The 72,089-nt window shown below is 37.9% G+C and overlaps 5 protein-coding genes across 5 annotated transcripts in view; all 5 read right to left on the minus strand.

Annotated features, from left to right (window-relative positions):
- Positions 1-8,627, minus strand: part of LOC115419876 (acidic mammalian chitinase-like) — an 18,967-nt gene extending 10,340 nt beyond the window's left edge. The window contains exons 1-6 of the mRNA XM_030134941.1: positions 8,603-8,627; positions 6,299-6,503; positions 6,165-6,221; positions 2,231-2,393; positions 928-1,052; positions 749-851 (exon numbers count right to left, since the gene is read on the minus strand). Coding sequence (XP_029990801.1) covers positions 749-851; positions 928-1,052; positions 2,231-2,383 — 381 coding nt within the window. The 5' untranslated portion in view covers positions 2,384-2,393; positions 6,165-6,221; positions 6,299-6,503; positions 8,603-8,627. The remainder of the gene's footprint in view (positions 1-748; positions 852-927; positions 1,053-2,230; positions 2,394-6,164; positions 6,222-6,298; positions 6,504-8,602) is intronic.
- Positions 8,628-24,362: 15,735 nt separating this feature from the next.
- On the minus strand, positions 24,363-26,883 carry LOC115419871 (acidic mammalian chitinase-like). Its single transcript, XM_030134938.1, has 11 exons — positions 26,859-26,883; positions 26,728-26,754; positions 26,428-26,632; positions 26,197-26,253; positions 25,846-26,011; positions 25,633-25,757; positions 25,428-25,551; positions 25,160-25,342; positions 24,950-25,066; positions 24,729-24,861; positions 24,363-24,613 (listed from the first exon to the last, which is right to left on the minus strand). The coding sequence occupies exons 1-11, from the start codon at positions 26,881-26,883 to the stop codon at positions 24,363-24,365; spliced, it is 1,413 nt and encodes a 470-aa protein (XP_029990798.1).
- Positions 26,884-31,271: 4,388 nt separating this feature from the next.
- Positions 31,272-34,737, minus strand: LOC115419870 (acidic mammalian chitinase-like). Its single transcript, XM_030134937.1, has 11 exons — positions 34,713-34,737; positions 34,607-34,633; positions 33,720-33,924; positions 33,561-33,617; positions 32,784-32,949; positions 32,571-32,695; positions 32,366-32,489; positions 32,098-32,280; positions 31,888-32,004; positions 31,660-31,805; positions 31,272-31,527 (listed from the first exon to the last, which is right to left on the minus strand). Exons 1-11 carry the CDS (start codon positions 34,735-34,737, stop codon positions 31,272-31,274), a joined length of 1,431 nt encoding a protein of 476 aa, XP_029990797.1.
- Positions 34,738-39,560: 4,823 nt separating this feature from the next.
- On the minus strand, positions 39,561-44,324 carry LOC115419446 (acidic mammalian chitinase-like). Its single transcript, XM_030134239.1, has 11 exons — positions 44,300-44,324; positions 44,176-44,202; positions 43,882-44,086; positions 43,710-43,766; positions 43,406-43,571; positions 43,195-43,319; positions 42,967-43,090; positions 41,874-42,056; positions 41,589-41,705; positions 40,029-40,161; positions 39,561-39,913 (listed from the first exon to the last, which is right to left on the minus strand). The coding sequence occupies exons 1-11, from the start codon at positions 44,322-44,324 to the stop codon at positions 39,561-39,563; spliced, it is 1,515 nt and encodes a 504-aa protein (XP_029990099.1).
- Positions 44,325-59,336: 15,012 nt separating this feature from the next.
- The window catches only part of chia.1 (chitinase, acidic.1), a 17,750-nt gene continuing 4,997 nt past the window's right edge, over positions 59,337-72,089 (minus strand). Inside the window, exons 4-11 of the mRNA XM_030134240.1 lie at positions 65,555-65,611; positions 65,300-65,465; positions 64,402-64,526; positions 64,172-64,295; positions 62,321-62,503; positions 61,988-62,104; positions 61,726-61,852; positions 59,337-59,675 (exon numbers count right to left, since the gene is read on the minus strand). Of these exons, the coding sequence (XP_029990100.1) occupies positions 59,467-59,675; positions 61,726-61,852; positions 61,988-62,104; positions 62,321-62,503; positions 64,172-64,295; positions 64,402-64,526; positions 65,300-65,465; positions 65,555-65,611 (1,108 nt within the window). The 3' untranslated portion in view covers positions 59,337-59,466. The remainder of the gene's footprint in view (positions 59,676-61,725; positions 61,853-61,987; positions 62,105-62,320; positions 62,504-64,171; positions 64,296-64,401; positions 64,527-65,299; positions 65,466-65,554; positions 65,612-72,089) is intronic.

Raw genomic sequence — 72,089 nt, forward strand, 5'->3', positions numbered from 1 at the left:
TCATCCTGTGGGCCAGACTGAACGCTCTGGTGGGCTGGTTTTGGACCAGGGGCAGTATGTTTGACCCCCCTGTCTTAGAGCATAAAACATAAAAAACAAGTGCATGGTTTAGTGATGAGATGGGTTTACACACTGACAGGATGGATGGACTGTTCATCTGCGTTAGCATGATCATGAGTTAAAGGTGGGGGATGCGATCCTGGAAAAACGGTTCCAGCAGCTACATTTGGAAAAGACCCAATTCAAAAGTCCAAACCCCTTCCTTCAGACTTCCCCCTGAAGCCACGCCTCCAGAGTACTGGAACCCCGCCCCCAGTCCTCAGATCCATGTGTAATTCATTCATTTTTCTCCAGCACCCCCCACTCTTACGATGTACATTGACAAAGACGAAAACGAAGGGAATTTGATCCATAATTTTTATCCGTTTTAGTTAGTTTAATAAACACACAATACAGTTTCAGTTAGTTATGTTTTTTTTCTTTTAATTATAGTTTTTATTTATTTCAGTTAACAAAAATGTTTTTACAATTCTAGTTTTGGTCATTTTGTTAGTTTTCGTTAACGATAACAACCTTGTTCCACAGGTGACTAACATTTGTATTTTTGTGTTAGAGCATTTAATTAATTGGTTGTAATCGGGGTTTGAAGGAGATTTTAAGCAATGGAGTGAAGTGCTCCAGGAAAACATCTCCTACCCTACCTTTAAAAGGCTATAAAATTCTTAAGGTAGGACTGTGATGTTCTCACCACGCTGGCGTTGTTGTCGCTGTGCAGTGGGCTGTGGTGGGCGGTCACTTGCTCTTGGCCGTCATGGAGGTCAAATGTTTTAACGCTGATGAAGTCCAAGTACCTGAACACATCAAGACACGAGGGTTTAAGTAAAACATGCCTGTTTTATTGTGAAAGTACCTGAATATGAGTCTTACTTTGAAATCTCTGCGACTTCATATGATGCGTCGATGACATCGGTCTGCGCCGACACAGCGGCAGAAAGAATGAGTCTGCTGTTTCTGCTGCCTCCACTCTCAGCTTCATAGGCCTCCAGAAGCTCCTGGACATCAGGTAGAATTCAGTCCCAGCTGAAAATGGATTCATCTGAAGCGTCTGATTTAACCCTTTCATGCATGAATGATGAGAACTGCAGTGTTTTTATTCCTCTTTAGGTATGAAAAAAAAAGCAACTGAATGTTGTTTTTTTCAAAGGAATTTGTCATGTTTCAAAGATGTTCACTCAACTGGACACTGTGAGTTTAACCACTGAAGCAAAGAAATAATATCAGAAAATGATCAACTGTGTGAAAACTATGAAATACACTTTTTGTTAAAACTGTTAATCTAATGTTTTGTCACATTTTGATATATTCCAAAAAATAGTTGTTATTCACCCAAAAATTTTGTTCAGAAAACTGATAATTAAACTCTAAAAACACTTATCAGTTGATTTCAACTAAAACATGTTATGACAGATCAGGTTTATGAAGAACAGCAAAGTTACAGTACAGGTATGAATACGGCTGAATTACAGTCAGTGATGTATGGTGTCCAGGTTAGTGGACATGTGATGAATTTCTTCCAAATTTCTCCCAATACAAAAGAAATGTCTGGAATTTTAACAATAATATCAATCCTTAGATGTTAGTTTATGCTAGCATATGTTTTTCTACCTTCAGGGATGTCCTGCTATAGAACGGTTTACAAGTCGTCCTAGTTATGAGTATTAAAAAAAAAGCACTTCCCATGACTGGCCAATAGGAGGCAGTGTATGGATGATGCACCAGCCTCCGCTGTGTTGGCTAATGTGCAACGAAAACAACCAAACCCATGAATATACAAGGGAACAGCTGTAGATGAGCTGTCCACTGGAGTGACCACTGGGCATGAAAGGGTTAATAAACATCTGTTTAACATCAGTAAAATAAAGTTGGAGATCCATCGTGTTTGAAGAACTTTAAGAAACTGAACCCAACAGAACGCTGAGTACATGTGGACTGGGGCCACGCTAGCAGGTGTGGGCGCTGTGAAAGCTAAAGCTTGTTGGCCCTTCCTAGAATTCAGTATCTAATCTATTTTCACAACTTCTAACCTGGATCCACTGGACCCCCTCCACTGCTCTGTGGACCCCCCAGAAATGCTGGGCCCCATGAATTTGTCACCTTTACCCCCACTGTACGGCGCCCCAGCATGCACATAAAGTATGTTTTAATTCCAGTTAGAGGTGATCAGTAGCACCTTACAGAGCAGAGTGAACCTCTGCCTGTCCTCTGGGGGGGCGGGTCCACCAGGTCCAGGGTAGTCCAGATCCAGACCGTCGAAGCCGTGAGCCCACAGGAACTTAATGGTCGACTGGATGAATGTGTGACGACGGGCAGAAGTCGACAACATGACGGAGAACCTGAAGGAGACATTTGGAGATGTATGTGACAATAATAAGTCTATATATCTGTTTTTTCATGTCCTTTAACTTCACCGTTGCACTTGTCTATCGTCTCCCCAACCCCTGCTGTTTGTTCACTGATACACTCTGCATTTATAGTTATATTGTTAAGTGTTTATAGGTTATTGTTATAGTTTTCTTTTTTTTTTTCCTACTGTGTTCACTTTGCACCGTGGGGCCTTAGAGTCTCATCATCTCCGTTTTCTGTATGTGATGCAAAAACTGACACTAAAGCTGACTTTGACTTTGATATTACTCAACAATAATCAATATATTAACCTGGAATAACACAATGATGTCAAATGTATTACCCAATAACAAATTATCCAGTAACAATCCTGTATATTACCCACCATTAATACAATATATTACATGTTAATAACCCAGTAACTACCCAATAATAAAACATATTATCCAAAACTAAATTAACATACTACCAAATAATATAATATATTACCCAGTGATACTAAACCTATTACCCAATGGCATATTAACTACAAAATAATCCATCATAATGAACAAATACTAACTCAATATATTATTATTATTATTATTATTATTATTATTAATATATCTTACTGAAAATTTCCCCAAAATATTACCAAATAATCACACAGTACATTATCCAAATATTCACAACATATTACCCAGAAACAACTAAATATATTACACAATAATATCCAAATAAGAACCTATGATAACACAAAATGTTACTCAGCCAGAGTAAAACTATTATCTAATATTAAATTATCCAATAATAATAATAATCTCACACATTACACAATAACTCAACATATTATCAAATAAGACCTGAATACATTAACCTGTAATAACACAATATATTACAGACTGATGCCAAATTTATTACGCAATGAATGAATGAATGAATGAATGAATGAATGAATGAATGAATGAATGAATTTATTTGAACAAACATCTCTAAAACTGAGAAAAATAAAAATAAGCATCATCAAATCTTAATGTGAACAAATTTGAAAAAGCTGTGGGCAGAAGTATGCACTTTTTTTTTTTTTTAATTTCCACCCCTTTCTACTCACCATGTTTTATATATCTATCAATTTACTACATAATTATCCATATCAATATATACACTACATAAAAGTCCATCTCAATACACAAATATAATACATCCATACAAATATATAAAACATATATATACTACATATATCTGTATCAACTTATAATATCCCATATGTTTAGCAGTTCTTATCCCTGATCTTCCATATACCTATTTAGAAATATTTTTGTACCTCATTTTAAATATATTTATGTTTGTGCTGTGCTTTATCTCTTGCTCCAGACTGTTCCACAAAGTCGCCCCACACCCAACAACAAAGTATCCAATAATAATCCTGTATACCACCCACCATTAATACAATATATTACATGTTTATAACCCAGTAACTACCCAATAATAAAACATATTATCCAATACTAAAAAAAAACATATTATAAATAATATTAACCTGTAATAATACAATATATTACATGTTAATAAACCCAGAAATGACCCCAAAATAACCCTCTATATTATGCAGTAATTCTCATCACATATTACTCATCCCATCACCGTATTACTCAATAATAAGGACATAATACTTGACCCAATAATCACCCAGTATCAGTATTTATGGAAGACAGAGTTTTTCTAATACAGAACATGAGTCATGTAAAGTGAATGAGTGACTTCCCATAATGCCTTTCACCTTCAGTTGAACTAAATCTCATGGATGAACTTCCAGAAAACAGAACCGTCTCATGTTCACGTTAACATTTGCTTCATTGTTGTAAATGTTCTTTAGTCTGATTTATGTTGGACTCTGTTTTGATGGCGTCCTGTTCAGTGAAACTGAGCTGATAAACGTCTTTTCTATCGATTCTGGCTTTGAACAGATGAACATCGTGAACTGGTTTTGCTGGTTTTCTGAGCTGATGCTATAGAAAACCAAAGGTCAGACATGAATGGAGTCTTGTTCAGTTTTCAGACAGATTATCTCACTGCTTTGTGTTTCATTTGTCGTCCGTGTTCAGTCGTTTTACAAACAGTATGGTGTTAAAAAGAACATTCATTGTGATGTTGAATGGGATGCACGACAAAACACCAAGGAGAATTATGATGGTACATCTTATTATAGTATGAGTTTTACATCGTTTTCATTAGAGATCAGCAGCTGAGATTATTACAGAACAACTTTATATCATGCAGCATTTAAGTCAATTCAGGCCTGATTTTGCAATATTTATGCAAATTCACCTCTGTCCTGTTATTGTTTCCAAATGCAGAGGTCTTCTAATCACTTATTCTAATCATTTTCTGACATTATCTGTATTGAATTCGTGTTATTTATGGATATTTATGCATTATTTTGTATCTTTTATCTATAAAAAACTAACAAGAAAAAAGCATCATCAGAAATTCCTCAGAATTCATTTTTTCCGATTATTTTAATAACAAATTATCTTAATCAATCATTAATTCCTGTTTCTGTGCCTAATTAGCAAAATATATGTAAAAGTCAAAACTTTAATCTTCTACAATCCCAGTAATTGTAATTATTAAAACGTCCCCCCCCCCCCCCTTTGGGTTTTTTAGTTTTTACTGTCACACAAAACTGAAAATGTTCTGTTGATTCCATTAATTTTACTCATATATTTTCAAAAAAGAAATAAACCAAAAAATGTTGAAATTAGAGACGGTTGATGGTTGTTTTATATATATATATATATATATATATATATATATATATATATATATATATATATATATATATATATATATGTATATGTCTTGTATAAATAATTTAAAACCCAAAATAATCTGACTTCTTCAAGTTTCAGGTCAAAAATCTACATTTTTAATTGAAATACATAAATATTTGAGAGCTGTGGATGTTTTTTTACTGTTGTAATATTGATCTAAGACAATTACTGTTCATACTGGTATTAAAATGTGTTTCCAGTGGATCCAGACCAGTGATCCCAGTCCAGTGGATCCAGACCAGTGATCCCAGTCCAGTGGATCCAGACCAGTGATCCCAGTCCAGTGGATCCAGACCAGTGATCCCAGTCCAGTATCAGGTTTCCACTGGGTTCACATGACAGAAGCACATTATGTAACACAGAACAGGTTTGTCTGCTGTCACTGTCAGATAGTACCAGCAGAGGGCGGCATTTTAAATAGAACAGAACAGAACAGAACAGAACAGAACAGAACAGAATAGAATAGAATAGAATAGAATAGAATAGAATAGAATGTTCTGGAGTGCTACTCCAGTCAGTGCAAACAATATGAATAAAAGACAAATACGTCAGAAAATAAGAATAGAGCAAGTATAAAATTACAAAAACAAACAAACAAACAAACCTAATAGCAAAGTAAACTAGAAAATAGAACAGAAAATTTAACAAAACATGAAATAAGAATAGAACTAAAAATAGGATAAAATAAAAATAGACAAAATATGAATATTAACAATAGTAATAGTATTTTTATCTATGAAGGTCTCTAGATTAGATTAGATTAGATTAGATTAGATTAGACAGAACTTTATTGATCTCTTGGGCAGAGCCCTCAGGAAATTGAGGTCTATAAAAATACTGCATTTCTGTTTGTATAAATAGTAAATGTATAAATATCGTTGTTAGAAGAACAGAAGATTTTTGCACGACTTATCGCACATTTGTCGCAAGAACAGGAAGTGAACTCACGGCTGGCCGGCGTCGCTCTGCTCTCGCACCGACAGCAGCGTCTTCAGTTTGGGGTTTCTGTCAAGGACATGGAGGAAGACCACGGTTAAAGGGTCAAAGGTGACGGCGCGGGGCGTGGATGGGCGGAGCCTCACCTCAGTTTGAGGCTGTTGAAGGATCGGTAGAAGCTCTTCTCGTTCCACTCGTACTTGGCGATCTGGTTGGCGTGGTTGATGATGGCGAAGGCGTAGACCAGGTGGGTGCACAGGAAGGGGTCCACGTTGTCGGGCAGGAACTTCCCGACCCCGGTCCGATATTTGGACCAGCTGGTGAAGTAACACACCAGTTTGGTGGTGGTCGCTGAAGGACAGACCAGAAAAAACAGGACGGATTACTGACCAGATCACTGACCAGATCACTGACCAGATTACTGACCAGATCACTGACCAGATCACTGACCAGATTACTGAGCAGATTACTGAGCAGATCACTGACCAGATCACTGACCAGATTACTGAGCAGATTACTGAGCAGATCACTGACCAGATTACTGACCAGATCACTGACCAGATTACTGAGCAGATTACTGAGCAGATCACTGACCAGATTACTGACCAGATCACTGACCAGATCACTGACCAGATTACTGACCTTAACCCATGAAGACCCTCAACTGTTTTTGTCTCAATTTCTACAGGATTTTTTAAAATCTTCCTCAAGTTATTTATCACCATTTAGTACAATATTCTCCTCTACATTTGACATTTTTTCATGTAAATCATATATTTTCCAATTTTTAATTCACTGATCATGTAGCTGTTTGTTCAAGGTCAGATTAAATTCAAAGGTTATTATATCAAACCAGAAAAAAACAGAAGAAATACTGACTTTTTTCTCCAAACACTATCATTTATCAAACCCATGGGTTTATTATTATTGTTGTTATTATTATTATTATTATTATTATTATTATTATTATTATTATTATTATTATTATTATTATTATTATTATTATCATTATTATTATTATTAGTGATTTAATTCAGTTTGTGGTTTATTTAGTTCTTGTTGCTTATTATTTTTGTTATTTTTTATTAATTTTTTTGATCACTTTGGCTTTTTTGTTCATGTTCTTGCTTATTGGATTCTTTTTATTTATTTTCAGTAATTTATTGCTTATTTTTTCATTTTATTATTATTTTGTAAATTTTGTATTAATTTTTGTTCATCTTATTTATTATTTAATTAAAAAAAAAAAAAACAGTGTCTCCATCCATTACATCCATTGGTAAATGTTTAGGTTTTTAAGGGTTAATGTGTATTTAACTTCACACAACAGACAACACCTTTTTGCTTTAATTTCATGTTGGAAAAACAAATTAATTTCTTTGACTTTTTAAAAAAATCTTATTTAACATTAAATGCAGATAAAAACTAAAATAAGACTGAACATGTGTGAACATAAACCCACCCTCGTCCTGTTCACAGTAACAGGACACGACCACGGTCAAGATGGAAAAAATAACCCAAGATAAAGTCCCAGACAATGACTGTTCATGTTTCTACAGACCAGGGGCCAGGTCTGATCCATTTGTGAACTTTTGTTCTTCAGAAAGAACCTGATGTTCTCCAGATGAAGAACATCCATCTGAGCTTTAACCCTCAAAGACCTCATCATTTTACACTGAAAAATGCAAAATATATGATAATAAATGATGAAAACTCACCAAGAAAAGGTTAAATATGGAGAAAAAAAAAATCATTTGGAAGTCAAAACAAAAACAGTTGTAGGTCTTTAAGGGTTAAATAGGACCCTTCCTTCAACATTAATTAGTTAATTAGTTAGTTACTGAAAATAATCCAAGTTCCCAGATTGAATAAAACAGATATCAGGTCCAACGTGGACGCTGACAGTTTCAGAAAAACCCACATTTATTTCTACTCAACTGCACATGAAACACAGAGGATTATCATCAACTAAAGCAATGCATGGATTTGTTTAAGCAATAATTTGTTAATTATCAGTAAACTTTATTTACTACAAAAAGCAACAAATTTAAGGTAAAAATTCACAATGATTGACTTAGATTTTCTTAGTCTTTCATTAAAATCCAGAAGGTGTTTCATCGTTAGACTGTTTTTTCTACAGAAGCTGGAACAAATATAACAAATGAATGAATGAACTTTGTAGATAAAACATCCACAGTCTGTTTTATTCAGTACAGTTTGGATGTATTCATATTTATAACAGCTTGTGTTTTGCTTGTGATTTTGCTGCAGGTACCAACAAGAATAGGACACATCTGCACAAATGATGAAGTCTGTTTTTTGGAAACAGATTGAACTTCACGCATCCTCCTCATAAAACCAGAAAAACTAACATTAAAACTAAAGAACACAAAAACCAAAACATCAGCATAAAACTGAGTAAAAGTATGAGACAGTCAGAGTATTCTTACCAATCTGGATGAAGAGTTGCAGAGCCACTGGAAAGAGATCAGATTAGATTAGATTAGATTAGATTAGATTAGATTAGATTGGATTACATTACATTACATTACATTAGATAGAACTTTATTGATCCCTCTGGAAATCAAGGTTCCAGTTGCAGCACAACAACAATTATATACATATATAATAGCTAAATAATAATAATTAAGTTTTTGAGTTATCATATAATAATATGCACTATAAATATGTACATAGTTTAATAATCACAGGATCACCATAATTATAATGAAGTGATAATAGTGATAGTAGTCATAACAACAATATATAAGTAATAAGTAATATAAGTAATAGTAGTAGTAGTAGAAAAGAAAATGGTAATAACAATAACTATAAAAACAGCAGTGAAAAAACAGAAAGCACAAAATAATAAATAATATAGTAGTAATAATAATAAACAGTAATAGTAGTTGAAACAATGATATATAATAAATTATAAAAGTATGAAAGTAATACTACTACTACTACTACTACTACTACTAATAATAGAACAAAACAGTTATAACTAGAAGCACTTGGAGAGCGCAGACCTCCGCCAAGGCTGATCAGTGGCCCCCCCCGTGGGCCCCCCCACGCCAAGGAGGTTCTGTTTTTGCCAGGGTTTGTCTGTTTGTCTGTCCGTTAGTGTGCAACATAACGCAAAAAGTTATGGACAGATTTGGATGAAATTTTCAGGGTTTGTTGGAAATGGGCCCCCCCCGTGGGCCCCCCCACCCCCGATCACCACCAAAATTTAATCATTTCTTCCTTATCCCATTTCCAACAAACCCTGAAAATTTCATCCAAATCTGTCCATAACTTTTGGAGTTATGTTGCACACTAACGGACAGACAGACAGACAGACAAACCCTGGCAAAAACAGAACCTCCTTGGCGGAGGTAATAATAATCTCCATGAGCATCCTCATCAATAAGAAAACTAAATGAACAACAACAAATACACTTTGCAGACTGGATAAAGTAAACAACACTGCACAACATGAAGTACACAGTACTTATTAAAACCTAATATTCAGTGAATGTAATCCAGTCCCAGGCAGACTGAAAGCAGCAGAAGACCCGTTCTCACCCATGACACTTGCTATTCCTGCGTTCATCTCGGCTGTTTGTCGTCACATTGTGTCGCTCCTCACACTGAACAACACAGTGTGTATCACACAGAAATATGACCATGTTCAGGTGGAAACGTCAGTGCTGTGGCTCCGGTTACAGTCACATGGTCCACATTCACAGGATAAACGCCGTCCATTAACACAGAGGACGGGACTCTTTTAACCACGGGTTTATTTTACACACAGCGTCGACGCCTGACGTCAGGATCAAAGACTTACAGTAGTGTGGATGGTTATTACATTTCATAAAAGAGAAGGAGCATTTATGATCCAGCCTGGGAAATGAAGACAACAGGACTGGGAGGGGCTCATATTCAACAGGTGGGTTTTACATCAACGTTGTTTTCATCATGACCGTGTCTGGACTTGAGGGCGGAGCTAAACAACATGGACGTGGAGACGAGGACTCATGTTGGATGATATCATCAGGTGTGTTTGACGGCTCAGGTAACTCACCTGGTCCAGTTCGTCACATATGGACTCAGGCCTCGTCCCAGAGGTCAAAGGTCGACGCTGTGATTCTGGTCCAACATCTGGATCTGGGATGAAAACCACAAAAACAAAAGTGTAAGAATCTGAACCATGGAGTTTTTGTTTGTTCGTCTGTCTGTGTGCAAAAGAAGTCAAAAAGTTATGGAAGGATTTGGATGAAGTTCTCAGTAAATGTGAATACTGGCACAAGGAACAAATGAGTACATTTTGGTGGTGATCGGGGGGGACTGATCTGCCTTGGCGGAGGTCTGCTCTTCTAGTCAGTAAGGCTTTTATTTTGAAAATTCCAAAAGTTAGCATTTCTTTCACAAAGCTTTCACCCACTGCGGTCGTACTGACACGTTGTTTCATAGAACGTCAGGAGGCTTACTGACCAGCGCCACAACACACACATGACACTCAGATTCTCTGAGGTTCTCCCTCAGGTTCCTCTTTTCCCACTGGGTTTGGGAGGTTTACCCTGCAGAGGAGGAGGGTCTAAGGACGGGGGACGCCCAGGACTTTAGCCCCTTTCCTTCACCTACTGCAGGAGTGTTGAACTCATTTTAGTCCAGGGGCCAAATTCAGCCAAATTTGGTCTGAAGTGGGCCGGACCAGTGAAATAATAACAGAATTATATATAAATAATGTCCACTCCAAACTTTCCTTACATGATGGAAAAGTTCACATCTATAAACTGTTCTTTAAAACAATGTGAATGACATGAACACCCTAAAATTTGTTAAGTAAATAAGTGCAATTTTAACAATATTCTACCTCAGTTTATCATTGGTGTCATGTTCATTACAACATACAGATCACAGTGGATCTACAAACACACTGAATATTCAGTAACAGGCAGAATATTATTAAAATTACACTTACATCTCTTCAGACATTTCAGGTTTTTCATATTTGTTCAGGATATTTACGTTTTCTGTGAAATTATACTTTGTTTTAGTGAAAATACAAGAAAATTACATGAAAATATTTACAGTTACTAAAAGAAAAAAAAATTGGAGTTGTAAGTATTTATCGGTGATTATGATAATACTTTTCCTGGTCTGTATGTGGAACCTGAACCAAAGTTTTCTGTGATCATCTTCAGTGTAATTTGTGCATTTCACAAATTCATCCTACGGGTCAGACTGGACCCTTTGGGGGGTCGCATTTGGCCCCCGGGCCGCATGTTTGACACCCCTGATCTACAGTTTATTTGACTGTTTGTTTTCGTGTCCAGCTCATTCTGTAAAGCCCTGCGAGGCCACCCTATTGTGATCCAGGGCTCTACAAATAAAACTGAACTGAAATATTTCAAAACTATTTTGTTTATGATATCAAGAATTTTATCAGCCTTAACCAAAAACTAATTCAATGAATGTAGGAAATACAAAGGTGGATTTAAAATGTGCACAGAAAAATATCCAGTTCAACCAGGATCTGAACCCAGACCTTTAGAGCAGAGGCCTGTTCTACCCACTACACTGCTTCACCAACAGGTACACTCTGTGCTGCTGCTTAAGCCGACACCTGTGGATAGTCTGGTGAACGTATCGCTGTGAAATATGTCGAAAAAAAGTCTGAACAGAATAAGCAGAGACTGTGGGAATGTGGAGTTTGTCAAACATGTTAGTGACAGACGTTTAACACAGGAGTGAATGAGAGGAAACTGGTCACTCTTTGTGTTTGGAGGCCCGTCCTTCTTCTTCTTCTTCTTCTTCTTCTTCTTCTTCTTCTTCTTCTGTGGTGTCCGTCAGTCTTTAAGGACCATGTTTCATCAGGGTCTGAACCCTCTGAGAGCTGACAGATGACCTTCAGAGTCTCTGTTGAACACTGACCTGGTTCCTGGTCTCAGTTTCCTTCAGCGCTGAAGCCGGTCTACTGGTGAAGGACGTCGCCTTCGGATCAGGAGGACAAGGGTCCAAGACCGACTGGAGCAGGTCAGTCCATGTCTGTCTGTCTGTGTCAGCTAAAACTAAAAACCAAAAACACCGAAACTGACTTAAAAACTCAAAACTTGCGACATCAAAACTTGCGTTCGTCAAATTTCAGCTTGCGAATTTGTGAATTTCCATTGAGGAACAAATGGACAAAGTGAAGGTGAGTGCAGCCCACAGGTGTCGAACTAGCTCCAGCAGCTGGTTCAACAGGCCACGTGTTTTATGAAAGTCAGGTTTTTTCATGTTGGATGACGTCATCAGGTGTGTTTGACGGCTCAGGTAACTCACCTGGTCCAGTTCATCACATATGGACTCAGGTCTCATCCTGGAGGTCAAAGGTCAACGCTGTGATTCTGGTCCAACATCTGGATCTGGGACGAAAACCACAAAAACGAAACTGTAAGAATTTAATGATGTTTGTATAAAGCATCATTTTGCAGGTGAACAAGTCACAGTTGGATGAAAAACTAAGAATCACAGACGACATGGAAAAGTGGCATCGATGACCCAGACTTTACGTCCGTACCAGTTTGAAGACTCAACATAAACTGGATGGTGTTGTTGTTTTCACCTCCTTTGAAGAATGAGGTTAAATGTGTTGAGTTAATGTGAATCACATGGTATGAGACCAGTTCACTGAACTGTTTCATTTTAGATGGAACTTTACTGTATTTACAGTAAAACAAACGGTACTTTACTGTATTTATAATAAAAGAAATCATACTTTTCTGTATTTATATTAACTGGTCCTTTCTGTCAAATTCAACTGTTTTTCCATCTTTACAATAAAATAAACAGTACTTTATTGCTGCAAACAGAACACTAAACTAAACTGTACTTAACTGTCTTTATGCTAAATTAAACTGTTTTATGTCTTTATAATAAACTAAACTCATATCTGGACCTCACCTACAGTTGATACTTTTAAAAGTCATTTAAAAACCCATTTTTATTCTTTGGCTTTTAAACCGCACTGAGAATTGACATTCTGATATTTAATTTAATTTAATTTAATTTTTTTAAAAATTTCTATTCCTGCTCTGAGTCTGTACAACACTTTGGTCAACGTCTGTTGTTTTCAAATGTGCTTTAGAAATAAAACTGACTTATTTTAACTAAAGGTAACACAGTGGTAACACACAGACAGAAGGTCTTGGGTTCAATTCCAACACCAGACAACAGGACTGGGACTGTTCTGTGTGGAGTTTACATGTTCTCCACAGGTCCTCCAGAGTCCACCCCCCCTTTCACAGCTCCCACCGTCCACACACATGCTCTGACAGGTTCATGGGTTCATCTGAAGCCCCCACAGCTGTGGATGTGACAGTGTGTGTTTGTCTGTATATGTTCAGTCTGAGATGAACTGGTCACATGTCCAGGGTAAACCCCGCCTTCAGCCATAAGTATCTGGGATAGGCTCCGCCCCCATGACCCTAGTGAGGATACAGTGGGTTCAGAGAATGAATGAATGAATGAATGAATGAATGAATGAACAGTGCTTTACTGTTGTTACACTAAACAATATTTACATTTTCTGCACATTTACACTCATCTAAATAATACTTTATTGTATTTATACTAAACTAAATGATACTTCACTGCATTTGCACCAAATTAAAAAAGTATTTTACTGTCTGTGCAGTAAATTAAACAGTACTTTACTGGTGAAAACAGTAACATTGACAGTACAATACATAACTGTCTTTACACTAAACTGTACTTTACTGTATTTATGTTAAATTAAACTGTGTACTACTGTCTTTACAATAAATTCAATGTTATTCTACTGCATTTACACCAAGTTAAATAATACTTTACTGTGCTTATACTAAACTAAATGATACTTCACTGCATTTGCACCAAATTAAAAAGTGTTTTACTGTCTGTGCAGTAAATTAAACAGTACTTTACTGGTGAAAACAGTAACAGTACAGTACATAACTGTCTTTACACTAAACTGTACTTTACTGCTGTTACTTTACTGTATTTATGTTAAATTAAACTGTGTTCTACTGTCTTTACAATAAATTCAGTGTTATTTTACTGCATTTACATCAAGTTAAATGATACTTTACTCTATTATTATTTAACTAAATGGTGTCTCCATCCTGAAAGCATTTTTTTTTTATTAGTTACAGCATAAAAAGTTAAAAAATATACTTCCCTAAGTGGAAAAACATACTAGTGACAACCGGAATGACACAGTTATTGTTTATGATAAAATGAATGGAGTTGAGGTCGTTGGCTCATGTTTTCTATTAAAATGTGGCCAAATGTAAGTGTGTGTGAAATGGAAACTGAAGAAGTGATCTGCATTACTGTACATTTAACATCAGTATTAGTACTCAGATTATTTAAAAAATGGACACACATCACATTCAGGTCAAAAGACAAATGTCATTTATCTGAAAACAGAATAACGAACGCGTCTGAACATTCAGAACCAGAACAAATCCACGTGACTGGATCCTGTTCAGTTGTGTTCTTTCCCGTGGGTTCGTGTTTTTCTGAGTTACTGACCTATTTCCTGTTTTTCACCTCAAGCAGCTCCGTGTGAAACTCAACACGCTGCTGTTGCTGCATCTTTTAATATCCACGGGTGTGAAGCTGATATGTTGTTGCTGACAGAGTTTGACAGATTCAGACAAAGGCCGTGTCACGCTGATGCTTTCCCCTCAGGTCCAAGGTTCTGAGTAGAAGACCCGGGTTCAGGAGCGGAGAACCAACACCCACACGGTCATTTCACATCATGTCACGCTTCGGTCCAACATGTTTCAGCTCATGGAGGCAGATAAACGTCAACATTAACTTCATTATGTGGAGTTCAGTGTCTGTGTGAAGCTCCTCAGCGACATCTGATCATCTGTTATTTATGGCAGACAGCGTTCACATCCTCTGGTTTTCCCCTCACATTCATCTGTAGGCTGTAAAACTACTCACATTTTCCCCTGTTCAGTCTAATGTATCACACCGACGCACAACAGTCCTGCACATACTGTCACTCCAAGTGAAATCAACAGGAATATGAAGTGTAGAACAAACAGAAAAAGTCAGTGTATCTGTGTCAGAGGGTTCATCTGTGAATAATCTGGAGCAAAACTGAAAAACGTCTTCCTCAATTTGTGCATTTAAAAGGACGAATAAATCCACTATAAATAACAAAGTATAGAACATTATCTGAATAAGTGAATGTCTAGTTATAACATAGAAGTACGTATAAAATAAGATATTATTGTAATTCATTACCATGATAAGAAGATATTGTCACATTTATTGATCATTGTATTTGTAGTAAAAATTAAAAATGCATATAAATATTATAGTTTATTTTAAAACGGTTGATTATGTAAATCTGATTGTGATCAAAAAAGTGTATGTGAATGGTTTGTGTTATCGTAAAAATATGGAGAAAAAAGTGTGTTAACAAAGCAAAGGAAGCGGATTTAACCCTTTCATGCACGGATTATGACAACCTTAGTCACAGTTTTTTCCTGAGTGTTTTTATTCCTCTTTAGGCCTGAAAAAAAAAATAAAACAAACAATGTGATTGAATTTTTTTTAACAAACTTATTTTTCAGAGTTACAAAAATGTCCACCATGTGTTTAATTTTTGAAGCAAGGAAACATGTATTTAAAATGCGATATCAGAAAGTGATAAACTGTGTTAAATCGATGAAATACAAATATTTTTAATGCAGCTAATCTGATGTTTTCTCTCATTTTAACCCTTAGGGGTCATACTCTAATACCAGCTATTACCCACTTCATGGAGATAATAAAAAAAAAAATATATATATATATATAAAAAAATACTCAAACATGTTCTGGGTGTGATGTTCACTGTGATAAAAGACACTTCAGATCTTGTTTTTCCTGCTAAAATGACATAAATAGAAGCTACTGGAAGTTCACAAACACAGCTGTGATCATATGAACTTCATCTGCCCTGAAAAGGTTCTGATCAAACATGGACCTGTGTTTATTAATGAAGTCAATCTTGACCTGTGGACCTTCGGCATCAGAATCTGCTGAAGCCTCAGAGGTCTGAAGTGCAGTTGATTTATGAAGAGTCGATCTCCAGGAACAAGACGCAATGTTTCAGTCACTCACAGATTATTTATGGCAGCGTTTATCAGCGGAGTTTATGTTCTGTTAATGTACACAACAACACATTCCAACACACATAGATACGACAATCAAACAGCATCGTGACGTCAAGTCCCAACGGACCTTTGACTGATTCAATAATCACAGAAAAACAAACGGCAGCAAAACCCTCTGTAGTGAAAAGTCTTAAAAAGTCTGAACCCTGTGGAAAGGATGCACAAACGCTGAGAGGAAAACATCATACATCAATATTTTTTGCATAAATCTCTTAAACCACTTCATCTCCGCTCAAAACTATCAAATGTTCAATAATTGTCAGGATTTTAACCCTTTAAACACCAGTTTGAATACACGATTTATTAATAAAAAACACACAAATGTGAAATAATTTGCATGTAATATGTGTTGGAAGGACATGTTTTATATTACAGTCTTGTACATGTCAAAGTTAATGAATATCACTGATTTTATTGGATGTCATTAACATTCATTACTGAAGTGTATTTGGTAGTTTAATGATAAATGAATGTGACGAATATTCCATCCACTGCACTTATTTATGATGAGCAAACTGCACAAAAACTGCAAAAAAAAAAATTTATTTCCAAGAATTTCAATCCTATTTGTGTATTATTACATCATCAGCTGCAGTTATTACATTTCATTTCATTTATTTTTATTTTATTTATTTATTTAACCAGGAAAAAAGACTCATTGAGATTAAAAATCTCTTTTGCAAGTGTTTTATTTAAATAAACAAATGTATTTATTCAAACTAGATTAAATTAAATCCATCACATTTATCTACATTTAATTTTTTTCTTCCTTTTTTTTTTTTTTTGTGCAAAATCTAACTATGCTATTGGCTTTATTATATTTAAAATGGCCAAAACTATTACATAATCGGTTGCTACAAGGTATGACATTTTCACATCATATGAACCCACAAATGTAATAAAGTTTCAACTGAACACTGGGGAAGTTTAGTCTGTTTTCTGTCAGATTCAGGGGTTTGACTCCATCTTGTTGAATTTCTAAAGGTTACTGTATTATTTATGACAGAAAACCTGAATATTTTACTGCACCACAGTCCATTTCATCACATCTTCAACTTTCACCTGGAGGCTGAATGTTTTGTTTTGTTATAAGATAAGATAATCCTTTATTAGCTGGACATTGACAGTGTTACTGCAGTAAAAACAGTGAAAACACCCACTGATAATCTACAGATCTACACCTCAGTCAGTGTTGTTTGTCATTAGATTAACACTGAAAACATGAAAAGGACAGTCTAAAACCTAGTGTAGTTTATGTAGCAGGTCTTTAATATTCATTTATAATGTGGAAAATAACAACAACTGTGAAAAAGAAGGTGTGAGTGGTGTAATAGATATAAAAACAGGACTGAGGTCCCTGGATCTCACACACATGTTCTATCCACAATCAGTCACCAGTAGAATTTACAGGTTGTCAGGTTCTGTTCTATGTTCTATGTTCTCTGTTCTAGTCCTGTGGTCTGGATGCAGGAGCTCAGTCTACCAGCAGAAGTGGGCGGGACTTTCACTGGAGGAGAACTCAGCTAACTCCATATATGGTTTCCTATCAGTGCTCAATAGGAACTATATTGATATGTGTAAACATTTGCACATTATCAGCCATCAAAATCTGGACCATTAGAAGTAAAAGCAAATTCTTAGTATTTCAAAAATTCATCAAAAATTCCAAAATCAAAATTTTTCAAAACTGTGAACAAACTTTGTAGACGTTGTCCCAAGGAAGATAGATATAAAATTTGAAATGAATCTAATCAGTAGAGAAAAGACGTTTGAAGAAATTGCTAATGAAGACGAAGACGACAACAAAGACGAAGACAATGACAGAGATGATGGAGAAATACATTTAAAAAAATAAATATGTAAGAATAAATAAATAAAAAAGACAATGAAGATGATGACGGAGATGACGATGGAGACGACAACAAAGATGACTTTTTAAAAGTTACTTATTTAACCTTTATTTAACCAGGAAAAAAGATCCCATTGAGGTTAAGAAAATTTGAGAAAAAAAATTTACAGGACAAGTTGAACTATGATGATGACAAAGACGACAACAAAGATGACGCTGAAGGCGACAACGGAGACAACGACGAAGATGACGATGACAACAAGAACGACAAATGGTCTATCAGTCAGGGAGCTAACAAATGATAAAAAATTATTTAAGATAATAAAGATAATAAATATAAGAGCAGTATCTGTAAGGGGATTAACACTGCAAACACAGAAAAAGCTAATTCCCTTCAAATATTACAAATATTTCCAGAACATGCAGTTCAGTATTGTCAGTCAGTGGATGATACGTGGAGGTTTCTACAGAATAACACTACTGAACAATGGAAATAGACAAATGAAAAACTAACACACTTCACTGTTGCAAAAATACAGACATTTCCAGGAAACGACACTAAACCATGGAAAAAAAAAATCACCAAAATGCAGTAAATAAAACGTTCCTGTTATTGTTCCCCCCATGTCCACAAGTAAATCTAGTCTAGTTTAGTCTTTTGTTCTTGTTGTAGAATTTTTACTCACATCTTTTGAGACATAAAATACTTCAAACGTGCAGATTCCTTCTTTTGTTTCGTGCAGTATCACCATTTCGTGCCACTTTTCCACCTGATAAAACACTCACTGTGATGAATCTACGGTGGATTTATGATAGAAACTCTATACAACCATTCATTCCTGTCAGGTTTAACATTGGCCCAGAATCCTTATCCTCAGAACATGAACTCACACCTCGCATTGAAATCACGTTCTCAGGCTGAAGGGGAAAGAAACTCAAAGCTGTCGTTACTCATTCTCTGAATGAACTTAACGAAGAAAAGGAAATATCTGATGTCCTGACGATAAACCACTAAAAGGATGTTTGTGGATTTAGATTTTTTTGAGATGGAAAAAGGAGGCGTTGGATGTTTAATCAAAACTGACTGGAGTTATTAGTCATTAGCTCGGAATAGAGTGAATTACAGCAATACATAAACAAGAGAAATTAAAGTAAAATAAGGGGAATTCATTAGAAGATTAAACCTTTGGGATATTGGAAGCAATGAAAGGACAAGTGATCAGAACAGTGGATAAAAGTGGATTCTCCAAACTCATCGGTGACATAATGGAAGGATGTAAAACACCATTAACTGCCTCTTAAATAAATAAAACCCATGAGGGTGAATCATCAAACCTTGGCACAAAAATCAACAATAAATGATATGCCAGACCATTATCACAACTATCACTGGTAATAAATCCTAGTATCAGCTTATAAACATCGTCCAGTTTCAGAAGAACACGTGTGTCCAGTGGAAAATGGTCACAGATAGGAAGGCTGCATCAGAAGCATCTGTGCAGTTACATAAAGTAATCACTTTGGTTTGTTACGTCGTATTTGACCATTTGAAAAGGAATTACCACTTTATTAGACATGTTTGTGTTAGGTTATGTTTTGCTTGTTCAAAAATAATAATATCTGAGCATTGAGCCCCGATGGATCAAATATGATACAAAATTAAAACTCATACATGAAAATCGATGTTTGAAAAAACATTTTTTGGGTTGTTCAGAAGGACCAATAAAGGCTCCAGGTTCAAAGAACTGGAATTTTCTGTCGGTGATTTAATGGTTCAGGCTTTACAGGGTTAAAGTGCACAATGGGCTGATGCTAACTGTTAATGCTAATGCTAAATAATATATGTGTGTGTATTATGGGTAAAATGCCTTCATGTCCGATGGGGATTATGGTAAATACTAGGAACTCAATTTGAAAACTGCACATGAACGCCCCCTCATGTTGTATTTTCTACTGGAGATCTGGGAAAAAATGTCGATGCACGAGCGGCCAAGATGAAAATGACCTTTGAACTTTTCAACATGGCAGAGAGCAATGAGGGATTCATCCCAAATGATAAACAATGCTTTCATTAACATTCTGATAACTGATGATTTTGCATATTTATAGTATACACACTTTGAAAAATGTTTTAAAAATAAATAAAAATGCTGTATCAGATGAATCAACACATCCAAAACTGTTCCACCCAAGTATCAAGTGATGATACATTCTGTGAAAAATTGTGACATTTTGCATTTCGCTACAACAACAAAAGCACTTGAACACAACACACCCACAATTTCAAATTCATCATCCTCGACAGCACATGAAGGCAGCAGAATTTTCCCTATGGGACACTAAAGCGAGTTAACCTTTAACCTCTGTAACCACTTTGAAGAATGAATGACAGTATTGTGGTTCAAACCCGTTCTGTACATGAAATCACCTGGGGTTACAAAAATGTTTTCAACCACTTCAAGTTTCTGACCAATCACTCATGAGTTGGACAACGCACAAGAACAAAGTTCTGCCCAGATGACGAGTCATGAAAAAAATGTTGTGTTCCTGCAGAGGATGTAGGAACTTTAACACATCACTAACATGAACGAACACACCGCCCTGCCGACTGGGAGCACTGGGCGACCATGTCAGGCAAATGGGGGTTAACTACCCGGCTCCAGGGCACATCAGCCAACAGTTCACAGCTCAGGATGAGAATCGAACCGGCAACCCTTCAGTCACTAGCTGACTCTCCTCCAGATGAGGGACACTTCCTGGATGTGTGTGTTGTCTCTTATCGGTGCAGTTTCAGTTTATGTGTTAACGACAGTGGTGGGCAAATTACTTTAATAAAGTTATTAATTATAGTTACTAGTTACTTTCCCAAAAAAAGTAATTGAATTAGTAACGGAATTACTCCTTCATAAATGTAATTAGTTACCAGGGAAAGTAATTTTTGTGTTACTTTTTTGAAAAACCGTCAAATATGTAAAAGGAAACAGATTTTTGAGTGTGTTTCACAGCCTGTGGCATAGAGTAGAACAGCAGACAGGTACTGAAGACCAGGACTGTGGAGAGGCTGGGGTCCACCAGGGTCCACCGGGGTCCACCAGAGCCCGGCTTTTCTACCACATAAAGGGGTCTGCATTTATAGGAAGAAGATGCCCCTCCAGTTAATCCCACATCTGCACTTTTTTCAGTCATTCCTCCCTGATCCAGCAGGAAATGTCTGCAGTCCAGTCAGCAGGACTCACTGATAACTCCTCCCCTAAATTAGCTGATAACTCCTCCCCTAAATTAGCTGATAACTCCTCCCTTAAATTAGCTGCACATGTAGCTGCGTTCAAGTGAATGCGGTGTGCAGCGGATAACTCAAACTCGAACATGTTATTAGTGGTTCAGGTGAAGGGGGCGTGGTCAACTCAGACTCATGGACACACAGGTGAAGCATGAAGGCATTGTGGGGGATTTGAATATGAGAACGACTAGTAAACAAACGGCTCACAACAAATTGGTTTTTATCGTTCACTGAAAAGAGCCGTTCAAAAGCCTCGACTCGTCTGTCTGAGCGAGTCAGGACAGAGAACAGCTGTTAGATCTCAGTGCACATGAACGCACCACATTTCACTGCTGGTAACGTTAACGGCGTTGGAACATTTCAAATAATAATTCATTAGATTACCTGTTACTGGAAAACAATAACAGCGTTAGTTGTTATTTTTAACGCCGTTATTCCCAACACTGGTTAACGAACTAACACGTACATAAGAACATAGAGGATCCACCAGCTCCAGTCCATGACTCTACCAGTGAATCCAAACTCCACCAGCAGCAGCAGCATCCACAGACTACGACACACAAGTGTACGTCTCACAAACAGTGATTCACAACACAGTTTTTCAGCAAACTGACAAACCCATTTGTGTTATTTGTTAATATGTGTCACAGAAGACGCCTGTAAAAACTAAATTTACCTCCAGGTACAAATAAAGACACATGACCTAATCCATCCTGCAAACCTGGTGAGTTTAATCACCTGCTGTTTTTACCTTCATCCAAGAAGGAGATGGAAACACTAGAGATACTGTCTGAGAATTCAGGACATTCACATGATACTGTTCAGGGTTTTATGAAGATGACAGCAGATAAACTAAGTCTGCTTATGAATAAATCTGACCTCTGCATTAACACCTCAACAACATAATCCAACACTTAATGAACAATCCAGACGTCCTTTAACTACCCGGTCGTTGGAGAAAGTCCAGAACCCGTTTCATTCTCTGCTGAAGTATCCCCTTCTCATGCTACTTTCTTTACCAAATCCCCCTTAAACTGACATCCACTCAAAGACGCAGCAGAAAGTTAATACTGAGCCTCTTCACACCTTTTCCACCTCTGGTCCACTGACAGATTTGTTGCGTTACATATCAGGTTGTCGTCTCTTTGTTTGAAGTGATTTTTTCCCCACAGGGTTGAGTCTAGTGACGCATCATTCTGAAAAATTGTATTCTAGTTTTGAAGGGTTGCATTACAGGAAAGAGGAAAGAATTCACATGTTTGTGCAGAGCTGAGAGCATGTACTTATGGAAAATACAAAGTCACACAGAATCAGTATCAGGGTGACAACGTCCTGTCCGGTCCAAGGTTAACCCTGTAACACCAAATGCATCATATTTGATACATGAGTTTTGAAGCCCTCTACATGATCAGTGTGATATTTTTTGTCTTGAAAAACCTGATGTATACAATTAGATACATGCAATACACAGATAATCCACCAGGGGGAGGAGTTCATTCACCAGAGGCCTTTCCAGTGAAGACTGTCAGGAGGCAGAACTTTGCCAATTTTGAAAAGGAATTACCAGTTTGTTAGACATGTTTGTGTTATATTCTGTTTTTGTTTGTTCAAAAATAATATTTGAGCATTGAGACCCGATGTATCAAATATGATACAAAATTAAAAATCATCTCAACAAACTCCAACACATGGTATGACTTTGGTTGGAAGAACCTTATCCGTTTTTTTTATAACATCTAAACAAAAGTCCAAATTCAGTGCTGTTTCTGCACAGTGTTGGAGAGTGTGGTGAGGCTACAGCAGATCATGTGCACGTTTTTGGTTGTGCACATTTATTCAGCCCTTCTGATCGGAGGTATCCAAAATAATATCAAAAACAATGAGCTTTAACATCAGCTTCTCTTTCACAGGATTGTATCTCGGTTACTTCCCAGATAAACTGGATTCAGACAGTATGAATGTTTACCTCCTAAAGATTTTGTCGACATCAGCTAAAAAAACCATAAGAAAATGTTGGCAGCAGAAAGAAACACCCACAATTCATTTCAATTGTAGAAAACATTAGACTCATGGAATGCATGGCTTTCACCCTGCAGCTCCAGGAGGAGCTGGGAAAAAGGCTGATGTCATATGCAGGTTTATAATTGTCATCCCTAGAACTCACTTTCTTGTTCTTGTTTTGCAAAATTAAAAGGCTTATAAATAAAAAAAAAGTCATTTTTTAAAATTATATATGGAAATTTATATTTGAAAAAAAAATTTTTTTTTTTTGGTTGTTCAGAAGGACCAATAAAGACTCTGGTTTCAAAGAACTGGAATTTTCTGTCAATGATTTAATGGTTCAGGCTTTACAGGGTTAATGACTGTTACGTCAGCCTGGACTGCATCCAGGGATTGTTTTAGTCATAGAAATAGATTGTGCTATGCATACAGTACATTTATTGTTTTAGTCAGAATACTACAGTACAGTCTGAGTGTTACTATGACAGACTTTACTCCTATACTGGGAGTCTACAATAATAATACAAGAATATGTCCAATCTATTCATGCTCACACTAGTGTCTGTTTTATGTTTTAGATTTAACATTTAACATACAGTGCATGTGTTTGGAGTGTTGGGGGGGGGGGGCACAAAAAGACACAACCAGTGACTATTAGACATAAATGATGAGCCATGACTCTGTAAATGTGAAATAGTTCAGCGCTTTTTGTTTGCAATCTCTGCTCTACAATCTACATCACATATTTCACAAAGACATACAACACATTTTATCTGTACAACATTAAATCATCAGCTCATTGTGATAAATGAACATATACACAGTGGATACATGAGAACTTTTACAGTCAGTTTAATATCTGACATTTGCACAGTTCATGCACATTTCCTCAAAGCTCAAGGCCAGACGCAGCATTTGCAGCTGTCGTCGAACACAGACCCACTTCCACACTGCCTGACGTGGGTGATGCCACCGGCGCACATGTAGAAGCTGGCCCGATCATCGGGGTGGGGGTACAGGCCGTCGGGTTTACCGTTACAGAAGCCGGAGCCTGGGGCGTGGGTGGTGGCGGTGGTGGTGGTGGTTGGTGGGGAGGTAGTGGTGAGGCTGGGGTCACGAGTGGTGGTAGGAGGCAGAGGAGGCAGCTCTGGATAAGACAGAAACAAGAAATGGAGGTCACACAATGAACCGAAGTAATCAGATATCCGATGAAAATGATGAAATACAAAGTAAACAGCTGGAGAAAAATGCTTCAGTTTTACCGATGTTCAGAAGTTTGCGGAGGTGAGACAGCAGAGGGTGGGCGCCCTCTCCACAGAATCGTCCAGCAAAGTCATCCAGATCCAGAGCCCAAACAAAGGCACCACCAAAGTTCTGCTCCTGCAGATAGCGAACCTATAGGGACGAAGGTACAATGAAGTTAAGCTAAAAACACCAGCAGTCTGTGAATGTGTTGGACATGAAGACAGGATGACCAGCTCACCTTGATCTCATAGCTCTCCCTGGTGTCAAATCCCACCCACTCGTTGTTCTTGGTGGCGTAGGGAACCATCTGGTCTTCAATCCACTGAAGTGTAGTGCCTTTGAGAAAGCCACAGATCTAGACCACAGAGAACATGACACAGTTCAGGTGAACAGTCGTACGAACGGCCCAGTAAATGCATTGTTTCATAATGGACACATGCTTCTTCACCTCATAGTAGGACCAGAATCCAGCTTCCCGTGTGAACGGTCCGGCTGCTGCAGGGCCACTGGCTGGGGCTCCAACACCAGTGTTTGATGACGTCAAACGGAAAGTGCGACCGTATGCGGCGAAACCCATCCTCAGCTTCTCCACTGGGGTGCCGTTGTCTCTCCAGTACTTCATGGCAAAGTCCTACAAGAACCATAAGAAGTGGGGTAAGAGTCTGTACAGAGTCACCTATAAAGTTGACTTTCCTCAGTCCTCTGCGTCTGCTTACAGTGTTAAAGTAGATGAGGTCACCAAAGTCCTGAGAGCCGCGGTACAGAGGGCTGTTGTGTCCTGTAAACTGTTCCCAGGTTCCATGGAAGTCGTAGGTCATCACATTGATGAAGTCCAGCTCCCTGGAGGGGAAGTTCATCGTGTTAATAATCATGTACAAACTTCAGCTCAACTCTGTTTCCTTCCAGAGTCACTACACTCACTTGGCAATTTCTGCGATTTCATATCCACCATCGATGGTTCCCTTCCCAGCAGACACTGCAGCAGTCAGCATGAGCTGAGTGTTTCCGGTGGCCTTGGCCTCAGCAGCGTAGGCTTCAACAAGTTCCTGCAGGTCCAGACCATCAGTAAAGTAAGAAAACAAGACAAGATACAAAGTGTTGGAACCACACCATCCTGAGCTCATGTACACCCACCCTGCAGAGCAGAGTGAACCTCTGCTTGTCCTCTGGAGGACTTCCACGAGCTCCAGGATACTCCCAGTCCAGATCCAGACCGTCAAAGCCATGAGTCCTCAGGAATTTAATAGAAGACTGGATGAAGTGCTGACGATTGGCTGCAGTGGACACCATGATGGAGAACCTATGGGATGGAATGGTATGTGATCATGTTCTGGGCTGTGATGTAATTAGTTTGTTCAAGTTTTTACATATTTCAAGGAATATGTTGTAGCAACTTCTAGTCTAGATTTATGAATGATCTTTTAATGGCAATAAAGATTTCATTTGACTTATTTAATTGTATCAAGTGTAGCTAGGATTACGTACTGTCTTGAGCCAAAGTTCCATCCACCAACAGCCAGCAGAGTCTTCAGATGAGGATTCCTGAAAACATGCAAAGGGTTGGTTAAAATCATGACAATATGCTATAGCTATTAAAGTAATCTACATTTTCCAAAGACGTATTTTATCTAAAAGAATTGTTTCCCTACAGAATGCTTCAAAATGTTGAATATCTTCTAGTTTTGGAGGCCAAATAAACACCTCTACAACACTTACTTCTCCTTCAGGGCTTGGAAGGCCTTGTAGAGGACCTCATCATTCCACTCGTAGGTCACCAGCTCATTGTTGTGGTTGATGATGGAGAAGGCGTAGATCAGGGTGGTGCAAAGGAAGGGGTCCACATCCTGGGGCATGTACTTCCCCTCACCAGGTCTGTACTGGGACCAGTTGGTGAAGTAACACTCCATCCGGGAGGCTGATCCTAAAATGAGAAAAAGAACAGTGAAGTAGGGATTTCTGAAATACTCACATAAATCTGACGTTTTTAGAGTCTCAGATGAACATATTTGAACGTACCCAGCTGGAAGAGCACCAGGCACAAGCCTAAAGAACAGAGAAAAATAAGTCAGTCAAGGATTAATGCATTCCATGATAAAAGAACACCACATAGACATTTGTTTTGTTTGTAAAAATTATTCAGATACAACCTGCAAGAATTGTGAGCCTGGTCATCTTGAACCAACTTCTCTTCTAAACTTTGCTGGTTTACTAGAAGACAAAAAGTGATTCAAAGTTATGAGAACAGCCTGTCAAGTCAACAACAACCTGACGGTGGGGCTTCTTGGTGTTCCTCATAAACTCACCTTGAACACAGTCAGACCCGAACACCAGCAGCAGAGTCTGGTGTTTTATACTCTCCATCCTACACTGGAGGCGTTGACACAGGCTATAAAAGTAATGATTATTAGAACTTTGTTTTGATAAGACTCTGCAAAGTATGGACCATAAATAGGCAATAATTTACTAGTACCATGCACTCAACACATGACCTGCTTGTGATTTAGGTCAATGGATAGATCAGTACTCGCTATATGATTAATCTGCCGCTACCAGTATGACCAGAGAGTGACAGGGATCACATCTGATTGGAAATTAGGGTCTTACTTTGGCTGAGGTTGAAGTACGGTGTTGAAAGTAGCATCAATTTGATATCACAGGTGGAGATACTACGTTCCACTTGTACAATAAAAATGTATATATGTACTGTATAAGTCCTTGTGCTGTACTACTGTACCTGTGAATTTTGACAGTTTGAGGTAAAAATCGAGAGGAAAACTTACCTATTACCTTCAATAACCTCATTGAAAACTGATTAGCAGCTGTTGTTACATGAAGCTTGTCTGTAGAGTCTTAAAATCAACAGGTTGTAAATGGAGTTTGGTGTGAGTTTCTGTGTATGATGTAAATTTATAGTAAATAACACTAATGATACAGGTGTAACACTAACTTTAGCTTTGCATCTCCATTTCTTACACTTACTGACATTGAACCGCATTAAAGATCTGGTGAATTTTAGCTTTATCCTCTCTTTTACTTTCAAGTCTCTCAGCACCATCTCCTGCTCAGTCCGAAACACTGATAGCTTTGATTTTTATCTTTTTCACTGTTTTGACTTTCACTCTGGCTGCTGCCTATTGAGTTGCACGAGAATTTTTTGGTCTACTGGTAGCATGCTAACAGCAGCTAGCAGGCAGTGCTACCTCCAGTTTACCCATCTACCGCATGTTTCCTATGAGCTTCATCTCCACTTTCAGAAAAAAGAACTTCGGATGAAACACTGCACAATCTGAACTCTGTGAAATATGTAAGAAAGTAACTTGACAATTCTACATTTCAAAGGTCAGAGTCAAAGCCATTTCTTGGATGTCAGACCAACATTTTCTTACCTTATGATCTCCTCATTGTCTTCTTCTGGTCTCCTGTTTTGGCAACAGCTGAAATTGAGGATAAATGTGGTCGCTGAAATTGACCAGTCAGTAGAGGCCTAAATTTTGCTTAGTTTACGGCCACAAAATGTCAAAAGTGTGGTTGATTCGCACAAACAGCATTAAGCTTGGAGAGCAGAGTAAACCTGATAGGTCCATGCCATGCAGGATTTGTCCAGTTATTTGTGTCCTCTTTCTACAGTATGTTTCCTCCTATACAACTCTCAGCCACTGGATTTGTGGGAATAGCAGTTGGTTTTCAATTTAAACGTGGCCTTTCTATGGGTACTCTTCATGTTTTCCCCCTCCTGCATGAATTTTGTAATAGTCCTCCAGTTTCCCCAATCATGAGAAAGATGTATGCTAGGTTAACTCTCCCATCAGTGGTCTTGATCAAGGTCAAGCTGAAGATCTGGAGTTAGTCCTGGGTCTTCAATGACAAATTAAAACAGAACTAAAACATCAGACCTCTGCAGGAGTGAAGATCTCATGAAATCCTGTTGTATGTCGCACCAGTTCTAATTGCATTTAGCGTGTTATATGTACACATTTTTGGCCTTTCACGTGTTATTCAACGACATTTGATCATGTGTCAATTTACGCCAAGATCTCTGGTTCACATATCCATAACCACTAACCCTAACCCTCAGTGCGTGGTATTTGCCACAGTGTGAACATACACACCAAAAGCTTATAATGCTTACAGGTAACATGCCAGTTAAAAGTGGCGTATATATTTATGCAATTTCATGATATCATGTTCAGTGTTTCATGTGAGCAGGTTTTCTTTTTTGACTTTTGATATAAATGCAGTGTCAAAGTAAAGTGACACCACAAGCATCTTTGGCAAATTGTCTTCTGTTCTTGAAAGGTACCGTTACACTAAAGAGGAACAAATTCAGATGTTTTTGCAGGTCTGAGACCAGTTATTTATGAAAGCTTTCAGAATAATCATGTCTGGACTTCTGAAGGAAGCATTGATATGACTTTTCATCTGCACAAGAAAACAACCATTAACTTACAACTATGTACAGACCAATACCTAAAGGTGGGACTGCACCTTTCAACTGCAAACAAGTTTTGTTATTTTTGCTGTAATTTACTTCCTATGCATAGTCTGGATCCTCCTATCTCATATAATCTCTTTACCTCCACCAGGAGGTATTGTGATCACTTTGCTTTGTTTGTTTGTTTGTTTGTTTGTTTGTTCTCATCTTTAGTGTAAAACTCTTCCTCCCATCTTTCCCAGATCTTCCCCACAGATAGGCCTAGGCCCTGGGACCAACCCAGTCCATTTTGGTCCCAGTAGGCCAAAGTTCAAGGTCACAGCAAGGTCACAACATCTACAATTTTCCATCTGTCATCACTGAGACATTTTTTAAAATTCATCAAAAATTCCAAACGACTCTGATTCTCCTCCAGTTGGATCCACCTGTAGCTTAGAACAGTCTCTTGTATGTGGAACTAAACTGTCCACATCCACTGTGGAATGTGGACTCTGTGGACATTTACACTGAACACTGAAAATCCCATTTCCCACACATTTAAAATTAGAACTCAACTAATATTGATGTGAATTGAATCTAATTGGACAGACACATGACTGGGACCAGATTCAGCTGTTTCTGTGTATGGAACAACCTGGAAACTGTGGAATTTACACAGACAGAGTCGATCCACACATTCAGGGTGCTTGGCGGAGGTTTGCGTTCTGAACACTTGTTTAAGAAACAGGTTCATGTGGCTCAGGAGGTAGGGCAAATCGTCCAACAACCGAAGGGTTGGTGGTTCAAATCCCGCTCTGTCCTAGTCAGTCTGTTGTGTCCTTGGGCAAGACACTTCACCCTCCTTGCCTCCAGTGTCACTCACATGTATGAATGTTTGGTGGTGGTCGGAATGACCGTTTGGTGCAACTTGGCAGCCAGCCATGGCTACATGTGTAGTTTACTACTACCAGAGTGTGCGTGTGAGAGCGAATGAATAATGGATCAATAATGTAAAGTGCTTTGGGTACCTTCAAAAGCGCTATAGAAATCTAATCTATTATTATTATGATGATAATTTGTCCCAGTTTGTCCTGATTCTGGTCCAATTATGAGGTTATTTGTGCTTTACATTTCAGATTTGATAGGCTTTTGGACAACTTGACAGTAAGACAATAGATTTTCTCACCCCCTAACCTTAGAAACCACACTGCTTCATTTGAGGATAAGTTGGTAACAGAACACCTTGGTGAACACCAGCTGCTAGATACTGTCATCTCTCAGTGTGCTGGTAGAAGTAACTACAGGTGCAGTGATTTTTGATGGTAAAGTGGAGAAGTTGGATTGATAAGAATCCCCAGAGTCATTTACAAGTTTGCAGCAGAAGTAGAAGGGTAGCACCGCTAAGGTTTTGTGAGTGTGAGCATATGTTGGCTGTATGGTTGTGTTGGACTGATGTGATGATTGACTGTCTTATATCTTTTGGTTTTTGTCATTATGTTGTTGTTGTTACAGAATGGATCCATGTCAATAAAAAGTTGCATTTGCTTGTCATTTTTGTCTACAGTGGTATTGAGCTCTTTGCTGTTTCTTATGGCTCCACATTTGCTCTGATTTTGTTTGTATTGGTTTTGTAATGATTGAATTGGGGTTCTTGACAGTGGTGGTGCAGCTTCTAGAAACCACTTGTAAGTGACCTGTGGAACAATGTGTTGATGTGGAAGAAAATCTCACTGTTAGCTGTTTGATATCAGTCTGAATCTTCTGTAAACAACATGGTAGTAGGAGAAACCTGTCAAGGATATGTTTAGTATACTGGTGGATCTCAGGAGTTTGAGTATTTTTCCATATTCTATCGGGCATTTTAGATTTGAAGCTGTTTTCGTGAACCAGAAATAGGCAGTACCACGACATAATAATGAACAGACTGGAAAAAATGAACCATGACTCTGTAAATGTGAAGTACTTCAGTGCTTTTTGTTTGCAGTCTACAATCTATATTACATATTTCACAAGAACACACAACGTATCTACATGAAATTAAATGACCAATTCATTGTAATAAATGATTCTATAAACAGTGGGTACATGAGAACTTTTACAGTCAGTTTAATATCTGACATGTGCATCAGTTGGAAAACACACTCTCTGTTCAAGGCCAGACGCAGCATTTGCAGCTGTCATCAAAGACAGATCCAGCTCCACAGTGTCGCACATGGGTGATGCCACCAGCACACATGTAGAAGCTGGTCTTGTCATCTGGGTTGGCATAGATGCCGTCAGGTTTACCATTGCAGAAGCCAGAGCCTGGGGGATGGGTGGTGGGGGTGGTTGGTGGGGAGGTGGTGGACGGTGGGGAGGTGGTGGTCTCATTGGGGTCACGGGTGGTGGGAGGAGGTCGTGTAGGCGTCACTGGATAAGACAGAAAAAAGAAATGGATGTCATACAAAGGTTGGTAAGCAGATAAATGGTCTTGCTATAAACAGAACTTTGACTAGGATAGAAGAGGTGTCCTCCAAAGTAAACATCTAGAGAAAAATGCTTCAGTTTTACCGATGCCAAGAAGTTTGTGGAGGTGAGACAGCAGAGGGTGGGGGCCCTGTCCACAGAATCGTCCAGCAAAGTCATCCAGATCCAGAGCCCAGACAAAGGCACCACCAAAGTTCTGCTCCTTCAGATAGGAAACCTATAGGGACGAAGGTACAGTGAAGTTAAGTTCAAACCAACAGTTGTCTCTGAATGTTTCAACCAACTCACAACCAACTCACCTTGATCTCATAGCTCTCCCTGGTGTCAAATCCCACCCACTCGTTGTTCTTGGTGGCGTAGGGAACCATCTGGTCTTCAATCCATTGAAGTGTAGTGCCTTTCAGAAAGCCACAGATCTAGACCACAGAGAACATGACACAGTTCAGGTGAACAGTCGTACGAACGGCCCAGTAAATGCATTGTTTCATAATGGACACATGCTTCTTCACCTCATAGTAGGACCAGAATCCAGCTTCCCGTGTGAACGGTCCGGCTGCTGCAGGGCCACTGGCTGGGGCTCCAACACCAGTGTTTGATGACGTCAAACGGAAAGTGCGACCGTATGCGGCGAAACCCATCCTCAGCTTCTCCACTGGGGTGCCGTTGTCTCTCCAGTACTTCATGGCAAAGTCCTACAAGAACCATAAGAAGTGGGGTAAGAGTCTGTACAGAGTCACCTATAAAGTTGACTTTCCTCAGTCCTCTGCGTCTGCTTACAGTGTTAAAGTAGATGAGGTCACCAAAGTCCTGAGAGCCGCGGTACAGAGGGCTGTTGTGTCCTGTAAACTGTTCCCAGGTTCCATGGAAGTCGTAGGTCATCACATTGATGAAGTCCAGCTCCCTGGAGGGGAAGTTCATCGTGTTAATAATCATGTACAAACTTCAGCTCAACTCTGTTTCCTTCCAGAGTCACTACACTCACTTGGCAATTTCTGCGATTTCATATCCACCATCGATGGTTCCCTTCCCAGCAGACACTGCAGCAGTCAGCATGAGCTGAGTGTTTCCGGTGGCCTTGGCCTCAGCAGCGTAGGCTTCAACAAGTTCCTGCAGGTCCAGACCATCAGTAAAGTAAGAAAACAAGACAAGATACAAAGTGTTGGAACCACACCATCCTGAGCTCATGTACACCCACCCTGCAGAGCAGAGTGAACCTCTGCTTGTCCTCTGGAGGACTTCCACGAGCTCCAGGATACTCCCAGTCCAGATCCAGACCGTCAAAGCCATGAGTCCTCAGGAATTTAATAGAAGACTGGATGAAGTGCTGACGATTGGCTGGAGAGGACACCATGATGGAGAACCTATGGGATGGAACAGTGTATGTTATCATGTATCATCAATGAATTTTGTGAAGGATATTACAAAGTTACTAATCTCAGTACCACAAAATTACTTTGGTGTTTTTTGGATCCACTTGGTGCTTGTCAATGAAACTATTTTAAAGCCTTAAAATCATGAGTAACACAACTTATTGCTTTTTCCCAGTGAAGACTCATTTACATTTTCAAATAACTTTCCTGCACTGGCTTTAAAAATCCAGAAACCTGTTTTAGTGGAAGTGTGGACAATCAGCAGACTGCAAACAAAAGCCCACATGATGAATATCTGAGTTTCCTGCATTTAAAACATGTTGTCATCATCTTTTAGCCTGATAAGTCACAAAAAAGGTATGAAATGATTTGGGAAAATTATTTATTGTTGGCTGCTTTCTTGTTCTTATTGATATCCTCTTAAATCCCCCAGGTAAGGGTTAACAGCTCATAGAAGCCAGAAATACAATTGGTTAGATCTTTAAAAATATCTCTAACTTCATTCCCTACCACATCCGTAGCTAAGAACTACAATGGCTTCAATAATTTCACTTAATGCTAGTTTTATTTTTCAAGTGCTAAGGTGTTAAAATGTGACATACTGTGTTGAGCCAAAGTTCCATCCGCCAACAGCCAGCAGAGTCTTCAGACCAGGATTCCTGAAAACAAGCAGAGGGTCCTTTAAATTGATGACATTCATCTTCTGACCTCAGACCCCAAAAAATAACCAATCATCACTTCTACAAACACCTGACACCTACTTGTCCTTCAGGGCTTGGAAGGCCTTGTAGAGGACCTCATCATTCCACTCGTAGGTCACCAGCTCGTTGTTGCTGTTGATGATGGAGAAGGCGTAGATCAGGGTGGTGCACAGGTAGGGGTCCACATCCTGGGGCATGTACTTCCCCTCACCAGGTCTGTACTGGGACCAGTTGGTGAAGTAACACTCCATTTGGTAGGCTGAGCCTTTGGTGGAGGAAAAGAACAACGTTTCAGCGACACTAGTAGTAAAACACATCAGATTAAAGCAGCGGTTTCAACCTTTTTTGGATCGTGACCCCATTTTAACAACGCAAATTTCTGGTGACTCCAGGCATTCAAAACTGAGACTTTTTTTTTTTTTGCTAAAATTAACTTGTTTTTGATCATGTAATAGTTTGCTCTACTATGTTGCAAATAAAGGTTAATGTTAGAGGACATTTAGTCTGTATAATGTCTATTATTGTGGACAGAGGCAGTAAATCCAGGTGTAGATTACTGCACAAAGGCTCAGGATCTGTCCAGTCAGTCCAGCTGGGATTGACAGGGAGGACAATTAATACTGAACAAACAAGAACTGAAACTATGAATTATGAAAGAGCTGCAGCATCTGAAACTGACCACAGTGAACATTTGACACAAACAGAAGCACAGTGCTGCAGTTTCACAACCACAGTTTTTCTGCTATGGACTGGGGTTGTCTCTGTTAACTCACCATAGATTTTTTATCAGTAACTTGTTTTTTATTATGATTATTTTTATCAGTTACTAGACATTTCAGGTGACCCCATTTGAATTCCAGGTGACCTCATGTGGGGTTCCGACCCCAAGGTTGAAAAGCACTGGATTAAAGGGTGTTAGTTTATCTGTGTGTGGTATTTGAACTTACCCAGCTGGCACAGCACCAGGCATAAGCCTAAAGAACAGACAAACATAGTTAAACACAGATTATATTTATAACGACTGAACATCACACATGAAATTCTATTACAAACCTGCTAGAACTGTGAGTCTGGTCATCCTGAACTAACTTCTCAACTTCGCTGGATCACTATTGGACAGAAGGAGACAACGTTATAAGAAAAACCTTTGGAAAAAACCCACAATCTACAAGTGCAGTTCAGCTACTTTTTTTTGTAAACTCACCTTGGAAAAGATGAGAGACCCAAACAACAGCAGCAGAATCCAGCCTTTTATACTCTTCATCCTACACAGAAAAAGGAGGTGCTGACATTAACTGTAGTTATAAATCTAATCAGAATTCAAACCATATTTTGATAAGATCCGGCAAAGACTGGTGCAATAGGCAATAATTTACCCAACCATAAACTGGACCCATGCTCCAGTTGGAACGTAGGTCAAAACTCATCATATGGTCTATCTGCAGCCGGTATGAGGGACAGTGATCGCATTTATTTAGAAAACTGAACCTTCTTCAATGTCAAAAACTACACAAAGCAATATTAATATGGTAGATTAACAAGTGAACTGTTAAATAATCAAATAAATGAGTATGCACTGACTTTCTTTATATGATAAATTCAACTTTCTGAATTGCACAGTGCCGGTATGTATTGTCACAAAAATAAATAAATAAATGAATAAATACATACACACACACACACACACATATAAAATAAGATGGCAATGTTCTAATATTTCAAATAAAGTGGCTCAGATCTGAGTTATATAATAGATTTTGTGACCACTTGTTTATGTGTATTTTATTTTGATAAATGTGATGATGGTGATAGGTCTGAATAAACTCTGGTGTATTACACAACACGTTGTTTGACCTGGCATTCTGCAGATTAACAGCTTTGATTAACATCTTGTCATTGAACGTTAACCAGGACACTGACTATCAAGATGTTCCACGGCTAATCCTCTGGTGATTCTTTGATGGTTCCAGATCAGATCGGTTGTTCTGAACCACAGTGGGTCAGGAGATACAGTCTCTGTCTTTGATACAGATTATATTCAGATTTATGTTATAAATGTTTTATGAATGAGTGAAAAGTTCATGAAAGGGGTGAGATTACAAGGTTGAATGATTAGCCTCTATGTTGATGACATAAATATCTGTTTACTCTAAGACTTTATTGAACGGACTTCTGAATAAGAGACGAAAAGTTTATTCAGGACACCAGCTCTGAGTCTCCAGAAACCAGAATGGAATGGACCAGAAGAAGTAACAGCTGAAGGCCCTATTTATGCATACATACACACACATACATATATCACACATACATACACACTCCTACACATAAACACATATACATACATACACACACACACACACACATGCATACACACATATATACATATATACATGCATGCATACACACACACACACACACACACACACACACACATAGATGAAGGTAGGAACATGGATTGACTTGGAATATCAAAAGCTTTTATAAACTTCTCCACAACACACCGGTACAGCGTCCACATCACGGCAGATGTCCCACTCATCCACCCATTCCATCCTTCCTCCACTTCTCAATAAGACCCTGAGATGCTTCAACTTCTCCACATGGTTCAGTAACTCATCCTCCAAATGCATCAGCACTGAATCACAACCAGGACCTTAGATTTGGAGGCAGTGATCCTCCTCCTGACTCTAAACCACCATGGACGTCACTGCTCGATGAGGCTAACAGGACCGTGTCATCAGCGTAAAACAAAGACTGGACGCCTTCCAACACCATGAAGTTCTGTCCATTAAAGGTACGAACAGAGTCAGTAAAGAGTGGAAGCCTCAACACAATTCAACCCACATCCATCCAAAAAACAGAGATCCACAAGACTGGATAAATATGTGACATCTACTTAAATGAAGACTGAGCATAAATTAGCTCAACTCAGTGTCAACGTTTAACTCATAACAGCCATAAACAGATGTGTTGAGGAGCAGCTCTGGGGGCCTGTGGTATTGGTTCATGGCATTTATTTCATCCATCTGCAGACAGCCGACTGTTAGGTGACCTGTTCAGCCTCAGGTCTGAAACTATAAGCCTGTGCTCTGCTGGATACTGTCTAAGGGGGAATCTGATGAAATTAAAACCGAAAATTCAACCAACATCATTTTGGCAGCAGCTGCAAGAACTGATGATGCAGGGTAGAAATGTTTGCAGCTCAGTTTACCTTCAACTCCACAAACCCTGTTTCTAGTTGTGTCACAGTAACCCAAAAAACCCAAACTGTTCACTGAACTGTTTATTGTTTAATGACATTAATGACCTGTTTATCTATGGACTCATATATACCAGTGTTTCCACTGGCCCCAACCTCACATTTTATTAATGGTGTTTCAAAGGGTGTGTGTGTGATACAGTATGTGACTGACCTGATTCAACTACAGACGGGGGTGTGGCTCTGTTTAAGATCAACTGTATCCACTGCGAGTCACATAATAATAATAATAACAATAATAATAATAATAATAATAATAATAATAATAATAATAATGATAATGATAATAATAACACATTGTTTTTTTTATAGTGCTTTTCTAAGTACTCAAAGACGCTTTACAATAAACAGCCAAGAGACAAACACACATCAAACAGGTAAACAGATACAGAGTTAATACTAAATGGCAATCAAAGAACAAATACAGAGACAAATACTGAAAAAAAGAAACACACAAGAGAAAGTAGAAGAGAGTGGAGGAAGTGGAACAGGCAGTCAGTTTTCGAATGATGCTCTGAACAGGTGGGGTTTGAGTCGGCTTTGGAATGAGGTGAGTGTGTGGGAGTTCTGGATGTGAAGGGGTAGGGGGTTCCAGAGGGTGGGGGCGGTGATGGAAAAAGCCCGTTCACCCAGGGTACGGAACTGAGTGTGGGTGATGGGGGTGAGAAGGTTAGCACCATATTACTCAACGTTACAGGCAGTGAAACTGTGATGACAGATCAGGTCACATGACATAAACCATAGCTACTGTACCCTGGGTTCAGAATACTCCTGTTGTTTTAGTGAGTTTTTTTAAACTCAAATGGGATGAATTCAATGGAGTTTAACTTTATTTATAAATGGTAAAATGGAGAAGAAAAAAAACTCCTCTCACTGAACTCCCAGGCCTAATCTCAGTTCACCCCTTGGCCCTCCTCCTTACCCCTACCCCTTTGGCCCTAGCACTTGGCACTACCCCATGGAACAGAGTTGAAGGGGTAGGAGAAATGCAGTCGAACGCTTTGAAACGGCATTAAACTGTCAATCAAATGTTTTTTTACGAAGAAAAAACCTACATATGTGTTTCTTTTATCACACTGCTGCACTTTTTTGCTGTTAACCTCCATCTTGCTGATGATTGAAACAGAATTATGGGATTTTTTTTCATACCCCTCCAAAGGGATGGGAATCGATAAGAGTTTAATGATTCCGACTCTAATATTGATTTTGCTTATTGATCCAATTCCTTATCAATTCTCATTGGGCAAGGGAATAAAAGAGTACAAACAGGTGTGTTTGCATTAACTGTCTTTTATATTTCCATCTGCACAGAAAATAGAACATATGCAGTATGAACATATGATAATAACAGATGATACCGGGCCTGGTTGGGGGGGGGGGGGGGCGCAGTGAAAGTGAAACTACGGACGCTTTACTAATTCCTCTAACCAGTTCGACTCAGCCCATCTCCTGTTGTTGTGCTCCTCATTTCCTTTCCTCTACCTTCACAAACTTGTATTTGAGGGGGTACGATGTTTGTGTCCCACACTGGAACCAGAACTGGGCCCAGATGACGGCCTGGTGTTCACTCTGACACTACATTCACAAGCACCGATAAGTAGAGAATCACATGAATCACATGTGGACGAACGTTTGAACAGACTGGAGGGATTCCACCTTTAGAAGAAATGGAAGCTTTGACAGAGTTCAACTGGACCTGGTGTGGTCTGTTTGGACCTGGTGTGGTCTGTTTAGACCTGGCGTGGTCTGTTTGGACCTGGTGTGGTCTGTTTGGACCTGGTGTGGTCTGTTTAGACCTGGTGTGGTCTGTTTGGACCTGGTGTGGTCTGTTTGGACCTGGTGTGGTCTGTTTGGACCTGGTGTGGTCTGTTTAGACCTGGCGTGGTCTGTTTGGACCTGGTGTGGTCTGTTTGGACCTGGTGTGGTCTGTTTAGACCTGGTGTGGTCTGTTTAGACCTGGTGTGGTCTGTTTGGACCTGGTGTGGTCTGTTTAGACCTGGTGTGGTCTGTTTGGACCTGGTGTGGTCTGTTTAGACCTGGTGTGGTCTGTTTGGACCTGGTGTGGTCTGTTTGGACCTGGTGTGGTCTGTTTAGTTTGTTTCTGCCTCAACACCATGTTGGCTACATTCTGACCTAAACAATGCAGCGTACACATGATGTCATCGCGCATGCACAACGAAGGCAGAATCGATAAGCAGAATCGTTAAGCAGGCAGGCAAACGATTCCAAGGAATCGAGGTACTGGGATCAGGTTCTCAAAAAGAACCGGTTCTCGATTCCCATCCCTTCCCCTCCGTTTTTAGTGTGGTCCTGAGGAATCTCCATTCCGAGGACCAAACGGCCCCTCCCCTCTGACTCATGGAGAATCAGGACACCCCCACCTCTTCACATGAACATGCAAAATGAAGGGGTAGGGCCAAGGGGTGACCCGGACTGGGCCACAATGTCAGATGGAGACAACCCCAACAACAAAAATTAGATTTTTAACTAAATAAATCCATGCAACAGATAATTTCCAGCTGAGAAAAAAGTTACACATGATAAACACACGTCAAATTTCATTTTTCATGATACTTTAATTCTGATGGCACACATTGTACACACATTCAGTTTCACAACAGTTTATACACAGATTGTAGATTTTAATTGTCAGTAATGAAGTCCTCCAGTCTCCTTGGCCAAACACAGCACTTGCAGCTGTCCTGAAACACGGTGCCTTCACCGCACTTATTCAGGTAGGTTCGGCCACGGGAGCAGATGTAGAAAGTGGTGTTGTCTTCTGGGTTGGCATAAATTCCATCAGCCTTGTCCTTGCAGAAACCACGTCCTGGGATGGGACGGGTGGTCTTAGTGGATGGAGCAGTGGTGGTGCCACTGGGTCTGATGGTGGTGGATGGAGTAGTTTTGGTCACGACTGGCTTAGATGTTGTGGTCGAGGGTCTGGCGGTGGTAACAACAGGTCTCTTGGTGGTTGTAGAAGGACCTGGAGGAGTGTCTGAGGAGGACAAAACACATGTGACCCATTTGATCTGAATCTAGAACATTCATGTGGTTTCCTTTGGACTGTTAATAAACCTGGATCACCAGAGCCTTTTAAAAGCCAGACTTACCAACATTAAGGAGGTTGCGCAGATGAGACAGCAGAGGGTGGCTTCCCTGTCCACAGAATTCTCCTTTAAAGTCGTCCAGATCCAAAGCCCACACAAAAGCACCACCAAACTTGTTGTCCTTCAAATACTGGACCTGTGGATTGAGCAGAACCAACATGTAGCTGCACTTTGGAACGATTCTTCTAACGCAGGGGTGTCAAACTCAGTTTAGTTCAGTTCCACATTCAGCCTAATATGATCTAAAGTGGGCCGGACCAGTAAAATAATACAAATATTAGGATAAGAACTGATAAATAATGTCAACTCCAAAGTTTTTTTCTTTGTTTTTGAGTGAAAAAAGTCAAATTCCATAATGAAAATGTTTACATCTACGAACCGTACTTGAACATAACATGAACAAGTATGAACCTCAAAATTCTTAAGAAAAATCAGTGTAATTTTAACAATATTACGCCTTAGTTTATTATTTATACATGTGAATCACAGCTTACAGATCACAGTGGATCTACAAATACACACAACATTTAGTACCAGGCAGAATATTGGTACAGTTCCACAGACTTCTCTTAAGAAACTTCAGGTTATTCACATTTTTGCAAAAGGCTAGTCTGTAAATGTGAACATTTTTCTGTAATTTTACTTTTTTTTTTACACAACAACAAAGAGAAAAATGTGTGGTTTTCATTATTTATAGGTTATTATGATAGTGTTTTATTGCTCTGACCCACTTTAGATTGAATTGACCTAAAATGATTTTAACATCATTGATTGTTAATATCTTCAGTGTAATTTCTGCATTTCACAAATTCATCACAGGCCCAGATTGGACCCTCTGGTGGGCCGGATTTGGCCCCCAAGACGCATGTTTGACACCTGTGATCTAATGTCTTGACTTCTATCCAATAGGAAATCAGTGTTCAGGTTCTTCTTGATGTCCACAAGGTCACTATTAAATCATTTAAAGGTTAGGGTTGTTGAAACTGATGAGATGATATATTTGAATCTCTGCTAAACAAAGAAACTAAAGATGCTGCCCCTAGAATTCTTTTAAGATGAATCCCAAACACCCATCCTGAATCCCATCTGAGTTTCAAACGTGCTTCCACCACACACCAAGTTCACAGAAGATCTTTTAGTAGTCTCAAACATGCAAACACAACAAAATTAAAAACAGTCACACCACACCCTTTAATATGAAGACTCATCATGTGTCGCAGAGCAACAATGCTTACTCATCATCACTTGATCTAATGGGGACACTGATGTAAACAAAACCTGCTGTTGTGATTGTTTACACCGAAAAAGCAGAAGACTGAATGAGGCAGAGGAGAACTGAAGGTGAGATGTTTACTGTCCATCTTGATCTAAAATAGTATTTGAGCTAAGATTAGCGTAGGTATTCTGAAGTGTGTGAATACCAAGCTAGAGTTAACTGTTGTGGTCTTGTTCAGATGTGAGCATGAGGTTCATCACAGATCAGACTGTGAGCAGCTCAGTCCATCTGTAAAGCTCTCAGGTTTCTGGATCATCTGGACCGAACATTGGGCCTTTTCCACCTACCTTGATCTCATAACTCTCCTTGTTGTCATATCCGACCCATTCATTGTTTTTGCTGGCACAGGGAACCTTCTGGTCCTCAATCCACTGAGTCTTTGCGCCCTTTAAGAAGGTGCAGACCTGAAAGACGACATCAGTGCAACAGTATTACAGTTTTTTTGATCCACCTCTTCAGCTGGGGTCATTTTTTTTTAATTATGTATTTATTGAATTTTAGTATATATAATAAATATTGAAAATTCACTCGTACAGTGCTGTTTTGAAAGAAATCCTTTTGTTCAGTCTTACCTCATAGTAGGACCAGAATCCAGCTTCACGTGTGAATGGTCCGGCTGAAGCTGCTCCGCTGGCTGGGGATCCGACACCAGTGCTCGCAGATGTCAGGCGGAAGGTACGTCCATAAGCAGCAAAACCCATCCTCAGCTTCTCCACTGGGGTGCCGTTGTCCCTCCAGTACTTCATGGCAAAGTCCTGACAGTGAGAAGAGGAACCAACAATATATCAGAAAGTGAAGCTTGACCTACTGGGGTTTATGTTCCTGATGGATGACATGACACCATGAATGGAGTCTGTTGGAATAATCCATGTTTTGGACAAAGGTCTCAGTCCACTATCTGCTATCTGGGTGTAAGGAAGTTCTTTTTGGTTCTTGGTGACTGGGTTTCTTTTACCTTGATGCTGCTGATTTGTTTTAAAGACAGGGCTCATGTCCACCATGTTTCCCAAAAGTTCCACCAAAAGAACTTACATAGCCTTTTCCAGTTGATCTGAACCAGAGTTCACATAGCATTTGAGATAAAATTATAATCCCCCAATCAGTGTAAAGGTTAGGGTTAAGGTTAGTGTAGTCAAGTTATAACCAAACTCCATCAGGTTTTCTCTGTTTTCCAGGGTTTAGATTATGTGTGATGGCTTTGAAGTAAACATGAAGATGACATTTTTTAAAAACTGTGACAGCTGTGTTGTTTTCATTAATTACTAAGAATCTGTTGGTCATCCATAGTCTGATTGGTCTCACCACAGTTTCATAATGAACCACAGACATTTTTCCACTTTAATGTAAGTCTAAAGCCTTTGCATGACATGTCAGTGTCCAGACGTTGGACCAGAAGTTCCCAGAGTTCCTGTAAGTCTTTACTCTGTAGTGTTTGTACTGCAGAGGGAGAGGAAAAACTTAAAGGAAACTGACTCAACGCAGTTAATCAATCACCTTCTAGATCAATAGATCATAAATCAGGCACCATCTGAGACTGTGGCTCACCCAGTTCCAACCTGTGACATTACTGCAGAGTCAAACCCAGGCTGATGACGTGGTGATGTGCCTACTTCCTGGTTTCTGCTCCATTTGTGGTGTAAAGCCATCAGTGTTAAACCTTCTTACAGTGTTAAAGTAGATGAGGTCACCGCTGTCATGGGAACCACGGTACAGAGGACTGTTGTGTCCAGTAGATCTTTCCCACGCTCCGTGGAAGTCATAGGTCATGATGTTGATGAAGTCCAGATGCCTGGAATTATGAAAGAAACCCTGTAGAAGACTTTCCACCAACCCACCTCATCTTCAAAGCAGACTTTTTATGAGGACACGACCATTGAATTAGATTTGCCGTACTTAGCGATCTTTCCAATTTCGTATCCAGCGTCGATGGTTCCCTTCCCGGCAGACACTGCGGCGGTCAACATCAGCTGAGGCTTCCCGGTGGCCTTGGCCTCAGCAGCGTAGGCCTCGACAAGTTCCTGCAGGTCCACAAACCTGATTAGATAGGATCGACTGAATGCTATTGTGACACAGGCTGGTCTGTGGTCCATGGTGGTAGACCCACCTGACACAGCAGAGTGAACCTCTGCTTGTCCTGAGGAGGACTTCCACGAGATCCAGGATACTCCCAGTCCAGATCCAGACCATCAAAGCCATGAGTCCTCAGGAATTTGATGGAAGACTGGATGAAGGTTTTACGGTTAGCTGGAGAGGACACCATGATGGAGAACCTGAGGAACGCGGATCACATGGTGAGCAACAACATCCTCATCTGAGTTTATGAGTATGAAATGTGTTTATACGGAGAAAGAGTCTGACATCAGGTCAAATCATGAGTTTGAGAAGAAAACCAGAGCAAGTCTACTCACTGAGTGGAACCGAAATTCCATCCACCCACAGCCAGTAAGGTCTTCAAACCTGGGTTCCTTTAAGACGAAATCCACAAAAAAACATTATACTCCACAGATTTAGGTACTAAAGTAAAAGACTGTGGATCAGACGTAGTGGTCAGGTTGAATGTGTTCAGAATCCGGTCCTCACTTGCTCTTCAGGCCGTTGAAGGTCTTGTACAGAGTCTCATCGTTCCACTCATACGTCACCAGCTCATTCTTGTTGTTGATGATGGAGAAGGCGTAGATGAGGTGGGTGCACAGGAAGGGGTCCACGTTCTGGGGGGTGTACTTTCCAGCCCCTGGTCTGTACTGGGACCAGTTGGTGAAGTAACAGGCCATCTCATTGGCAGTCGCTGAAAACCAGCAGAACCAGATGGATTTATACTGTGAACCTCAGGAAGAACGTATTAAATACAAACAGAAGAAGTGAGGATCTACTCACCCAGATGGCACATAACCAGGCACAAGCCTAGAGAAAGAAAAACACATTATGGAGGATCTAAGTCCGGGATAAAACGATATAAATACACAGATTATATTTTTTCATGCTCAGAATGAGCGTTTACCTGCTAGAACAGTGAGTTTGGTCATCTTCAACTTGAAGGATCACAGCTTATGTTGATGTTTCCTTCAAAAATCATGCAGACGTAGAAGAAACAAATAAAAATACAGAGGTTACACATTAATTATCTTATTCTGAAAGTGTTAAAATAATTCAAATATGTAATCAATTCAATTCAACTGACTTTTCTTAATGTTTGACTAAAACTAGAGTAAAATTATCGTCTAGGCTAAAGACCAACAAGAAAATAAAATAGAAGACGCTGTGCTGTAGCTGAGTTCTTACCTCTGGACCTTTAGGAGCCAACGTCTGTGAGTGTTGCAGCTGTTTTTATACATTAGAATCCTATAGGGAAATGGGCAGGTTCTATGTATCTCCATATGGTGGATGTTATCATATGTACAGAACACTGGAAGTAGTAAAAGGATAAGATAAGTAACGTCAAATGAACCTGACAGACGGTGATAAAACATGGTATAGGTATAGGATAGAAGACATGTCCAACCATGTACATCATGTCCTCACTTCAACTCTTACAGAACGCAAACTTCAGGTTTTGGTTTGAAGTTCTGAGGAAACATCTGTCAGTACCAGGGTTGAAGATGAAGATGGTCGCCTTCGCTGCAGTGGAAATGATCTAGAAGAACAGGGTCTAGATCTGATACCTCAGCCAAGGCCCCAAGGGTCAAAACAAACCAATGGATGCAGAGGACGTCTTTAACTCCTTGAAGAATTTATGAACAGTCACCAATGTATTAAAAAGCAAAGAAGGATAAACTGGAGAGAGAGAGAGAGAGAGAGAGAGAGAGAGAGAGAGAGAGAGAGATTTGTTTTCACAGTTATATCTAACAAATGAAACTTAAATACAGTGATATTAATATATTAGTACGTTATTGGCTCAGTTATTACATTTGCAAAGAATTTTTTTAAAAATCTGGCCAATAATGTAATAACCAACTGATAACGTAATAAGTTATTACGTTATCGGGTCAGGACTTTTACTACGTTGTTGGCCTATTACATTTTAAAAATGGCAAATTTATTACGTTATAGGTCGTTATTATGTTATGGGTTGTTATTATGTTATTGGCTTCTACATGAACTAGTGGAGAATCCTGGGAAAAACATGATGGTTGACAGGATTATGGTGAGATGGATGAACAGAGGCTTCGACCCTCATGACTTTAGTTTGATTTATATTGGAAAACAGCACCTTCATTTATGGCATTTTTTGGTTTTTAAGTGAGAAAACTGTCTGGATCGTCCTAAAAGTTACTTCAGATATTTATGAGAAACAGTTTTCTGAGTGAAATGTGAAGTGTCCAGTTCAAAGGCTATAAATAAAGATTCAACATTAATATTTTGTGGTGTCTGGGGAGCCAGATGTTCAGTGAGTCTAAATTCTTTGCGATGTCTAATAATGTAGAAGTAGAAGAGACAATGAAGAACTAAAACTGACCAAGTCTCTAAAAATCATAGAAATCAGTGAACACTGTACAGAATACATCTGTCCCTTCACCTTCACTGAACCCTATAATGCCAAACGTATCATATTTGATACATGAGTTTTGAAGCCCTTTACATGATCAGTGTGAGATTTTTCTTAAAAAACCTGATGTATACAATTAGATACATGCAGTACACAGATACTCCACCAGGGGGAGGAGTTCATTCACCAGAGGCCTTTAGTGACGCTATAAGACTGACATTAATGAGGAAGAACTGGGAGCATTTAGAAAAGGAATTACCAATGTGTTAGACATGTTTGTGTTCGATTATGTTTCTGTTTGTTTAAAAATAATAACATGTGAGCATTGAGACCCAATGTATCAAATATGATACAAAATTGAAACTCATACATGGAAATTGACATTTGAAAAAATGTTTGGGTTGTTCAGAGGGACCGATAAAAGCCCCAGTGTCAAAGAACTGGAATTTTCTGTCAGTGATTTAATGGGTCTGGCTTTACAAACTATAAAATAAAATAGGACCAGTGTCCCTGTACCTCAGCATCATGTTCTATCAAGACTCAATAACAAGTGGAGTTTGTGAGTTTGTCAGGTTTTATTCTATGTTCTAGTCCTGTGGTCTGGATGCAGAAGATCAATCTGCCGATAGAAGAGGGTGGGACTTTCACTGGAGGAGAACTCAACTAATTAAATTAAAGTCCATATATGACTTCTATCAACGATCAACAGTAACTATAGTGATATCTCCAACCATTTTTATGTTCTAAACCAGGGCTGTCAAACTCATTTCAGTTCAGGGGCCACATTAAGCCAAATTTGATCTGCAGTGGGCCGGACCAGTGAAATAATAACAGAATAATATATTAAAAAAATGTCTACTCCAAACTTTCCTCTATGTTTTAGAGCCAAAAAAGTTAAATTATGCAATGAAAACAATTACATTTACCAACTATCCTTTAAAACAATGTGAATAACATGAACAAACTGAAAGTTCTGAAGAAAACTAAGTGCAATTTTAGCAATATTATGTCGTTTTATCATTTACACATGTATATTACAACATACAGATCACAGTGGACCTACAAATACACAAAACATTTAATAACAGGCAGAATATTGTTAAAATTACACTTTAGACATTTCAAAATGTCCATATTTCTTGAGTTTATTTGTGTTTTTGTGAAATGATCATTTGTTTTAGTGTAAATACAGTAAAATGACATGAAAATGTTAATATTTAAAAGGGAAAAATGTGGAGTTGTGAGTATTCAAAAACAAACAGACTCAGGAACAGTTTTTATGCAGATGCTATTTGTGTACTGAATTCTGTACACAAATAATTTTAGTCTTATTTTAATCTGACAAGTTTTTTTTTTTTTTTTTTATAATGTTCTTATTCTTATACTCGTTGGTTTAGGATGGTGTGTGATGTTTTTATATTATTTATTTATTTATTTTTAAAATGCACCTTAAAGGTTTGCACGTTAATTTCGTTGTCTGTATTGGACGATGACAATAAAGGACTATTCTGTTCTATTTATAGGTTCTTCTGACAGTATCTGACTGATCCGACCCACTGCAGATTAAACTGGTCTGTTTGTGGAACCTGAACTAAAAGGATTCACATCTTCAGTTTGATTTTTGCATTTCACAAATTCATCCCAGGGGCCAGACTGGACCCTTTGGAGGGCTGGATTTGGGCCCCGGGCCACATGTTTGACACCTGTGCTATAAACCACCACATATGGACCATTCTATGTAAAGGCACATAATTAATATTGAAGTTGTAACATGAAGTGGTCTGTGACCGACACCTCATTAAACTGGACCGTGTTGGACTCGGTCTCCTCACAGACACGAATGAGTCAGATTTACATCTGCAGGTGTTTATAGACTAATGAAAACAGAATGACAGACACTTTATTCTGTCTAGAAATCATTAACACTCGTCCTTAAAATGCTTTGGTCAAATACCTGCAAACTAAAGCGATTCTGCTGCTGCTCTTTGTCCTCAGTTCGATTATTATTAATGAACAATTACCACTTGTTAGGTAACGAGCTGAAGCAGCAATAAATCATCAATCACTTGATTCGCGATAAGAGCGTTATATAACTGTCATTTATTATTTTCAGGGGTGTGAGGGCTTTGATTTTTCTGTTTCATAATGAGAAGAAAAAAATCAAAGTCCTCAAAGTGGAGTGGTGTGAGGAGGAGATCCAATAATATTAGTATGTGATTTATTTATTTAACCTTTAGTTAACTAGGATGTTCATCAACTGAACGATGACAAAGCTGTTCAGAATAAACGCAGATCAGAAACATACATCAGAACATCATCTACACGTTAAACACCTTTAATCTAAATCAGAGCGGTCGAACTCATTTTATTCAGGTTCCACATTCAGTCCAATCTGACCTCAAATGGGCCGGACCAGTGAAATAATAAAGTAATAAAGTAAAATTACATGATGAAAATGTTTACGCTTACAAAGTTTCCTTAAAAACCAGAATAACATGAACAACCTGAAATGTGTTAAGAAAAATAAGTGCAATTTTACCAATATTCTGCCTCAGTTTATCATTTACACATGTGCATTACAGCTCACAGTGGATCTACAAAGACACAAACATTTAGTAAAAGACAGAATATTGGTGAAATTACACTTATTTATCTTAAGACATTTCAGATTTCTCATATATTTTCAGTTTATTCATATTTTTTGTGAAAGAATAGTTTGTAAATGCGAACATTTTCATGTCATTTTACTTTTTTTTTTTTTTTTACACTAAAACAGAGAAAAAATTGGAGTTGTTATTATTTATAGGTTATTATGTTATTATTTTACTGGTCTGATACATTTGAGATCATACTGGTGTGAATGTGGAACCTGAAACTGTTCCAAGACAGAGAAGGAAAATGCAAATTGAGAGGAGAATGTGTTTTGAAAAACCAGTGTGTTCGTTCCACTCATAAAAGCATGTGTATTTCAGAAAGTGGGGTGAAACTGGAATAAGTTGGACAGTGACACAAAATGTAACACAACCCTACAGCATTTAAAAAAATTATATAAACATAAAATTTGGGAGAAATAAGCAGACAAAGAAAAAATGTAATGCACTGTAGTGTGGTAGTATTGAAGGTCTATTGTTTTTATCTGTTTTCAGCACTTGTCTGTTTTTCAGTCACGTGAATGCATGAAATTGTGTTTTGCAAGAAAGGATTTTAGTGAATTTAGTGGATATTGAATGAAATTATTGATGGTTGAACAAATATTTTATTATCATTATTATTTTTATAAACTTGTCCCACATCCTAACAGCAGAATGGTAGTCTGGCTGCCATGTTGTGCTGAACACATTTGCTTTGCCAAAGGAAACTTCATAAAGTATGTGAAGCTCCCCTTGATATTCTACTGTCTTTATTTTGGGTTTTGTTGAACCATACTTGGATGCCGGACCTGACAGGAACGAACGGGGGGAGGAGAAGAGCGAAGGGGGTGGGGTGGGGGGGCGTGGCAAAGACCCTCACCAGAAAATACCAACAATAGTAATAATAACAACCATGGTGATAATTATAATGTTAACATTAACTAGAACAAGAACTGAGTAAAACTGATAAAAAAAAAGAAAAAATAAGAATGAATAAAACCCATTAAATGAAAAATAAAATAAAAAACATGAACAAAATATAATAAACAACAGCATGAATAACACCAGTGACACATCTACACAACAGCAGTTGTTCACATTAATCTCCCATGAAAAAGTGAGTGCATCAGAGTAAAGAAAAGAGAAGAAGGCAGAGGGACTGCGGTGCACTCTGAGATGAACGCAGCAACACCCCCCCCCCCCAGGACCCCAAGGCCCGACCAACCAGCAGACCCCCAGAGAGACGACAGTGCACCGACCCCGAAGAAGGAATGTACGGAATGTTGAGTGTGGACTGAGGTGTGTGTACATGTACTACCCTGAGTACGAGTGTATACACTGTACACATGTAATGTACGTACACAACAGTAATACTATGAAACTGTGACATTCTGTTGGAATAACAGCTGTAGACTGGAGTGCTGGTGGGAATTAGGGACAGCAGTTCATAAGTCTGTACTTCACTGTCCTCCTTCTGTGCGGTGCAAAAGGCTTACTGCTGAGGTCACATGTTACGTAAACGACATTACATTACCTGCTCAAATCAACAGACTGAACCTGAAGTAAAACGGTTTGGACATCAGTGATTATTAATAACTTTGGTGGAATTTCTGCATTTCATAAATTCATCCCATGGGCCAGACTGGACCCTTTGGTGGGCCGGTTCTGGCCCATGGGCCGTATGTTTGACACCTGTAAATGAAATAACAGATGTCAGACTTGGATCAAATCAGTGAAAACAGATGATGATAAATGTTGAAAACACTGATGTTGGTTTGTTGGTGTAATGTTAAATAACTTGGTTTATTCTGGGAAATGGATGAATGAATTTGTAATAAACTCCTTAAAACCTGACGTGTCACTGCTGACGCACCCTGAGCATATGCAGTTTGGATGACTGAAACTCTTTCACTGTTTATGAAATTGGAAAAATTCCAACAGTTTCTGAACCTGAGAAGTTGCTTTTTGTAGACTTTATTGGATCATTACGGCGATTTCACTCATGTCTGTACTAGAAGCAGGAGAAGAAGCTGTTTTATAACATTCAGTAAAGTGTAAATGACAATGAATGAATGAATGAATGAACGTTCTCTGGAAACATGGGCAGCAGGACTCACTCAGTATATTTTCTCACCCTTTTCTCGCCAAAATAAGAAAAAAAGTCCAGATGGTCCATTTTAGGCTTGGGGTTTAAAGGGTTCATACTGATCTACAAGTAAAACACCTACAGAATAAAAGTAGTGACAATTTACTAAGTTTGAGTCACTAATAAATAAAAACTCAGTCCAGATGTTTATCCAAAATTCTATTGGTCATTAAATAAAGAGGCTGAAGGTTTGACTGAAGCTGAACCTGGAGCTGATGATGGTTTTTTCTTCTTCTAAAACCATAAGGTCTTGGTTTTACTGCTGAGATCTTTGTGTTTTTATGTTTGTGTTTTGTTTTTGTTGGTCAACTTTCGGCACATGGTTGAAAACATGTGGACTTACACAAGAGCCGTGGCCTTATTTCATCACCACACCTTCTATTGAAAGACGCCGCTGGACGTTGGACTCATAAATATCAGATTAGAAACGACTGAACCTGATGAAAGAAACACTCGTCTGTTCGATCGTTCACATTCATGTTCAATGTCGTGACCTCGACCGATCTGGTTTAGAACAAAGAATCAGAGAAACCAGACGACTGTAGACGACAAACACATATCAACGCTTTCTCCTCAAAATCAATAAGTAACATTCCTTTAACTCAGTGGTTCCAGCCTTTTTTTACTCCTGACCCCATTTTAACATCACACATTTCTGTCGACCCCAGACATTCAAAACAGAGAGTCTTTTTTTGCTAAAATTAATTTGTTTTTGATCAGGTAATAGTTTGCTATACTATGTTGCAAATAAAGGTTAATGTTAGAGCACATTTAGTCTGTATAATGTCTGTTATTGTGGACATTTAGTCTATATAATGTCTATTATTGTGGACATTTAGTCTATATAATGTCTGTTATTGTGGACATTTAGTCTATATAATGTCTGTTATTGTGGACATTTAGTCTGTATAATGTCTATTATTGTGGACATTTAGTCTATATAATGTCTATTATTGTGGACATTTAGTCTATATAATGTCTATTATTGTGGACATTTAGTCTATATAATGTCTATTATTGTGGACATTTAGTCTGTATACTGTCTATTATTGTGGACATTTAGTCTGTATAATGTCTGTTATTGTGGACATTTAGTCTGTATAATGTCTATTATTGTGGACATTTAGTCTGTATAATGTCTATTATTGTGGACATTTAGTCTGTATAATGTCTATTATTGTGGACATTTAGTCTGTATAATGTCTATTATTGTGGACATTTAGTCTATATAATGTCTCTTATTGTGGACATTTAGTCTGTATAATGTCTATTATTGTGGACATTTAGTCTGTATAATGTCTATTATTGTGGACATTTAGTCTATATAATGTCTATTATTGTGGACATTTAGTCTGTATAATGTCTATTATTGTGGACATTCAGTCTGTATAATGTCTATTATTGTGGACATTTAGTCTGTATACTGTCTATTATTGTGGACATTTAGTCTATATAATGTCTATTATTGTGGACATTTAGTCTGTATAATGTCTATTATTGTGGACATTCAGTCTGTATAATGTCTATTATTGTGGACATTTAGTCTGTATAATGTCTATTATTGTGGACATTTAGTCTATATAATGTCTATTATTGTGGACATTTAGTCTGTATAATGTCTATTATTGTGGACATTCAGTCTGTATAATGTCTATTATTGTGGACATTTAGTCTGTATAATGTCTATTATTGTGGACATTTAGTCTATATAATGTCTATTATTGTGGACATTTAGTCTGTATAATGTCTGTTATTGTGGACATTTAGTCTGTATAATGTCTATTATTGTGGACATTTAGTCTGTATAATGTCTATTATTGTGGACATTCAGTCTGTATAATGTCTATTATTGTGGACATTTCGTCTATATAATGTCTATTATTGTGGACATTTAGTCTGTATAATGTCTATTATTGTGGACATTTAGTCTGTATAATGTCTATTATTGTGGACATTTCGTCTATATAATGTCTATTATTGTGGACATTTAGTCTGTATAATGTCTATTATTGTGGACATTTAGTCTGTATAATGTCTATTATTGTGGACATTTCGTCTATATAATGTCTCTTATTGTGGACATTTAGTCTGTATAATGTCTATTATCGTGGACATTTAGTCTATATAATGTCTATTATCGTGGACATTTAGTCTATATAATGTCTATTATTGTGGACATTTAGTCTGTATAATGTTTATTATTGTGGACATTTAGTCTGTATAATGTCTGTTATTGTGGACATTTAGTCTGTATAATGTCTATTATTGTGGACATTTAGTCTATATAATGTCTGTTATTGTGGACATTTAGTCTGTATAATGTCTATTATTGTGGACATTTAGTCTATATAATGTGTATTATTGTGGACATTTAGTCTGTATAATGTCTATTATTGTGGACATTTAGTCTATATAATGTGTATTATTGTGGACATTTAGTCTATATAATGTCTGTTATTGTGGACATTTAGTCTGTATAATGTCTATTATTGTGGACATTTAGTCTGTATAATGTCTATTATTGTGGACATTTAGTCTATATAATGTGTATTATTGTGGACATTTAGTCTATATAATGTCTGTTATTGTGGACATTTAGTCTGTATAATGTCTATTATTGTGGACATTTAGTCTGTATAATGTCTGTTATTGTGGACATTTAGTCTATATAATGTCTGTTATTGTGGACATTTAGTCTGTGTAATGTCTATTATTGTGGACATTTAGTCTATATAATGTCTATTATTGTGGACATTTAGTCTGTATAATGTCTATTATTGTGGACATTTAGTCTATATAATGTCTATTATTGTGGACATTTAGTCTGTATAATGTCTGTTATTGTGGACATTTAGTCTGTATAATGTCTATTATTGTGGACATTTAGTCTGTATAATGTCTATTATTGTGGACATTTAGTCTGTATAATGTCTGTTATTGTGGACATTTAGTCTATATAATGTCTGTTATTGTGGACATTTAGTCTGTGTAATGTCTATTATTGTGGACATTTAGTCTATATAATGTCTATTATTGTGGACATTTAGTCTGTATAATGTCTATTATTGTGGACATTTAGTCTATATAATGTCTATTATTGTGGACATTTAGTCTGTATAATGTCTGTTATTGTGGACATTTAGTCTGTATAATGTCTGTTATTGTGGACATTTAGTCTGTATAATGTCTATTATTGTGGACATTTCGTCTATATAATGTCTGTTATTGTGGACATTTAGTCTATATAATGTCTGTTATTGTGGACATTTAGTCTGTATAATGTCTATTATTGTGGACATTTAGTCTGTATAATGTCTGTTATTGTGGACATTTAGTCTATATAATGTCTGTTATTGTGGACATTTAGTCTGTGTAATGTCTATTATTGTGGACATTTAGTCTATATAATGTCTATTATTGTGGACATTTAGTCTGTATAATGTCTATTATTGTGGACATTTAGTCTATATAATGTCTATTATTGTGGACATTTAGTCTGTATAATGTCTGTTATTGTGGACATTTAGTCTGTATAATGTCTATTATTGTGGACATTTAGTCTGTATAATGTCTATTATTGTGGACATTTAGTCTATATAATGTCTATTATTGTGGACATTTAGTCTGTATAATGTCTGTTATTGTGGACATTTAGTCTGTATAATGTCTATTATTGTGGACATTTAGTCTGTATAATGTCTGTTATTGTGGACATTTAGTCTGTATAATGTCTATTATTGTGGACATTTAGTCTATATAATGTGTATTATTGTGGACATTTAGTCTATATAATGTCTGTTATTGTGGACATTTCGTCTGTATAATGTCTGTTATTGTGGACATTTAGTCTGTATAATGTCTCTTATTGTGGACATTTAGTCTGTATAATGTCTATTATTGTGGACATTTCGTCTATATAATGTCTGTTATTGTGGACATTTAGTCTGTATAATGTCTGTTATTGTGGACATTTAGTCTGTATAATGTCTCTTATTGTGGACATTTAGTCTGTATAATGTCTATTATTGTGGACATTTAGTCTGTATAATGTCTATTATTGTGGACATTTAGTCTATATAATGTCTATTATTGTGGACATTTAGTCTATATAATGTCTATTATTGTGGACATTTAGTCTGTATAATGTCTATTATTGTGGACATTTAGTCTATATAATGTGTATTATTGTGGACATTTAGTCTGTATAATGTCTATTATTGTGGACATTTAGTCTATATAATGTCTATTATTGTGGACATTTAGTCTGTATAATGTCTATTATTGTGGACATTTAGTCTGTATAATGTCTATTATTGTGGACAGAGGCAGTAAATCCAGGTGCAGATTACTGCACAAAGGCTCAGGATCTGTCCAGTCAGTCCAGCTGGGATTTACAAGGAGGACAATTAATACTGAACAAACTAGAACTGAAACTATGAATTCTGAAAGAGCTGCAGCATCTGAAACTGACCACAGTGAACATGTGACACAAACAGAAGCACAGTGCTGCAGTTTCACACTCACAGTTTATGTCTTTTATGGATTAGGATTGTCTCTGTCAACTCACCATATACTTTTATTTGTAAGTTTTGTTTTGTGTAGTTTTCTTTTTTTTTTTTATCAATTACTAGAAACTTCAGGTGACCCCATTTGAGTTCCAGGCGACCCCACATGGGGTCCCGACCCTAAGGTTGAAAAACACTGCTTTAAGCATAGTTTTAACCCTTCAGTGTCCCTGAACGCACCATCACATCTAAATCACCAAGCGATCTAAGGGCAGATGGAGCCTCGCTGAGTCTTCATTTCAACTTATGCAGAAGTGCAGAAAAAGAAAAGTAGAACTGAAGTCACTGGTGTTAAAAGGCCAAATAAAACCAGACCTATGATACACAGTAAAAACGGACTTTTTGTCAATACTGTCGTCACGTTCGGTGCTGAAAGAGACGGTAAAAGCAGGCTTCTAAAGGACGCACTTACATGAAAAAAAACGCACTGCATGGACCAATGAGATGTGTGGCATCTTGTGACTCCTGATTGTTGTTGTAAATAATTGTAAATAGTTTTGTTAGGTGTAAAAATGGTTCATTTAACATGTTTTCCTTCATATTGTGACACTAGATAGTTTTGTAAACAGTTGTCTATAGTTTTCCTAAAAATGCCTGAGACGTTGTCTGCATTTTCATGTAAATAGTTGTAAATAACATTATTATTTGCTAAATCTATATTATATAAAAACCAAGTGGCCTCTGTGTGTGAGTGTGTGTGTGTGTGTGTGTGTGTGTGTGTGTGTGTGTGTGTGTGTGTGTGTGTATCTGGGGATTCACACAAAATCCGTACAGAGCTGACTGCTGCAGTTTGAAGTACTTATGTATTATTGGTTACAGAATAGACTAGTGAAAATGGTAAGTTGATAGGACCAATATTTTGGGAGATATTAGTAATTTTAGAATACAGTAGCCTTACAATCATGTTGCTATGTCCGGAACACTTTGGTGGTGACTGCTAGACAAATGCAGAACAGCATGTATGAATACACAACAGCATAAAAATGACCACATCTAGAACCTGTGGACCTCCACAGGTCAACACACTAGTTTGATTTAATTTTTTTTTTTTTTTTTTTTGAAGTTTTCCATTTATATGTTCATTCTAAGTTAAACAAAATGGTTCATTCAACATGTTTTTGGTGAAAAATAGTAAAGAATCCATTTTTTTCTACATGGATTTCATGTTTTTTTGTGTGATTTTAGGTTCAGTGTGTTAATACAGCATGTGATGATGATGATGATGATGATGATTTTATCAGACAAATCTTTCAAAAAAATTGATGTTTTTGTCTGTTTTACTTTCATATACGTGTTTATCTGTAATTCTCCAGTTTTATTTAACTTCTGCATCATTTATTGTTATTATAATTATTACTAGTGTGTTGACATACGGGGATCTTCGTGTTCTAGATGTGGTTGTTTTTATGCTGTTGTATTTGTGCATGTTGTACTACATTTGTCCAGCAGTCACCGCCAAAGTGTTCTGGCCACAGCAACATGATTGTGAGAACGCTGAATTCCAAAATTACTAATATCTCCCAAAATACTGGTCCTATCAACTTGCCGTTTTCGCTAGTCTGTTCCTGGACCGAAAAACCTTAAGTATGCCAAACTGCAGTAGTCAGCACTTTACAGATTTTGTGTGAATCCCCACACACACACACACACACACACACACACACACACACACACACACACACACACAGTGTCCACTTAGTTTTTATAATATAGATTATTAGTTGTACTCTTATCTGTGTTGTATGATTTGACTAATTAATTTACTGATACTTATTTAATGATGTATTTCTGTCCCATTATGTTTAATTATAAAATGTGAGTGTAATGTTTCTGAAATTACGTCTGTTTAATCAGGAATAATCGTTGAGTTTCAGGACGTGGTTCAGCTTTAGGTGGGTGTTTGTACAACAGGAAATAAGAATGAAGCGACTAAAACAACATAAAACACACAACACAATGAAAGTTACACAACAGACACATAAAAAACCCCACATAAAACACACAAGACAAAACCAACTGCCATGACTTTAGTCTGTTACTGTTTGAATGGATGAGGTTGAAGTTCACATGTGGTTTTTGTCACATTTTGTCCGAAGGATGTAGAAAACATATATTTTTTAGAAGTTTGTGATGCACTTGGTTCTGATTCATGGATTTTTACAGAAATAAAACCATGAAACGAAACCAAAACAGGTGAATGATGTTTTCCTGTCAGTTCTGGATGTGATTCATAGATTCACATGGAATATTCACTATGATTATGAAATATTTTAACCCTTTAAGTCCAAGAAGTACTGTTTTTACAGTGATTTCCAGCTGAAATTTCCTCTACATTCAACTTTTTCTGAGTGATTCATCAACATTTATTCTGCTTTCTGGTTGTTTCACCTGAATCATGAACAAAATAGAACAACTTCTTAACATAAAATAAAATAATGTGCTCATAATAATCTTCAATTTCAAATCTTTTACCTGTAAAATGTACTAATATTCTGTATTTTATATTTCTCTTTACAACCACAGGAACTTTTAACATTTAGTCTGGATTCTCAAAAACCTCCATATGTTTCTACAGGTTAAAAACTTTCTTTCAACCCAAAACTTTCCTTGATTAAAATTCCTAGTAGGGGGGCGGGACTTTTCAGAACCCTGGGATTTTTGGGGGCGGGCCTGTGTGGTGAAGAACTCTGATTGGTGGAACACACTGTCAGCATTCCACACTTAATATTCACCCTCCATGTTTAATCCAGTGGCATCTGTAAATGGGTTTATTCCATTTAGTTTGTGTTTTGACTATTAGGAAAAAGAGCAAAAGAACAGAAGCTACGAGAAGTGGATGACGATGAATATTTGATGAATACGATCAAAATAAATTCAGCAGGACTTCGAGTCAGTGACGGGAGACGACAGAGTCTGATCTGAATAAACTTCCAGGAACTTTGAGGCGGAAACACAAACCACAGAGTAACAGGAATTCTTTTGTCAGAAATAAATTCCTGGAAATAAAAGGGAACGTTGGTTTAAAATGGGCTCCTGTTTTATTAAATGTAATCATATTTATTGTAGATTTTCTGCTATTTTTTCCTTTCGTTCTGATACTTGGACTCGATGATGACCATTGCATCTGAGTGGTATAAGGATTAGACTGATGATGATGATGGTTTTATTTATTTATGTTTACTTTTAGCTGTTTCATTGTATTGTTTTATTTAGAGTATTATTGTAGTTTTATGTACTTATTGTTTTTAGTGTATTTCTTTTAATTGTTTTATTGTTTTTATGATGTGCAGCACTTTGGAAATGTTCTTGTTTAAATGCGCAGACTGATCTCATGAAATCACCTGGTATGTGACGCCAGTTTATTGCATTTGGCGCGTTATATGTATGCATTTTCATCCTTTCACGTTTAATGCCATTTGATGGAGTGTCAATGCGTTAGCCGCTAATCGTGCTAATTGCTAACCGCTAACCCTAAACCTAACCCCTAACCACGCTAATCGGTAATTGCTAACCCTAAACCTTACCCTAACCTTAACCGCTAATTGCACTAATGGCACATTATTTTACACGGCGTAAATATACACGCTGAAAGCTTATAATACGTACAGAAAACATGCCAATTAAAAGTGGCACGTTATCTGTACGCAATTCACGATATCACGCTGAAATGTGCTATGTAAATAAAGTGGATTGGATGATGATGGTTTAAGTCTTTGTTGTAACTGAATCAGAGCACAGAAACTTGTATAAAGTCGAATAAAATGTGTTTAATCGTTCAGTTGAAGAGACAGAAAATATATGAGATGAACAAAAACACAGATGAACAGGAAATCTTTTACCAGGTAAATAAATGCCTGGAAATAAAAGTTCCTGGTAATGTTGGTGGAAAAGTGGCTCGTGTTTTATTTATTTTAATCCAACTACATTGTATAGTTTCTGCTGTTTCTTCTGTTTTTTTCTTTTCTTTCTGATACTTCTTTGCCTTGTTTTTAATTAGACTCAATATTGTAAATGAGGATTACAGCTCAGTGGTGTAAGTGTTGGGTTGGTGATGATGATGATGATGAAGATGATGGTTTAAGTCTTTGCTGTAATTGAATCAAAGTACAGAAACTTGTTTAAAGTCGTATAAAATGTGTTTAATCATTATAGAGACAGAAAATATATGAGATGAAGAGAAACAGGACTGAAGGCTCCGGAGAATCTGATGATGATGATGTTTGGTTTATTTTAGTTTGTCATCGGTTTGTTTCCTGTTGTAGCATCAGATCAGAGTGGTTTTACTGGAACCCTGTGCATTGATAGACTGGACATGGTTCTGGTTCTGGTTCTGGGTCCGGTTCAGGGCCAGTTGCAGCACTTGCAGGAGTCCCAGAAGACCAGTCCGGGCTGGCATCGGTGCAGCACCGTGTTCCCCTGGAAACACTGGAAGAAGGTGGTTCTGTCGGCCTCGTTGGCGTACAGCCCGTCGGGTCGGCCGTGGCAGAAGCCGGTCACGGGGTCCCGGGTGGTGGTGGGGGCCGGGGTGGTGGTGGGTTTAGGGGGGAAACCTGCACAAGAGGACACGCTTCAGACCGGGTTCAGAGGAAGTTAGAATGAGCAAGAGTCTGATCGAAGCAAAAGACGAGCATGGATTAACCCTTTATTGGGCAAGTGACTATTTTTGGTCATTTCCACAAACATTAAATACAGGGCCAATCCTGTGTTTCAGTGAGAAGAGTGAGAAGAAGCATGTTGGTTTTTATAACATTATACAGTGATTCAGAGAGATTTGATAGAAATTTTTTAGCTGTAAATAGTAGTGATGGGAAGATTATCTGGTACGCATCGATACGCCGACACGCACGTGTACGATCCCAGAGCAGCGGTAGACAAGCTGCTGTGAATGAAAAGTTTGGGATGATATTGCAATGCATTGGTTATTGAATGTTTGTATCGATCCGTTCAATAGAATATATCTTTACTTGCATTTAAAAGTGTTACTATTTATTTGAGTAAAGTGTGTCTTTTCTTCAGACCCACGTTAATGTGCACCGTGGATTCACAGATGTGTACACTGTACACGACAGTCTGAGCTCCGCCCATGGACTGAGCATGTGCAGATGTGTACACTGTACACGACTGAGCATGTGCAGATGTGTACACTGTACACGACAGTCTGAGCTGTGTGGATGCACTGTGGCATGAGCACTGCTCATGAATACTGTAACGTCTGTATGTGAATGTGACAGACACAGAAGGAGGAGAACACGTGGTTTATGAACGTCTACTTTTTACTAGATCAGCTGGACTGAATACTGCAGTACACACCACAGATACTGCAGTACACACCACAGATACTGCAGTACACACCACAGATACTTCCTTAAACAGTGTCATACAGATCCAACAGAGCATCCCATAATACCCTGCACAGTTGTCTCTTAAAGTGACAGAACCTTTTTCTGTTTTACCTTCATTATAAATGGATTCGGTGAGGGAGGTAGAAGTTGAGTTAGAAACATGTAGAGAAACGACTTTGGAAACAAAGTCCAAACTGTTTCATCTGACTGAATGTGAGGCACGTGTTCTGAAACTGAACTGAAGATACTTTGTGAAAAGTCATGGACTTATTTGATAAATAAATAATCAGCTCATTGAATTGCACTGCTTTTTTTTTTTTTTACCAGAATGAATGTGTTCAATCAGAATGTGCTAAATTGCTCTGTATCGTGATTTGGGTGTGAATCGCATCACATTGCATCGTGAGATTCCACACACGTATCTTTAATATATCAGACCGGAAATGCTGTATCGAGATGCGTATCGTATCAGCCTGAAAACTAAGATTCCCGACCCTAGAGAATAGTGAATATGAGTGATTTTTGCCGGTTTATGACATTTTAACAGTTGTTTAATTGCATGTGTTTAGTTTTTAGTAAGAGGTGTTTGGATGTTTTATGACAAGAGGAGGTAGATGACAATGTCCAACAACACACTAAGGTTGAAAATTTGAATTTCAGAGTATTTCAATGTGTGCCCTAGAAAGGGTTAAAGGTGGTGATGAAAAGGAGTCGACAACCGAGACAGAGACGTTCTATCAGAAAAAACACAGAAATAAGAAGAGAATGAAAAATGATCTGAGGATGAAGCTCAAACCTGTCGAATAACTCCTCACTGCACAAAGAGAATGTGGATAAAATAAAAAAAACAAAACAAAATGAAAGCAACAAAATGATGAACAACAAAATGAAACATGCAACAAAACAAGAAAAACACTATAAAAGTATCTGTTTGTAAACTATGTGGGAACATCATTCATGTGTTTTGCATCATTTTTCATCTTGTATTAAAGACTAAAACGATGTAAAATGAGCATAAAATGACGACCAAATGCAACAAGAGAAAAACTGTAAAAAGATAAAACATGATGAAAATGATGCTGGTTTTGTGCTTATTTTTCAGAACTTTCAGAACTAAGAGTTCAGTCTCAACAGGATGGATGTGTTTTTATCGGACGATGTGAACTAAATAAAAATGTAAATCATCATATTTACTGTCATCATAAACATGTGGGTGTGGTTTGATTTCTGTTCTGTTGTAAAAGTGGGTGTGGTTTACCCATGGCTAGGCGGGCTGTGTTGATCAGAGGATACGCCCCCGCTGAGCAGAACGAACCGCTGAAGTCGTCCATGTCCAGCGTCCACACGTGAGCGCCGCCCAAACCCAGGGCTGTCAGGTACTGGACCTGCAGGACCCGGGTCAGAGGATTAGGACGGTGGTTCTGAATTTACCTCTGGTCACAAAGTTAAGACCACTTCAGTCCAGTCCAGGTCAGTCCAGGTCGGTCCAGTCCAGGTCAGGACATTTGGAGCCCTCTTACCTTGGTGGAGAAGCTGAGTGGGTCGTCGTATCCCACCCAGGCGCTGCCGTAGGTGGCGTACGGAACCTCCTGGTCTGGGATCCACGCAGAAATCGCACCAGGCAGGAAACTACAGATCTGAAGGAGGGACATGAACCAGAACTGTCAGGAACTGGATCCAAGAGGAACATCTGATACTGGAGACTTGAATGAGTATATTTATCTGGAAATAAACCTGAAACCATCTGGTCCGGGTCACTTCTGCAACTTCACCACTAGATGTCACTATACAAACACTCTGACCCTTTAACTACACAGCGCCATCACCGGGTAAACATGACTTCCTGTTTTTACCTCGTAGTAGGACCAGAACCCAGGGGTGCGAGTGTAGGGGCCGGCGTCGGCGGGGCCGTTGGCGGGGGCCCCGAGGCCTGAGTTCCCGGTGCTGAGGCGGAACGTACGTCCGTATGAGGGTAAACCCAACAGCAGTTTATTGGCTGGAGCGCCCAGAGCCAACCAGAGGGAAATGGTCGCATTCTAAAAAAGCACAAAAGGTCGGTCAGATCAAGTACACTGACCTTCACCTTCATCATCATCATCGTCATCAGCTCAATCAGTTCATAGAAAATTATAGGAGATGCGTTTAATGACGTCACAACATCGACCTGTTGTCATGACGAATCATCGATCAGAATTCTGTGACAGAGTTTTACACATTAGAGGACCGTGGACACCGTGGACGTAGTCACATGGTGTACATGTCCGTCATCAGACACATTTGTGGTTTAGAACTGCCGCTCCAACAGAAAATCAATGGAAAACTCATCCTCTACACCAGGGTTCTCACACTCCTGTTCTCCCAGGTTCCACATTCAGCCTGATCTGATCTGCAGTGGACCGGACCAGTAAAATAAGAACAGAAGAACCTGTAAATAATCACAACTCCAAACTTTTGTCTTTGTTTTAGTGCAAAAAACCCTATTAAATTATAAAAAATACTTTTATGAACTATCCAAACAAAAAGATGTGAATAACCTGAAAAAAAAGAAATTTACTAAGAAAAATAAGTGCAATTTTAAGAATATTATGCCTCAATTTATCATGTATACATGTGCATTACGATCGAATCTACAAAGACAACACTTTTCTTTAGACATTTCAGGTTGTTCATATTTGTTCAGGTTAGTCACATTTTATTGTTTCAGGATAGTTTGTAAATGTAAATATTTTCATAATTTAATGTTATTTTTTGCACTAAAACAAAGACAAATATTTAAAGTTGTCATTATTTATAGACAAAATGTCATATTTTTTTCACATCAAACTGAGAAGAAAATATGGAGTCATTATTTTTTGTAGGTTATTATGTTATTATTTGACTGTAGATCAGATTGGTCTGGATGTGGAACCTGAACTAAAATGAGTTCCACAGCCTGGACTGTGGAATTTTTGCACTTTGTAAATTCATCCCAGGGGTCGGATTGGAACCTTTGGCGGGCTGCATTTGGCCCCTGGGCCGCATGTTTGACACCCCTGATCTACATCATTACATGTCCACGGAGAACCTCCTGAGTTTGTTCTGGACAGACACAGTTTTTAAGGCTAAACGGAAACATGTTTTTTATAAATTACGATGTTGCATAATTTAATTCAGTCAGTAAGATGCACAATAATGCAAAACAAAAAATCATGGATGAATCACCTGAAATCCATTAAAACTTTAGCCTGTTTGGAAATGTCAGATAATATGAAGGTTAGGTTAAATATATGACTAATACAAAAGGGAATAAACACAAATAAATGCAAACATAATGTAACATAAATGACAGTATCATCTGCGTAAAAGTGTAGGTTTATTAATTCATGGTATGTTTTCACTTTTTCTTCCTTTTTCTCTTTTTTGACACAATAACCTTTGAATTTACTCTGACCTTTAATGAACATCTACATGATCAATGAATTAAACATAGGAAAATACATGGTTTACACTGAAAAATGCAAAGTACAGAGGGTAATATTGTAATAATGGTAGTTATGGGGGTTTAAGGGTTAGAGCGAAATCACATAATGATCAGAGTTTTAGTGTGAATGTAAACGGACTCAGTGATGATGATGATTCATGTAACAGCAGTGAATGTAGATGTGCAGATTCATGTTCTTTTTAATTTATGGTCCGATGGGTGTTGGTGTTCTTTGGCGTCTTACGATGTTGAGGTGGTACTGGGACCCGGCGTCCATGGAGCTCCGGTACAGGGGGCTGTTGTGCGACGTCACGGCGTCCCAGTGTCCGTGGTAATCGTACGTCATGACGTTGATGAAGTCCAAGTGTCTGTTGATGATAAAACATTGGTGATGAGCGTAGACTGAAACTCCCGGTGTCCATACTGAGCATGTGCAGAAACCTTTCCCTGAACCTGAGGTGAAACGGTACTCACGATGCGATCTGGTTGACCTCGTAGGCCCTCTCGATGACTGGACGTGAAGAGGCCACATTGGCGGCGAGCAGCAGCTGAGTCTTCCTGGTGTCTTTGGCATCATCCACGAATGCTTTGTCCATTTCCTGTTAAAAGAACAAAAATAAAAAAACACCGACCGGTCTTTTACTTATGTCCTCTCTGATTTACATACACGATGGAGGTTGGATCAATGAAAAATCAGCGCTGACCGATCAATACTTTAAGACTCTTATTGACACAAAAACAGACATCTTTAGAAAAATCACCTCGTAGTTCCACTACTGACGTGGCTGGTTTGTTACAGGATTATTACAGTCAATGAAAAATAAAAATGAGTTTTCAACAGTGACTTCAGAATACATGAAAATTAGCTAAAATTAATGTGAATGTGCTTTGTTTTCCTCAAATGTTAATAGATAATAAACACAAATAAAATGTCTTTAATTAAATTGCATTTGATGTCATGTATTCCATCATCTGAGCTTTTTCAGTTTCTAAAATCAAAGCTTTTCCTAAAAAATACTTGAAAAACTGAAACTACCACTAAAGCCGAAGTAAAAATCCACTAAAACTGGGCAATTTTGGAGCACAAACAAGACATAAGACACGCAAAACTGAATAAAAACTCAACTGAAACTGATCAGAATGTCACAGTAACTGAACAAAAAACAAACTCAAAAACTCAATAAAAATAAAAAATGATGGAAATCTCAAAATTTTGAAACTGATAATTAAAATCACCATATGTAGAATTCATCTCCAAACACTAAATACACATAAAATAGACTTTACTAGTGGATCTGATGGAGGTTGAGCATAAGTGACCTTTAAATTTAAGCTTAAACCTGTAAAAGTTGATGTAAAAGACGACGCTGACCTGCACCAGCATTGTGAACCTCCTCTTGTCGTCCAATGGGCTGCCGTTGTGGGCGGGGTACTCCCAGGCCAAATTGATCCCGTCAAAGTTGTGAGTTCGCAGGTAGCTGATGGTCGACCTGATGAAGGCTGCTCGATTCTGTGGTGTGGACACGACGCCGATGAATCTAAGACCAACAGGAACATTCAGATTCACTCAGCTTCTGAACCAGGACGTGGACTTGGAAGGTTTGGACGACGAAGGGTTAAAACTTACGGACTCATTCCATTGACATTTCCTCCCACCGCCAGTAGGGTCTTCAGGTCTGGGTTTCTGAACATTAAGACACATTTTACATTATTCACCACCTCATATTTAACAGCAGAACATAGTGTCAAACTGTTCGCTGATGATGTGAGTCTATATTTTAACACTGGTTTCATTCACTGTGTGTGTGGATGTAAGAGTGAATGAATGTCCACAATAATATGAATATTCTGCAGAAATAACATTTGTTTCTACATTTTTTTCCTCTGGTCCACATGTAAACGGTGTATTCAGTCACTACAACGGAATGTGTAAGAGTTTGGGAAACAAGGCATCGTTATTCAGCTGTGACCATTGTTGTTTTCTGTAATGAACACATATTTGTACATGAAACAATGACCAGCAAAACCTACGTAATATAGTAGAAACATTTCAGAACACTCAAACCATCTGTCTTATGGTAACTTGACAACTTGTTTTTGTGTTTACACATGATTGGAGATACTGTATTTTGTCAAATGGATAGAGTTTGGGCAGATTTTTCTTGAACTGAGGGGAAAATATCTGTTAAAGACACTTCCATGTTAGTGTGGACTACGGCTGGGTAAAAAAATCGATTTCATTGATTTTGGATCGATTTCTTTTTAATTTTGCGTAATCAATTAATGTTGGATGAGATCGATTTTTCAGAGCAGGACTGCTAATAAAGGACCTGGAAATCGCTGATGCAGAAGTGCAGCTGACTCCGTCCAGCAAGTCCCTCGCGTGCTTGCGACAATTCTGGCGTGGGAGGAATGCGGAGGAAGGGAGGGGTAAACCCCTCAGTGGGAGGAAGGGTGGGGTAAACCCCTCAGTGGGAGGAAGGGTGGGGTAAACCCCTCAGTGGGAGGAAGGGTGGGGTAAACCCCTCAGTGGGAGGTCCTCCAGCCTTAAACTGGAACCCACAGTATGGAGGAACTGGCCAGCAGAGGCGGGTCGCAGAAGCCAGTCGTTCTAGAAATATTAACTTGGATCACCTGTGGCTGAGGGCGGAGTTAGAGGAATAGTAAAGCGGAAATCATGAAGCTCCGCCCACCCTCCCCCTAGAGAGAGTTTGTTGTACCAAGGGCCCAACATGAGTCTGTCTCAGGGGTCAAACTGGTGTCAGTGCCCCAGGGTGAAAGGAATGAGCCTTAAGACTGAAAACAGCAGGAATAAAACAGAAGAAGAAGAAGAAGAAGTCTGATCTGATCCACTGGAGAAACATGGACATGTTTGAGTCGGTTCATTAAACACATGTTTGAGTCGGTTCATTAAACACATGTTTGAGTCGGTTCATTAAACACATGTTTGAGTTTGTTCATTAAACACATGTTTGAGTCTGTTCATTAAACACATGTTTGAGTCTGTTCATTAAACACATGTTTGAGTCTGTTCATTAAACACATGTTTGAGTCTGTTCATTAAACACATGTTTGAGTCTGTTCATTAAACACATGTTTGAGTCTGTTCATTAAACATGTTTGAGTCTGTTCATTAAACACATGTTTGAGTCTGTTCATTAAACACATGTTTGAGTCTGTTCATTAAACATGTTTGAGTCTGTTCATTAAACACATGTTTGAGTTTGTTCATTAAACATGTTTGAGTCTGTTCATTAAACATGTTTGAGTCTGTTCATTAAACATGTTTGAGTCTGTTCATTAAACACATGTTTGAGTCTGTTCATTAAACACATGTTTGAGTTTGTTCATTAAACACATGTTTGAGTCTGTTCATTAAACACATGTTTGAGTTTGTTCATTAAACACATGTTTGAGTCTGTTCATTAAACACATGTTTGAGTCTGTTCATTAAACATGTTTGAGTCTGTTCATTAAACACATGTTTGAGTCTGTTCATTAAACACATGTTTGAGTCTGTTCATTAAACACATGTTTGAGTCTGTTCATTAAACATGTTTGAGTCTGTTCATTAAACACATGTTTGAGTCTGTTCATTAAACACATGTTTGAGTTTGTTCATTAAACATGTTTGAGTCTGTTCATTAAACACATGTTTGAGTCTGTTCATTAAACATGTTTGAGTCTGTTCATTAAACACATGTTTGAGTTTGTTCATTAAACATGTTTGAGTCTGTTCATTAAACATGTTTGAGTCTGTTCATTAAACACATGTTTGAGTCTGTTCATTAAACACATGTTTGAGTCTGTTCATTAAACACATGTTTGAGTTTGTTCATTAAACATGTTTGAGTCTGTTCATTAAACACATGTTTGAGTCTGTTCATTAAACACATGTTTGAGTCTGTTCATTAAACACATGTTTGAGTCTGTTCATTAAACATGTTTGAGTCTGTTCATTAAACACATGTTTGAGTTTGTTCATTAAACATGTTTGAGTCTGTTCATTAAACACATGTTTGAGTCTGTTCATTAAACACATGTTTGAGTCTGTTCATTAAACATGTTTGAGTCTGTTCATTAAACACATGTTTGAGTCTGTTCATTAAACACGTGTTTGAGTCTGTTCATTAAACACATGTTTGAGTCTGTTCATTAAACACATGTTTGAGTCGGTTCATTAAACACATGTTTGAGTCTGTTCATTAAACACATGTTTGAGTCTGTTCATTAAACACATGTTTGAGTCTGTTCATTAAACACATGTTTGAGTCTGTTCATTAAACACATGTTTGAGTCTGTTCATTAAACACATGTTTGAGTCTGTTCATTAAACACATGTTTGAGTTTGTTCATTAAACACATGTTTGAGTCTGTTCATTAAACACATGTTTGAGTCTGTTCATTAAACATGTTTGAGTCTGTTCATTAAACACATGTTTGAGTCTGTTCATTAAACACATGTTTGAGTCTGTTCATTAAACACATGTTTGAGTCTGTTCATTAAACATGTTTGAGTCTGTTCATTAAACACATGTTTGAGTCTGTTCATTAAACACATGTTTGAGTTTGTTCATTAAACATGTTTGAGTCTGTTCATTAAACACATGTTTGAGTCTGTTCATTAAACATGTTTGAGTCTGTTCATTAAACACATGTTTGAGTTTGTTCATTAAACATGTTTGAGTCTGTTCATTAAACATGTTTGAGTCTGTTCATTAAACACATGTTTGAGTCTGTTCATTAAACACATGTTTGAGTCTGTTCATTAAACACATGTTTGAGTTTGTTCATTAAACATGTTTGAGTCTGTTCATTAAACACATGTTTGAGTCTGTTCATTAAACACATGTTTGAGTCTGTTCATTAAACACATGTTTGAGTCTGTTCATTAAACATGTTTGAGTCTGTTCATTAAACACATGTTTGAGTCTGTTCATTAAACACATGTTTGAGTCTGTTCATTAAACACATGTTTGAGTCTGTTCATTAAACATGTTTGAGTCTGTTCATTAAACACATGTTTGAGTCTGTTCATTAAAACACGTGTTTGAGTCTGTTCATTAACACATGTTTGAGTCTGTTCATTAAACACATGTTTGAGTCGGTTCATTAAACACTGTTTGAGTCTGTTCATTAAACATGTTTGAGTCTGTTCATTAAACACATGTTTGAGTCTGTTCATTAAACACATGTTTGAGTCTGTTCATTAACACATGTTTGAGTCGGTTCATTAAACACATGTTTGAGTCTGTTCATTAAACATGTTTGAGTCTGTTCATTAAACACATGTTTGAGTCTGTTCATTAAACACATGTTTGAGTCTGTTCATTAAACACATGTTTGAGTCTGTTCATTAAACACATGTTTGAGTCTGTTCATTAAACATGTTTGAGTCGGTTCATTAAACACATGTTTGAGTCGGTTCATTAAACACATGTTTGAGTCTGTTCATTAAACACATGTCATGTTTGAGTCTGTTCATTAAACACATGTTTGAGTCTGTTCATTAAACACATGTTTGAGTCTGTTCATTAAACACATGTTTGAGTCTGTTCATTAAACACATGTTTGAGTCTGTTCATTAAACACATGTTTGAGTCTGTTCATTAAACACATGTTTGAGTCTGTTCATTAAACACATGTTTGAGTTGTTCATTAAACACATGTTTGAGTCGGTTCATTAAACACATGTTTGAGTCTGTTCATAACACATGTTTGAGTCTGTTCATTAAACACATGTTTGAGTCTGTTCATTAAACACATGTTTTGAGTCTGTTCATTAACACATGTTTGAGTCTGTTCATTAACACATGTTTGAGTCTGTTCATTAAACACTGTTTGAGTCTGTTCATTAAACACATGTTGAGTCTGTTCATTAAACATGTTTGAGTCGGTTCATTAAACACATGTTTGAGTCGGTTCATTAAACACATGTTTGAGTCTGTTCATTAAACACATGTTTGAGTCTGTTCATTAAACACATGTTTGAGTCTGTTCATTAAACATGTTTGAGTCTGTTCATTAAACACATGTTTGAGTCTGTTCATTAAACATGTTTGAGTCTGTTCATTAAACATGTTTGAGTCTGTTCATTAAACACATGTTTGAGTCTGTTCATTAAACACATGTTTGAGTCTGTTCATTAAACATGTTTGAGTCTGTTCATTAAACACATGTTTGAGTCTGTTCATTAAACACATGTTTGAGTCTGTTCATTAAACACATGTTTGAGTCTGTTCATTAAACATGTTTGAGTCTGTTCATTAAACACATGTTTGAGTCTGTTCATTAAACACATGTTTGAGTCTGTTCATTAAACACATGTTTGAGTCTGTTCATTAAACATGTTTGAGTCGGTTCATTAAACACATGTTTGAGTCTGTTCATTAAACACATGTTTGAGTCTGTTCATTAAACACATGTTTGAGTCTGTTCATTAAACATGTTTGAGTCTGTTCATTAAACACATGTTTGAGTCTGTTCATTAAACACATGTTTGAGTCTGTTCATTAAACATGTTTGAGTCTGTTCATTAAACACATGTTTGAGTCTGTTCATTAAACACATGTTTGAGTCTGTTCATTAAACACATGTTTGAGTCTGTTCATTAAACACATGTTTGAGTCTGTTCATTAAACATGTTTGAGTCTGTTCATTAAACATGTTTGAGTCTGTTCATTAAACACATGTTTGAGTCTGTTCATTAAACACATGTTTGAGTCTGTTCATTAAACACATGTTTGAGTCTGTTCATTAAACACATGTTTGAGTCTGTTCATTAAACACATGTTTGAGTCTGTTCATTAAACATGTTTGAGTCTGTTCATTAAACATGTTTGAGTCTGTTCATTAAACATGTTTGAGTCTGTTCATTAAACATGTTTGAGTCTGTTCATTAAACACATGTTTGAGTCTGTTCATTAAACACGTGTTTGAGTCTGTTCATTAAACACATGTTTGAGTCTGTTCATTAAACACGTGTTTGAGTCTGTTCATTAAACATGTTTGAGTCTGTTCATTAAACACATGTTTGAGTCTGTTCATTAAACACGTGTTTGAGTCTGTTCATTAAACACATGTTTGAGTCTGTTCATTAAACACATGTTTGAGTCTGTTCATTAAACACATGTTTGAGTCTGTTCATTAAACACGTGTTTGAGTCTGTTCATTAAACACATGTTTGAGTCTGTTCATTAAACACATGTTTGAGTCTGTTCATTAAACACATGTTTGAGTCTGTTCATTAAACACGTGTTTGAGTCGGTTCATTAAACACATGTTTGAGTCGGTTCATTAAACACATGTTTGAGTCTGTTCATTAAACACATGTTTGAGTCTGTTCATTAAACACATGTTTGAGTTTGTTCATTAAACACATGTTTGAGTCTGTTCATTATTTCAGAGCAGATTCATCTGTTTTCTGATGAAATGTCAGATTTATTTCCTTTCTAATGTCAGTATTGATTGTGTGTTGCATGGCTGCAGTACTCAAATAATCAAGTTACAACTCAAAATTGTACTTTGGTATCACTAAATGAATCTGAATCAATCAATTAATACTGAATCGAATCGAATCGCAATTAATCAATTCAGAACCTTAAGAATCGAAATAGAGTCAATCAAGGGAACTGGCCATGCCACCCAGGCCTGGTGTGGACGGAGTTTAAAGCTGACCCAGTCACCTGTCCTGGACGGACCAGTAACACAGTGTTTCAGAAACAGTTTCTGGAGTGTATTCTAACTGGTGTAATCGAATATAAATGCAGTAATATTATCGTCTGGTGAGGTGAACTGGGACCAGGATCAGATTCTGCTGAGTCTTGTTCTAGTCTCTGTTATCGTTACATAACATCCCATCTCAGCCGTCTTCACTTTCACTGTGGGTTTCATTCAGCGGGTTCAGGCTCGTTTCATCGCTGTCAGACCTCCTCTGTCTAATCTGCTTCATCATCTGCTCTGTTTGGTACTGATGACTTATATTCATGCAACGCTCAGGTTCTGTGTATCTGATCGGATCGGTTCTGATCCGGTACAGACTGTGCATCTGAAACCATCCTTCATAGTTGTGGGACTATCTTAACTCCTCAGATTACTCTCGTTCTGTTTCCTGAACTTTCCAAACAGTCACCAGCAGACCGGAGGTTCGTTCAGCTCTCCAT

Source organism: Sphaeramia orbicularis, chromosome 5, assembly GCF_902148855.1.
Source record: "Sphaeramia orbicularis chromosome 5, fSphaOr1.1, whole genome shotgun sequence".
Taxonomy (NCBI): Eukaryota; Metazoa; Chordata; class Actinopteri; order Kurtiformes; family Apogonidae; genus Sphaeramia; species Sphaeramia orbicularis.

Coding starts and splice junctions, on each gene's coding strand:
- LOC115419871 (XM_030134938.1), bottom strand. CDS start 26,883: ATGACCAGGCTCACAATTCTTGCAG. Junction 26,633..26,727: donor CCTGGTGCTCTTCCAGCTGG/GTACGTTCAAAT, acceptor TTCTCATTTTAG/GATCAGCCTCCCGGATGGAG. Junction 25,758..25,845: donor GGTTCACTCTGCTCTGCAGG/GTGGGTGTACAT, acceptor CTGGACCTGCAG/GAACTTGTTGAAGCCTACGC.
- LOC115419870 (XM_030134937.1), bottom strand. CDS start 34,737: ATGACCAGACTCACAGTTCTAGCAG. Junction 32,281..32,365: donor ACCTCATCTACTTTAACACT/GTAAGCAGACGC, acceptor TGGTTCTTGTAG/GACTTTGCCATGAAGTACTG. Junction 31,806..31,887: donor GGGAGAGCTATGAGATCAAG/GTGAGTTGGTTG, acceptor TCGTCCCTATAG/GTTTCCTATCTGAAGGAGCA.
- LOC115419446 (XM_030134239.1), bottom strand. CDS start 44,324: ATGACCAAACTCACTGTTCTAGCAG. Junction 44,203..44,299: donor CAAACTCACTGTTCTAGCAG/GTAAACGCTCAT, acceptor TTCTTTCTCTAG/GCTTGTGCCTGGTTATGTGC. Junction 43,767..43,881: donor TTCAACGGCCTGAAGAGCAA/GTGAGGACCGGA, acceptor TTCGTCTTAAAG/GAACCCAGGTTTGAAGACCT.